The sequence below is a fragment of the Sinohyriopsis cumingii genome, chromosome 4 (assembly GCF_028554795.1).
Source record: "Sinohyriopsis cumingii isolate HCF-2022 chromosome 4, ASM2855479v2, whole genome shotgun sequence".
In the NCBI taxonomy this organism is placed as follows: domain Eukaryota; kingdom Metazoa; phylum Mollusca; class Bivalvia; order Unionida; family Unionidae; genus Sinohyriopsis; species Sinohyriopsis cumingii.
The window spans coordinates 105,868,976-105,941,064 of record NC_142964.1 but is presented as its reverse complement, the minus strand read 5'-3'; positions in this window follow the sequence as shown (position 1 = coordinate 105,941,064).

Below are 72,089 nucleotides of genomic sequence, written 5' to 3'. Positions count from 1 at the left end.
TCACTGCGAGTTCGAAGAATTTGCTCTGTGTTAAACAATCAATCAAGAATCAAGGGCAATAATTTAGACGGCTCGATTACGCTGTAGAGAATTGGAATTTTTCGTCAAGATTAATAAGTCAACAAGAGCTTCCTACACATAGGTATCCTCTAGACGATAAACGCTTAAAGTTTATATAATAGTTGCCTTGCTGTGTTTTAGAAAATCGATTTACCGGAAAACATTGCAAAACAAATAAAACAAACGAAGCCATTTTGACTCGTCTTAAAATATATCAATTTCATTGGCGTAACCGTAATATCTTTTTGTGCTGCCGTCTGATTTACAGTGGGCTCTGACTAGAGTATTCATTAGCTGTTCAATATTTCTTCTTTCGACTTCTACGTGATAATTAACGAATGATCATTGAAATACTTTTGCAAAGCCAGTTATTTAACATTTTTAAAACTTTTAAACTCGTTTATCTTACCTTTTCAATTTTTCCAAAGATACAGTGAAAAATGTCTCATCAACATTTGTTTTAAACTTCTGAATTTAAATCTGGCGTTATTGTTAACATAATTCTTACTTATATCTTGCTAACACCATCTCTCCGGCTGTTAATAAGTGTTTCTTGTTGTGATTTGGTGGGATGGCTTTTTCTCCCAATAATTTACTCAATATGAGCAGCAGAGAGGGTGAACAGACCATAGAATTCCGACAAAATAAATAAAACAAACAAATAAATCATCTCGTAGAAAGGTCCAGATTTTACAAATGAACTTTCCTTGAGATGTTTATTTTTGCAATGACCGATTGTGCTAATAAAACCTCAGTTCGAAATAGTATCTGAAAAAATAAAGTACTCTACGTGTTTTTTTATTTCTTGTTTATTTTTTTGACGACCAACGTTGGTAGGTACCCTCTCTGCTGCTATTAATTTACCACCATACCAAGTTTGATGAATATTTTTCAACTCGTTCTCGCTGTCTTTTTTCCTCATCTGTTTCATCTTCATCTGAATCTTCGGAATTTGTTCTATGTTTCAAGTAATATTCAAGTTCTGATGGTGGTTTTTCTATTTTTGGATTTATGTTTTTTCTGTGTTTATAATATATCATCAAACTTCGATATCGATCTCCACCGCAATTTTTGCAAATCTGATATAATCCTCTAACGCCGTTGTTACATCCAACACATCTTCGTGGACCAGCATGAGGATTTTTCTTTATAAGATAATTATGTTTCTTGCAATATTCTCCACGGCACCTTTTGTTGCATTTATCTGTTGTTCCTTGACGCAGCCACGCACAGTTGTTCATTATATTAATGATATCTGTTTAATTAAATTTAATTTTATCATCACCCCTGTTACCCAAATATTTTATCAATACCCACACGATATCTTGTTCTTGGATCATGTAAATTTATTGTTATAAATCCATGCGGAGTAGCTTGCGTTCGTGAGAAGAAATTTTTGAATTTAATTATATCCATGTCACCACCACACCAAGTTTGATGAATATTTCGCAACGTGTGTGTGTCTACGCCATTAAACACAACTAAAATGTTGCAGTTGTCTCTGATCACTTTTGGTATTTGTGTATATCGTTGAGTAACATAGATCACGTCTGTATTTTTATGTCTCCCTCGGGAAAATATTCTGGCTGGATTTGATTGTTTATCTAGCATCACATCGTCGTATACAACTAAATTATTAATAAATCCGTCTATGGAATCTACGGATGGTGCTTCATCAATATCGGTTACAAACTCTATAACATCATTATCTTCATCCAGTAATCGCGCGTTTTCATTGAAATCTTTAAGTACATCATAACATCGTTGATCATCAACGGATGGTGCTACTAAATACAACTTATCCCATTTCAACCATCTCATTATCAGATTAAGTAATAATTGCGTCTTACCCGATCCAGATGGTCCTATGATAATCATTCTGATGGAGTTCGGTAGCGCAGGATGATGCTTAACTGGCTCTCGCTGCCGAGTTGCTGAGAAATCAATTATATCCATATATATTATAACATGAATTTATATTGTTTACGCTGTAAAGTTAAAACTCCAACTATTGATATAGCTACGGTTATAACAAAACACAAAAAAATAGCGTATGGTGGAAAATGTTCTGTATGCTGTAGAAAGAAATTTTCGTTTTTACCTAATAAGCGCGGTGGTGATATTGCTAATTTGATGTCAAAGTTTCCAGGTGCTCCATGGGCTAAATACAGCGGAGAAAAACATCTACCAGGATATAATTATTGCGGTCCTGGTACCAGACTCGATATCAGGCTCGATAATCAAGATCAACCAAAACCAGGCGAGGAACCAATAAATGCTATTGATCGAGCTTGTCATGCTCATGATGTAGCTTATAAAAGTAAAAATCTACAAGATAGGCATATCGCAGATGTAAAATTAATTCATTCATTAAATTCTATAAAAAAATAAAAATATTAGAGAATCATTAGCTAATTGGTTAGTAAGATCCTCGATGAAAGGTAAATTAGCGATTGGGGCTGGTAATTAATAATGGAATCAATTTATTATTCACCGAGAGGATACTGGAGAGGCAAAGCAGCAATTGGTAAACTTGCTGATGCAGCATCGGTTAAACATTCTACTGCTAAAACGTGGTTATCTAAACAAGCAATATGGCAAATTTATCTACCACGTCCTAAACAAATTCAGTACTCGTATTTCGATGTCAGTGTTCCTAATGAAGTTCATCAAGCTGATATTCTGTTTTTACCGCATGATACTGTACGTGGAAAAACGTACAAGTACGCGCTAACCGTAGTTGATGTTGCAAGTAGATATAAAGAAGCAGAGCCGCTATCAGCGAAAACATCATCTGAAGTAGCAAATGCGTTTGAACGAATTTATCAACGAGGTGGTCTACGATGGCCACAGCTGCTACAGGTTGATCCTGGTAAGGAATTTCTTGGTCCAGTATCATCGCTGATGAAACAACATAATACCAAAATACGACGAGGTCATACTGCAATTCACCGTGATCAGGCAATTGTTGAGCGATTTAATCGAACACTTGCTGAACGGTTATTTGGATATCAATACGCGAGGGAATTTATTCAGGATAAAAGATCTCGTGAATGGGTTGCAAGATTACCAAACGTGATAGCTGCATTAAATAATGAGATCACACGAACAACCAACATGAAACCCATTAGCGCGGTCACAAAAAAAAATATACCAACACAACGAAAAGATGCTGGAAAACAAAAAATATTAGGTGATGTCACAGTCAGATATTTATATGAGCCTGGTGAACTTGAAGGTGGTAGCGCGAGAGCAACTGATCCTATTTGGAGTGTTACCACACACAAAATATCTACCGTGACAAGATCCACTGGAAGAAATGTAGGCGTTTCCAGACCTGCAATCTACAGATTAGATTCTGCTGCTCCTCAACGTGGATTTACACGTGAACAACTACAAATAATTCCCGCGGATACACAACTACCACCGCGATCACTCCGGTGATTTCGATCACTTAACTAGCGCCAAGGGTGCCAGCACCCCGACGTCGATTACACTCAAGACAGGTTAACATGGTATTTTCTCGTGTATGACCGCGACTATTATCTTTTCTATCTACGGTAAATTGTCTTGAATCATTACTCGAATATCGCCATAACATTATACAATTACAACTGATGCAATGATTGTTCTGCTGCTGTTTTAACTCAATAATAAATTCAACATCAAGATCAAAGTCACGTTTATTTTTTTTATCAGATTGTTTGTATCCGATTAATTTTTTTCTTATTATATTATCATCGATGATGTTAAATTTATCAACGATTTCAGGAATTATAATTCTACGTAATTGAAATATATTTCTGACCCTCGATACCGCTAAATAAACTAAATTTGACCACTCGATGCGATCGTCTATAATCCAGACTCGTGTATCAGAAATAGTTAATCCCTGTGACGAGTGGATCGTCATAGTGTATCCCAACACCCATGGAGATTTGTCAGCGCGTAATGCATCTTCGACCACACTGATATCAACGGCGACAATATCATTTAATACGAGATTTTGATTTTCAGTCTGTCCTGGAATATCAACATTAATATTCTGTTTTCGTGTATCTGATGGTCTATAACACAACGGTACGGGTAGTTCTGAATATTGTTCTTTATGTAGCTGAAATAACTGCTGCTGTAAAGCGTCTCTGATTATTTTTCTACTTGCTACGATCAAATCGGTGGGTCTCCATGAGTTCAAAAAATCACTCATTGATGTCTCTGAGATCACTCCACGTAATATTTCACACTGAATTTTGTTTGATTGTAATCTGATTAATTTTTTAAACTCCTTCAAATTTGCATCAAGAGCTCTATGATCATCATCTATTTCTTCGTAATAATCAACGAAATTTTTTAACCAATCATGTGGAGATGGTCCAACAAAGGGCGGCGGTTGACCATGATCGCCACACATTATTATGGCGGTATTTTTCGTCAACAACCAATCAAGAAACATTTTTAATGTATCTAATGACACCGTGCATATCTCATCCCAAATAATTATTTTAGGTATATATTTTTCTCCCATCCGTTCAGGAGTCCATGTATCCCCGCGCCATCGAAAGAAACTATGATACGTACACGATTGTACTTGCCGCTGTTTCATCTCACGTGCAAGTCTATGTGTGGGTGTCAGCACGATTATATCTGAATTTCTAAAAACATTAATCGTTCGAGTTGTTTTGCCGCATCCACCAGGTCCATTGAGATATACTGTCTTATATCTAGTTATTGGATCACTCAACGATGGTGCCTTCGACATTTCTGATATTTTATTACCCTCACGATAAACATCTCTCACTGGAACATCTGCTGATTCTACATAATTGTGTAATAGTTCCTTTTTTATTCTCCACGAACCCCATCGTTCATCATTACTTGTAAATTTCATAACAGGTTCTAAATATTTACTTGAAATATAAAACGAGTCCGTTGCGACTCTGACTGCGGCCTCAGGAAATCTATTAATCATCGATAATAAATTTATGGAAACATAAGCCAACATGGAAGATCTTAGATGAGTATATTGCGGGGATACGTCATTTATGTAACTAACGATCGTACCTAATTTTGTTCCGTCGGATAAATAAACACTCTCTCGATTTACAAATGTATTTTTCGCCGTTGTATCAGCGATTATAAAATCGTACTCGGCATCATCTAGAATTAATCGTGCGTGATGTCTTTTATAATCATATGCACCACCTTGAGTAAATTTACCTATATTTTTTCTACCGAGATCTTTTGCGGTTTTGAGTTTATTAGGAATATCATCCTTAAACTCGCTGATAACTTCAGAATCTGACATGGGCAACCAAACTTTGGTCTGTGCATGATATGATATAATTGCCTCACTGACCACCAACGATGTCAGTATCGCACAATCTAGCATATATCGTAACAAAACTATAGGTGCCCAACGTTTTTCACAAAAATGTCTACCAAACCAAACATAACAAATCTTGTGAAGATTTTCGTTAAACTCGAACGACTCAATACAGGCGAATCCAGTCAGATCAAAATCAGGTAATGGTCCATTAATTGCCACCCGCGTCATCTCGTTTGTTGGGTGACCAAATCTTTCAAAGTACGTAGAACAATCTCCGTATCCCAGAAAACTTCCTGGATAACATGCAACCATATCAACCGAAATAACATCATTGTAATTGTATTTGGTATTCCATAATCCGCCATGTCCATATTCGACGCAACTTGCGCGTACGTCCTCGAGTAAATCAAATCGTGTTGGTTTCCATGAATTTCGTTCTCTGGCGAAATGAGCCCCAACAGATGGAACGGTAAAACAATTAGTTAGTAATTTGTCAGTATTTTCCACGTGCTTGCACTGTAAAAACGTCGCAAGATTTTTCATCTCGTCATGGAGGAATTCTGTGCGATATATTTCACCGTTCGGTTTGACAAACTGATCAAATTCACCCTCCTCATTACTTTTAAATAACCATACCGATACAGGATCGGTTTTACTTATTTCGTTGATAAAATCAAACATACTCATATCTGCCACAGCCATATCTGTGGGGTAAAATCTAACAGTTCGATCACGTGGAAATATTGTTACTGCGTTAGTCCATGCGTGCGCGTTATGATCGATAATATTTATTGGAGCTCCTTTCGATTTATATTTCGACTGGTACAGTACTTCTCCCGTTATTGTCGCCACAGTTATTGGAAATTTTAATATTTTTCCTAACTCAGCAACATCTTTTATTGTAGCACCAGTATCCTTAACTGAATCAGCCCACGAGTTTATTTTTTCACGCCTTAAATCAGTTAATCCATTTCCACGCATCGCGTTTGTAAAGTGTTCTATTACTCGTTCAGCCACACAATTTAAAATTGAAAATTTCATCGGCGCTAGTTTATCAACGTTGGGTTTTTTATTTATCTCATAAATTCCATAAATAACCGCCGTTACAGGATACGCTCGCTCATAATACGGTTTATCAATACCAGTCAATAGACCCGGTCTGGAATTTTTACTTAATATGATAGTTTTATTATTACCAAGGACAGGATCATATTTGTCACGGATAATCCAGCTATCTGTTTCTGTTAATACAATAAATTTTACTCTGAAGAAATATTTTTGATTGCCCTCGTATTCAGCGATGTAGTTAATGATAGTTGCTGCTCGCTTGTCGTTCATTGTGGCGTCCGTGACAGCGTCCTTGACGGAGTCAGGGCGTATAATCTTGAACGTTGACCATGTATGAGATGCACCATCCGTGTAAAATTCTTTCTTAGCGTCATGAATTTTCGAGATCAAACTTTTATTTTTCGGATCAACCAGATCTCGTACTGGCAAGTCAGAAGATAATCTGTCAAGGTTGAATTTATACTTAACAGGCCTAGTTTGGGATAATCTCTCAAACTCGTTCATATAATTAAAACAAATATTTAAATAAAGAAAATTATATATATATATACAATGTCCCAATGTAGATGGTTGATGATCGGCTCAGTAAATCGATGCAACAAATCCTGTAGAAAGGAATTTTGTTGGATGCACTCACAAAACATACGACGAGGAAGTCTACGACCAATACCATGTCTACGGTGTGGTATTGGAGTGCGAGGAAAGACAGAATTATGTGGAAAGTGCGGCGGGAAACGGTTCAGAGAACTTAAAAGATATTATACAAAAAAAATAATAGCGGTGAAAACGCTATAAAATCCGTGAAGGATTATATATCAAGATTTCAGACAAACAATGATTTAAACATATAATATTATTATAATGGAGCAAAATATATTTGTCCCACATCCTGTCATAACAAACTATGAATCAAATATTAATGGTATCATCAGGCACCGCAAGTTGAAGAGACAAGTTGGTAATGTTTCTAATACTGGCTATCTTAGATTTACAGTTGGAAAGAGAAGATATCTATGTCATAGATTTACATACGAGTGTCACAAGGGTTTGATCAATGACGGTCTTGTTATTGATCATATTGATGGAAATCCTCAAAACAATAATTTATCCAACCTTCGAGTGACAACTCGAAGCGTGAACTCTGCATGTGGTAATACAGGAAGATGTAAGACAATCGGAAAGAGGGCGGTAATTTCTACAAACATAGAAACCGGTAAAGTAATTATGTTTCAGTCTATGAACGCGGCTGCGACATATTTTGATATTAACTCGCGTTCAGTACAAAATGTAGCAGATAATATAACCAGATCTGCTCTCTCGAAAAAATATAAGCAGAAAATCATCTTTCAGTATCAATAACTATCATCACCACATTATTAACTATCATCACCACATTGAATTAATTTTTTTAATTTATGTCACAGAGGTCCTCCATACACTACTGAATTTTTGATTTAAGGGGAGATTACTTTGTAATATATAGTTTTCTTCGTAGATGGTTGGTTTTTTATGATCGTAATTAGTCAGTTTAACTAATTACATCGTATAGTGCCGACGAACCTAACTCATTAGACTCATAAGTATTATTTATGGTTTTTAAATATTTCCCCATCATACCACACATGATAATATTATTGATCCGTAGGAAGCTGTGTGTGAAACAGAAACCGTTACTCATTGTAATTGACCTGCAGTTGTGTGTTCACTGAACTTACAATTCTGGAAAGTTCTTTGACTGGTGCATTAATGCTACTGTTATTATTGATTTTCGGTCTGCTTAGGAAACTAGCTACAAATACAGAAACTATTATTCAGAAACTGTTATAAATACAGAAACTATTATTCAGAAACTGTTATAAATACAGAAACTGTTATTATCCAGAAACCGCTACAAATACAGAAACTGTTAAATACAGAAACCGTTATTATTCAGAAACCGCTGTTTAGTGTAAATATTGGTTCCTTAGCTATATAGCTAGCTATATATTAACTTCCGAAACATATGTTCGTAACAATGTTTGATAGCTCGATCAGTATGGTATTGGACTGTGACGCTGGCGGTCCACGATCGAATCCCCATGGCTGACAATTTGTCGGTGGTGCGCATAATTGCGATTTTTATAATAGTGGGGGGAACCGCAAGAACCCCTCCGCTCAGCAAATTCACAAACCACAATATTGACTTGTGGTTGATACATATTTTCGTATCACCCACTGGATTAATTATTGTGGGTGTGATTTTGCTGAGCGTATATGTTTGTACTGTCCTTAGTTAAGTTATATGTTTGTACTCATTCATAATCTGAGCTCGCTAATACACTCGATAGGGGCTCTTCATTCATTGTATATAACCATTTCATTGTATATAACCATCTCATTGTATATATGTTATATGTATATCCTCTAAACTTGGTAGATTGCGGTGGCAAGCTACGAGTTTAATGAGGACTGTGCTGTCCTTGTGCTGTCCTTAGTTAGTGCCGTTTCATTCATAATCTGAGCTCGCTAATACACTCGATAGGGGCTCTTCATTCATTGTATATATGTTATATGTATATCCTCTAAGCTTGGTAGATTGCGGTGGCAAGCTACGAGTTTAATGAGGACTGTGCTGTCCTTAGTTAGTTATATGTTATATGTATATCCTCTAAACTTGGTAGATTGCGGTGGCAAGCTACGAGTTTATGAGGGTTGTGCCGTCCTCCCTCTTGGGCCTCTAGACCGTTGTTTGGCGGGTTAGGGGCTCTCGTAGAGGGAATATTTGCCTAATGAACTTGGTAGATTGCGGTGGCAAGCTACGAGTTCTTGGCTGTGCTGTCCCTGAAACATCCCGACGAACTCGCTAATACACTCGATAGGTGTTCTAGGGATATTTTTTTTATTTTAAAGATTTATATATTATATAATGAACCATGAAAATATCAATGATGTAATTGTCGCTATTAAAAAATTAAAAAAAGATGGAATTGATATATCTGATGAACTTAATCCTGAAAAAATAGTTTCTGACTTTGAGATTTTACAAGAACGTAAAACCATGGGGACACACACACTATCATCTGAATACAGGCTCATGAAACGGATTCAATCGGCAATGTTTCAGTGCTAGCTACCGTAGAAGATGATCATGTGAAGGAGTTCGTTCCTCTTTCTACCGCCGTAGAAAGAATTAAGTCGTTATTATCCCACGAGTATGAGGCAAAGAAAACGATTAGTACTCGCATAAGACTATTAAGAAAAATAATGTCAGATCGTGAAACGATCCAAGGTAACCCCGTTACTGGTGAAACGATCCAAGGTAACCTCGTTACTGATGATAATGAAAATGAAAGTTTTGGTAACTGGGGTCCAAGTCAACGCTGACCACGTGTATTGATAGTCAAAATCAAGAAAGTTCTAACCTTGTCAAATTTGTTCCTAATAAATTTTATTTATTATAAATTTTATTTATTATAAATTTTATTTTTACTGAGGATTTATTTTTTTTTACTAAAATCAAGAAAATGCACAAATTACTTGATTCTGACGGGGTAGTTGGTAGTCAAAATCAAAGAAAAATGCACGAATTACTTGATTTCTGACGGGGTAATTGGTAGTCAAAATCAGGAAAATTGAGCAATTTCGTTGTATTTTAGTAAAAAAAAATAAAAATCTCAGTAAAAATGATATTATTAATAAATAAAATTAATTTATAATAAATAAAATTTGTTAGGAACAATTTGACAAGGTTAGAACTTTCTTGATTTTGACGGGGTAGTTGGTAGTCAAAATCAAGTAGTTCGTGCATTTTTATGTTTCTGAGGGGGTAGTTGGTAGTCAAAATCAAGTAGTTCGTGCATTTTTATGTTTCTGAGGGGGTAGTTGGTAGTCAAAATCAAGTAATTTGTGCAATTTCAGTAAAAATCAGGAAAATTAATAAATATTATTTTTTTTGTGATAGAAATTTTAATTTTACTTTCATCGACTAGCTTTTTTAGTTGCCTGGGCCGATTAATTTGTACCAAACACAAATTTGTGCCAGTAATAATAAAATATTTTTTTAAGTTGATCGAATTTGATTCTGAAGATCTACAACAAAAGTCCTTAAGACGGAAGTCTTTACGACTTTACATACAGATTTATTACAAGCTCTTCTTCACGTATGTCAATCAAGCGATTAAGGTGGTCTGTGAGTTTAAAATTGATTCGTGTTAACATATTATTGTGACACCGCAAATACACAGGATTAGTTGGTTCTTGCACGATTAAATTTCCAGGGGGAACTTGTGGTGTGAACGTGTATAGGATGTATCCTTGTTGAGCCTGATTTGATCTTCCGAGATCTATTTGATAGCTGCCATCGATTACGTCACAAACTAGATTGACCGCGACCGTCGGTGTTATATTAACGATCCGCGGGGATACGTGTCTTCCGCCGTCATGTGGATCATTATCATATCTGAGAACAGTTGGAGGTGGTGCTAGTTTTTTCCATGCATCGAGTATTTTAGGGAAGTTTTCGTCGATAAGATCGTTTAATAATTTTACTAGTTCTCTAGCATCAATCCCCGGTATTACAAATGTTGGTAATTGTTGTTTAGTTATTTTGTAATGATTGAGAAACCATGGTCCAGCTTTATAATTATCAATATCTTCATCACCGTGTCTAACCATGTTCACAATGATAGTTTTATTAACGTATCTAATATCTGATATGACCTGATTTAGATGTTTTATCGTCTCAATGATTTTTTGTTTTACGTCATCGCTGTAGCTATCAGTAAAGAAATTTCGTAGTTTGTTGATTGATTGTTTAAATTCAAAATTAACAGGATCAGAATATGATTTAATAAATTCTTCATCTACGAGTGGATATACTCTAACACCTGAACGATTACTACGTACATTATTTATTATTTTAGGAACGTCACCATCAGGAGTAACTGTAAACACGGAAAGATCACCGGTCTGGATCCATGGATATTTACCTCTATATTCAGGAACTGTCATAAATTTTGCTTCATCTATGATAAAATCATCCCGAGTTGGTTCTGGTGGTCCTTTATGCACCGGGGGAATTTCAGGCCATCCTAGCACGGATCTGATTGAAGATTGATAAATATCAACGGCATAATCAGGCGAGTTTATTTCAACCGTCGAGGACAACGTCGGCTCATGAACGTTTATTGATATTTTTGATTCCTTTCCCGTTATTGATTTTATTCTACGCGCAAATTCCTCATTGATCTCTTCAATCTGGTAACTGCCGGTTGGTATTCCAACAACAACCCAGTCAGGTGTTCCATCGGGTTTGTTCTTGTTAGTAAATACGAGCGAATTATTTGCTGGTGTACCATTAAATGATTTTGATCTGATATTTGGCCAGCTGTAATATACTCGTAATTGTGCTAGTGCTATTTCTTTTACTGGAATTGCAGTAGGAAAATTAACACTAAATTCAGGATTAGTTGAACTTACCGAGATCATCGTTATCTTTGGCGGAGTTGTGTTGGTCACGATCTGCTGGAGTAATTCTGTCATTATTGATACTTGTATCTTTAATACCGATACCTTCATCGTATATTTTGGTCATCATTGAAAATTCGAAATCAGATATAATTCCATCACTGAGACTCGCTGATAACAACGAGGATAATTTCGAGTATGCTACCGTCGCTGTATGTAATTTTATTTTGTAATCGGATAATTTTTCGTTCGTACAAGTACATATTTTTTTTGTGATGATACCAAGCACACCTGCAATAGTTGTTGCTGCTGAAATACAGATAGTTACAGCTACTGGTGCCATCGTTGTTAACGCTGATAATATTACACCGGTTCCAGCAACAACAGCGGATACTGAATAAACAATCACATCAACGATAACCAATCGTCGTCGATATTTTTTTACTTTTACTGTATATTGATCGACTTGATCTTTTAGCGTCGCCTGCCATTCACGCGCTTGATTGTACCTGTATTGTGCACCGTCCATATATATTTTTATACAGTAACCAATTGATGTGCTTCAGCTACAAATTCCAAACACCACCAGTAAGATGTTGCGGTTAATGTCCTATCAGCTGCTTCCAGAATAAATATTTCCTCGGCTCCGATATTTAATATAACAGATACAACCCCGGAAAACCTGTCGGTGGAATGACGCCATGGAAACGTTGTAAATATTTCAAATTTTGCAGCACTAAACACAGACAGCCTGTACACGCCAGTGGTTGTTGCGGTATATTTGATGGTATTATTTTGTTTTGACCATGTTGCAAATCCCGATGATACCGTGCATACGATGTTTGTGATATGCCCGGGAGTTATTTCAGCTGGAATTTTAATCAAATTGGTTTTATTGATAATCTCAGGAATTCCCGCTACGATGTCTAGTTGTGTTCGTTTGATCGTGTCTAGGTTACTTTTGATATCAACGAGTTTCATGTCAATGACGGAAGGAGTTCCAAAGAACTTATTTATGGCATCATCGGTTTTCTGAAAATTTCTTCGAAGCCTTGTAAAACCGGTTACGTGAACATCATATTCGGCCCGTAGCGTGGATAGTTTTCCATCCACGTCGTCGACGTATAGTTTGTTTGCGACGTCGTTGTCAGATTTTGGAGCTGTTACAGCTACTATTTTGTTCCCGTTCATGCTAAGTTCACCTGTCATCGTGTCACCGGTGTTTCTCACGCGATTAGCAACACTTTTTGCAATTTCATCTCTGATGGTTTTAAGTGACATACTTGAATCTCTGATTCTACCACCGTCAGTAAACACGGGAATATTATCCGTAACTGCACCAAGTACTCGCCGGACTATATCATTCCATTTGATATTGCTGGTTTTTAGTTTACCATATCGATCTTGAAAAATAACAACTTCATCTGGGTCAACTCCAGCAAGGTTCATAATATCAGCGAGGTCATCTTTAGTCGCATACTTTGACAGATCAACGTCGGATTTTATTTTTTTACCAGTAGAAGATCTTCCGTAAATATCAACCATTATAATAAGATCCGTTGTTTAAAATGCTTTACGCGCAACAAATCGGTTGCTTGTATAATCGTGCACGACTTTATGTGGCGGCTTGGATGATTTTGATATAGCGTCGAGTACATTAATTACTTCACGGCCGCATATTGGCGGATCTGTCATTGTTTGTGTGGGTAGCGTTGAATACCAAACTTTATAACCGCCAGTTGTTGCGTGAAGTGGTGCGACATACTTGATAAATTCAACAGGTGGAGCTAACCCGTACGAATCAAAATAAACAATTCCACGCGGGTCAACCGCGTATGATACCCAATGAGTACCAGGTCCGGAACGTTTGTCAAGATTAATAATACCTGTTTCTAGTTTGTTTGGTTGTTTCGGTAATTGATCTCGCATAAAAACACCTCTAAAGACAGATATTTTTAATTTTTTAGCAGCATCAAGTAAATCAAAATTTGATGATGGAACGTTTAACGAAATGACCCTGGAAGCCTTAGGCCTCTCCCCCAACGAGATCCCGGTAATCTTAGACCGCGTCCCTTTTTTTAATACCCCTTTCCTACTGCTTTCTTTAGAGCCATTCCAGCGGCTGTTCCAACAGCACCTAACGCGGCCGCTTTTAAGGCTGGAGCAGCCGCAGCTAGTAATGCCGGAATGGCCGCAAGTAGTGGGAATATACCACCCGTTTTAACCATGTCTTTGATGGCGCTCGGGGAGAGATGGAATTGAACTCCAGTTTTTGATTCTAGGGCTTTATTGAAATGTTTAATCTGATTATTTGTCAACGATAATTTGTTTGGACCACCACTAATCTGATCTCGTTTTAGTGATATTTTAGTTCCGCAATTGTTGGCGGTTTTTGATTGAAGCTTTTTTACCTGACCCGGGGTCAGAGTAACATTAACATGACTATACGACATTTTTATATAAAATATGTTTTTCTAAATAGCACGATTAAAGATTTTCCACCGGTGCATCAACGACCCTCATTCGACCACTACCACCTTCAAGTAACATGGCCTTGTCGCTAAGTATAACCGCGATCGCTCTGTAATCAACACCACCGGTATTTAATGTTGCTTTGAGATGTATATCAACGACAGATTGTTTTGATAGATCAAGATGTTCTAATGAAAAATAATAAATCGGGTACAAGTTTTTAAAATCTAGTTGTGATATTTGCAACCCAGTATCAACATTTTGATCACGTCCCATAAATGACATCAAACGATGATATGCACGTCCTATGTGATTTAATGCATAATTTAGTTGTACATTTTCTGTTGGTTCCTGTTGTCCGTTTATCCGTAAGGAAATATCTGTGAGACCTAGTTGGTCAAATATCATATGAGAGTGAGTTTGTGAGTTTAAACGATTACGGTTCTGAAACGCAATAAAAATATGCCGTGGTGCAGAAACACCCTGTTGTGATGCTATATGCCATGTAAACTGACCGTTAACGTTAGTTTGCATACTGTCTGTGCCTGTTGTTAACCATGACAACAAGGATTTACCACCTGCATCCATGAAAGAAATTAATCGCTGTTCTTCTGCGATCGTTGGAGTCATTAACGGCATCCACAATGAAAGTTTTGATAATATTACTTTACCAGCGTCACCAGCGGGTCTCCACAGAGCATCATCATCATCGTTCTTTCTTACAAGAACAACCGTGTGTCTAGCTCCAAAAATAACCTTTTTAACATTCCTGCAAAATCCAAAAATATGCGATAGTGGAATTGTACATGAAAAACCTCTATTGCCTCCTAGCAACATATTTCTACGTGCTGCAAATCCCAAGTTGAAATTGTCATTAGAACCATGAACTACCGGCCACACGTCAGCATCAGCGGCATTGGCAAAATTTCTTGGTCGTCTTATATTATACAGATCACTTTCAGGGTTATCGGAGTTATCTTTCACAAACATCATTGTAGGACCTGCTGATCTTGTATAATCATCAGAATATCTCGCCAGACCAATTATTGTTGTAGCAACGTCGACATCATTCTGAATTGATTCAATATTTTTTCCATCAATCATGTATGTGGCGCCACTAAATAATGCTATGATCCCGTTGTTGACAAAACCAATTTTTACTGGATCTAAGTAATTAGTATCATCCGTTTTTACAATTGTACCTTCTACCTCAAGAAAGGCATCAGCGGGTAAAAAGTATCTACTTGTGTCATGAACTTGTAGTTCAATTCTTCCACGTTGATCTGGTTGTTTTGCGTCATAGGAATAAAATTGATAATCACGTACAGATTCATCCTTAAGGACGGGTGCTTCCATGTCAAATGCTGTGTCGGATACGCGCTTGAACATTTTATTATAATTATTTTTCGTCTAACACGTTGATCACCGCCTTCGGGAAATTCCACCTCGGGAAGTTCCACTTCCTGATATCAAACTTGAGATATTATTTCCAGATTCACCGAGTCCTTGATCTGCTAACGCCGCTAGTTTTTGATTTGCAGCCTGATTTATTATTTTACTAACATCTGCGGGCATCACCTCAGTACTTGCCAGTTTCACCGGTGGTTGTTGTTTTCGTCGCAATAATCGTGATAATCTTTCTTTGATCGCCGAGAACGCCTTACCAGCAACATTGACAATTGCACCAGGAGCTTTATCACGAACAATATCAATAGCCTTCATCGATAATTGTTTTGCTACAGGTGCTACTTTTGGAGCTATCCTCGTGAATAATCCTCGAATGACATCACCAAGTCCATCTCCGTAAATAACACTATAGATTGGTAATCGTGAGTTTACCGCTCTAACCTGTGTGGGTTTACGATGATTATCATGCACAGTCATCTTATTTTATTTACCATTTATCTAACAACTAGTCATCAACGAGCTCATCAATAAGTTCTCGGTAAACGCCAATATCCATGATACCACCTTGAAATAGTCGCCGACAAATATCAGCTGCTTCATTGGTTATTTCTGGTGAATTATTTCCGGCACGTTTTCCTCCTATGAGAACTTCTAACCGTGATACGTCATTGATGATATTATCAGGACATAAACCAGATCCTGTTTTAGGTTCATCTTGAGGTGGTTTAAATACTGGTGGTTGCATTACCGGAGTAAGTACTTCAGTGGTGTCCGGGGGTGAACCTTCTCGAAATCCATGTGGTGAACCTGTCGGTGTAAATGTCATTTTCGGTGCAGAAATTTTCTTCGAGGGGAGTAATTTAATTAGCTCTAGTCTTTTTAATTTCCGACTTCAACCTTTGCTGTGGCGAAGAAGATTGTTGTTGTTGTTCTATTTGTTGCAGAGGTGGAGGAAGCTGATACTGGGAGGACTCTCCTTGTTCTAGTTGTTCCCATCTCTCTCTATAAAGTCTTTTTACTTCTTCTTTAAGTCTTTCAAATTCTGGACCTCTAGCTTGTTTTTTGTTGTAATATACGCGATATATCCATTTAATGAAATTATCATCAGTTGTTTTTTCATAACGGGGTTTTAAAATACTAGATTTATTAGATATACTATTTAATATTGCTTCAGGTAATCTCTCTCTTTCAGTTTTTCTAATTTCCTCAACAACTCCTTCTTTAAATTTTGCAATTAATTCTACGTTTTCTCCTGCTGGTTTGGATTTAGATGCAAGTTTTTTTCTCACATCGGCGACTTCAGTATGAAGTTTTTCAATACCTTCAAGTATTTCCTCATCAACAGGTGGAGGTTGAGCTGCAGCTATGTCAGTTGGAAGGTCTCGTAAAATCTTTTTTGTTTGTTTGGTTCTTCTTGCTGTTTTTTCAGCCTGCACTGCAGTTTGTTCTAATACCGGAAAAATACCCTTTTTCCTCTTCTCATCTTCCTCCGCAATATCTCCCCATATAGTTTTTTCAACAGCCGATGCAGCTTTCTTAGTAGCTGCAGTAACGGGCTTAAACAGTTTTTTAGTGTCCTCTTCATACTCAACTTTTGATTCTTGCTGCGCTTGTAGATTTTTTCTAAATGAGTCTCTGACAGGAAGAAATTTTTTAATTGTTTCTAATCGTTCTCGTGCTGTTCTTGCAGTATGAGATTCTGGATGTACCATTTTATTATAACATAATAATTTAATTAATATCAGCAGAAGAGGAGCAGCAGAGAGGGTACCTACCAACGTTGGTCGTCAAAAAAATAAACAAGAAATAAATAAACACGTAGAGTACTTTATTTTTTCAGATACTATTTCGAACTGAGGTTTTATTAGCACAATCGGTCATTGCAAAAATAAACATCTCAAGGAAAGTTCATTTGTAAAATCTGGACCTTTCTACGAGATGATTTATTTGTTTGTTTTATTTATTTTGTCGGAATTCTATGGTCTGTTCACCCTCTCTGCTGCTATATGGCATATGTTAGAAAACTAACTGATGAGTTTCTTAGTGGGTCTCGCATAAGAAAATATATAATGTGTTGCTTCTCAAAGTCGCTATGAAAATATTACTGATATTTGATATGATCTTTCAGAAAGAATATAGAATATACATATTTTTACCTCCACAAAATGATTTCTTTTGACAAGATTTAAACTAACATCATAACGTCATTGTTTACTTCTTTGTTATGCGTTAAAAATGAATGAATAACAGTATTGTGCTACACGTTGAATTAGTTCATTCAAAATGCGGAAACAAACAATAATGTGGTATTGATTCACACGAGTCAATCATATTCTCTTTTATAACTTAGTCGTCATTTCAATTTCAGTAATATGTTATGCAAAGACAATTTTCCGCAGTTCAGTCTCTTAATTACTCTCATTATACATACATACATACATACATACATACATACATACATACATACATACATACATACATACATACATACATACATACATACATACATACATACATATATATGGAGGAATTGGCAGGCGTTCGGGCATCAATCCATTAATAATATATACATTTAGAATTCAGAATCCACTTATTATTGACAATAGGGAATATCACCTTGAAAATTTAAGTACGGAGCAGCACAATCACTCTGATTTTATTAGCACAAATGAAAAGGGTTTACGAAATACACCGATACAATTTCGTGTTTTTGAACGTTTGACATTCCCAGTGCACTTATTTTAAGTAGCCTGTCAGAAAAAGCGTTGCCTGTCGTGTTAGGACTAGTCATCGTTAGCGACCTCATATTCCGAATGACTCTTTGCACTTTGAGAAATATGCAGCCTATAATTTGATTGATTAATTAAAAAGCACGAATTTGAATAGGTTCAAAGTTTCCTTGTCCAGAGACGACAAGCTCGAAAATTAGATTTGGTATAAAAATGGTCACGTATTATCATCGTCATCAAATCTTCCATGCAAAGCAGCTAATCGTCTACCAATATCAGGTATACATAGTATGTCACCGAAATATACATGTTATAGTTACAACTATAGCTGGTAAATAAATATATAAATTACTCAAGGTATGAAACTAAAATCAATAGATACACATAATGTATAACATAATCACTTGCAACCACTTCTTATCAAATCGATCGATTTGCAATCATCATTCATAATTGTTGCAAGACGTCAAGGAAAGGAATTCAAAATGAAACAGATTAATATATTGTGCGACACATGGTGTTATATCAGATTCTTTCTTAGAAACGCATTTCAGTGTCATCCGAAACGATAATAAAAAATTCCATGAGTTTTTCTTTCTCTTTGTGTAAATTTAATTGCCTTCGAGAAGTAATTCGAGTGTTTAACCTTTCATTTAGATGCAATACTGTCGTTTTTGTCTACCTGGAGAAAAAAATATCGTCTTGCCGATTATCCTTCTATTCCTCTCACATTACTTGTATTCTTTAAAAATAAATTTACAAAGAACGACAAAGAAATTTGTACTGTTTTCAGAATATAGCTAATACGGCGTTGGTAACAGTTGTCAGTTATATAGCGAAATAATGATGCGGATTTTCAAACTGATTTTCTAACATTAAAAGTACAAACGCAGGTTAAAATAATTTCTCAGTCTTTGACCAAGAAATAATAAATGTAAGTTAGCACATTAATCCATAAATATGTATGTAAATGGTACAAACGGGGAGGGGGGGTATTTTCGTCTATATTCAAATTTTGCAGTTGTCCCTAGCATGATTCATTGTGTATTTCTGTATGTCTCCTATATTAATTTTGCCAAAATTAATTTTTAATTGGAATTTTCAGAGCGTTTTAAAAAAAATTTTATTTTATGTACCGATGTTTAATGACGTAATTTAGTTCTAGAATGATAGGAAAACAGATAGGCTAATACAGCTTGCGGAAAGTAGGATGAATTGTTTGCAAATAATTGGAAACATACGCGACACGTGACATGTATGATTCAAATTGTCGAAAACTAGGATAAACGTGCTTCTCTATATATTACATCGCTGACCCAGCTTTAAAGAATAATATTTGTTTAAAACTATTGTGCTAACTTATCGAAAGAAAATAAAACAAACCTATAAATATTACAAGCATATCTCATCCTTGATTAAGAGAGAAAACCATTAAGGCCAAAGTTTCGTCTCGATATTACTGCCATGGTTGATAATCAATATAGATCACGTAAATTGAAATTAGTATCAATAGATAATAAAATATATTTAAAAATAACCTAGCGCAAAAAGCTGCATATTTTGGTTGTTTTATTTAATGTTATAAATCAATACAAACTGATCCGTTAATCTGTTTAGCACAGTACTGCTTTACGATCAAGATTTGCACAATGATTTTGATTTTCAATTTCCTTTATTATTAGCAAACTCTTCGATCAACCTGTTAACCCGTTAGTTATTGCAGATTATAGTTATCATCAGACAATACTAGTTTGACGTAACAACTAAGTCTGTGCAGGGCTCTGGTTGGCTAAACCACTATGGCAGTGAAGGAATGAGACGAACTCTCTTGCTCTGCAAATATAATGCACATGAAGCGCATGATCGATATATGCAAAAGTCAGATGTATTAACGAGTATAAAGGAATGTCTGATTCATATAACTTCAAATCAGGATGGATAAGATTTTTCCGATTTGTTGGTGTGTCAGTATTCTCATATATTTCTCGAATTGTGATATGTTCTCCAAACCTTTTGTCATTTAATTCCAAGCCACGTTTGTTATTTTATTACAAATTTGATTGCTATTATTTATTAGAAAAAACTATGAATTATTGTCATTACATCATGATGACATTGATGACATTTGCTGACTGTTGTCTTCATTCTGATACATTCACTACATGTTGTTATGTGCATTTGTGCATACTGAGACTTCTTTGTGTCTCTCTGAACTTACAGGCATGAATATTTTTAATTAAATCAACCGTTCCCTTTTCTTTCCATCACGTTTTGTTTGTAATATTGTTGTACATATGCTAAATATAAATAATTTTATTAGCAGCTTTGACTATCTTTTTAGGTATATTTTCATAATATATTGTTCACTACTTACTTTTGAGGCGATTCCCCGTTTGAATTGAATGATTCCAAAGTCTACATACCTTTGATGATGCAACCATCACAGAAATATCGCAACCAGTGTCATAATGCGGAATAGGAATAATGACTTCTTTCTATCAATGTGTTTTCTCTGAAGCTTAGCTTTGTTGTTTCACTATTTCTTTTATTAAATCTCAAGGAAAGGATTCTTGAAGATGGTGCACGCAGCTTTGAGAATGAGATCTGGCATCTAAACGCCATCTTTGTACACATGGTATGTTATCAATGAAGATGTTTTGATACCCAGTGTTCATGACAGCCTAATTATGCTCATCTGACTGATGTTTGGTGGCCTGAACATTTTTGTAAGGTCCATATGAACCAGAAGATGAAGAGGTGCAAGAAAGTACAAGCAGGTCTTAGTGCACAGTATTATTTGTGGCTTGCACAAGTCTTTTAAACATCTAGTACTTGCAAGCACGCTGCATCGGTCTCGTTGATCCAAACATTTTCGGTTATTTCACAAAGCTGAACATAACATATATTATCGGATATATTGCAAGTTGGCAAAACACTCTTGAAGCATCCTGTAACAGCAACAGTAACACTACCCAGCTTTGTGGAAAACAGTTTTGTGCACTTTCCATATGACAACATTGCCACCAGTGATACAAGTTTTCAAGGTGAAAATAACTTTCACACCACACAGCTTGGCAAGATGATACAGAAGCAGACACTGAAATAGAGAAACAAGAACCTTATCTAAATACTAGTCTCCAGGTTCCTGAACTTATGGAACAGTGTTTGCCAGTTTCACTAATAGAAGGAAAGTATACCTACCTGAAAGTGTTTACACAGTATAAAGAATAATTCAATAATAAGTAATTGTAACAGGCGCATTTAGACTTCTTAAGTTCCCAGATAGCAAACTAACAAATGTCAAGAACCATAGCACAACACTTGCACTTCATTCTACCTTCCATCAGAAAATATGGAGACAGATTAACTAGTAATAACCGTTACTTTCATCTTATTCTCAGATTGTGAGTTGTCAGTCACTCGGACATTTCAGTTTCGCGAATAATATAAATTCAAGGTCCGTTGACTTGTACATGATTCCATGTAAAGATTTATAACCAGAGAAAACACGATCATCGATCATCGTCCTTAAGCTATGTCTACTGTGAAATTACATTTTCTTCAGACAGACGATCTGCATTGATGCATGACAAAATCACACTAGATAAGCTCTTTTATTCGCTTGATGAAACGTCCGCTAAGTTTAAAAAAAAAATTCTTGCTTTGAGACTCATTTACACGGGGAATATAAAGTCTTTAAAAATTTTGATTACAAAGTATACTTACGCCTTCTATTGTATCTCATAATGATCAGATTGCACATATGTAAAATGAGGGTTGGTTTTTATGGCTAATTGATCATATAAAGTCTAGTTACCCATGCGTGTAGTGATAGCGGGTCTAGAGGTCTATAATGTTAAAATAGTGTATATGTGATATGGGGTCTATGTAAATTTAACATGAGAGCACAGGATATGGAATATAGGGTCAAGGGGAATTTAAGATGGGGAATTGGCCTGTTGAGGGTCAAAGGGAATTTAACATGATGGGACTGTAGAGTGTCAAGGGAAATTGAACATTTTAAAAATAAAAGAAGAAATTTAGGCATGAAAGTGAATTTCTTTTCGAGGCATTGGAGTGGCCCTGAAAGGGGCCTTTGGTTTTATGTTAACATACCATACTGTTAATATAGAGGGCATCGCTTAGGTCTCCTTCTTGTCCTTAAACTCTGTCTTACTTCTGGACCGTAGATCATCACTCTCTTTAAACAACCTTGTCTTTCCACGTATATTCTTCTTTTCCACACACAGGTATCCGTCCTCTTGACAATGACCCACGAGGATCGGACGTACATGGGTAAGTCAGTTCTAAACAGCATTGAAGAGACGAGAGTTGAGGATTCTACGTCGGTCCACATCTTGGTGGCGAGAACAGTTGAAGAAATGCAGCGAACTGCGATTATTTATAGGGAGAGGGAGGATTGAAACGAATTGAGTTCATTGACCAATCCAGTCACGCGTTACAAAATTCAGACACCATTCGTCCTATCGGAAAAGAGCAGTCAGTGACGTCACATTCCCTATATAGAGGCACTAGCGTTTGTACGCAGTCAATCCATGCGACACAGCATAAACATGGCGCAAACTCGGAAGAATTGGGGTGCACCGACCGTGGAGACTACCCAAGTGAACCAGGACTTACTTCCAGAAGAGGTGAATTGATATTTTGTGGATTTTCTTTCGCAAGAATTTGTTCCGGAACCAGTACCTTCGCCACCTTCTCCTTCTTTACCACACGTGGAGAATTTTAAACAGAGACAGAAAGAAGAATTGGAGAAATTTATACAACAGCAAAAGGAAGCGGAACAAGCTTTTCTCCTACAACAAGAAGAAGAAGAGGTACGAAAGAAACAACAACAAGAAGCAGCAAAGAAATAAGAGGGTGAAAGTCAAACGGTTACGGTACTGTTAGACATTTCAGCGGAGTTAAGAAGTCTGAGACAAATGTATCAGACTTCTGTATTACGACCGAAGAGAAAAAGACCTTCCCGAGCTAAACAAACCAACCCTGTGACAGCACCTACCATACCACCCTTAGTGATTTCTACCAATCAACGACAGTACGCAGTCCAGAAGTAGGCCTTGGCCGTGGCAAAGGCTTAAGGCAGTTAAAGTTAATTGCTTCCTAAGTTTGTTAATTTAAACCAACAAATACCCCAAGGCCCTTTTCAGGGCCACCCATGTCTCTCGAAAAGAGATAGTATTTCAATGGCCAACATCAATTAAAACTCAAAAACCCATTTTTTTTTTTACCCCTATAGTACGTGTGAATAATTGAGATTCTTATTCTAAAAATCAAAAACAAGAGACACTTACGTTTTATAGACTGTCTGTTCTGGTACAAATTTTACAATCCAATTCACAACACAACATAGCTCTTTAAAAAGTTCATAGGTTTCTTCTTTTTCTGTCTTCACTCTCTCTTTTTTAAAATGTCTTCACTTTCACAGCTTTTTCCTCCTCTTCATCCTCACTTTCTTCCCTTTCTTTTCTTCTCCTGTTTCTGTTTTTTCACCTGTCTTCTTTCTTCCTCTTCTTCCTCTCCATCACTCCCCTCTTCTTCTTCTTGCTCTTGTTGTTTCTTAGGGCAATCTGGAGACCAATGTCCTTTTTCTTGACAATGATAACAGTTATCTTGACTTTTGTCTCTTTTAGCCCCTGTTTTGCTTTTTTGACGGTCTGGACACGCTGAAGACCAATGCCCTTTATTCTTACGGATATAACAATTATCTTGACTTTTATCTCGAAAGGAGGGTGAGTAGTCCGTCGGCTGGTCTGAAGAAAATTTTCTGATGACCCGTCGCAAAGCTCTCATGAAAAGTTCGATCTGTGTAGTCTCGTCCATCGTTCTGCTCAGTTTGAGAGTGAAATGAATAGTGGAAGGACAAGACACACACCCTTTATATATATGCTGGTATGTCATGGATATAAAGTGACCCATGGTGTTTAAACTTTAGTCATTTGACTTTTTACAGTCAAGATGAAACGACCCAATTCATTCGTGAAGAAAGAAGAAGAACGTAAGAGGCAGAAACGTGATCTATCGCCTCGTACCAGGGATGAAGTCTTGGCACAAATTCATGCCAGTGATTTTGAAGAGGACATTTGTTAACCAGAATCCAGGCCCAGAGAGTCTTCATCTAACCAAAGTTCACCACCCTTAATCAACCCTGAAAGTTACTATCACATTCGAGAGACAGAAAAGCGCTCCTCTAGAAAATTTAGAACCACGGCTTACACTTACAGGGTGAAGTTTAAAGATTTCAAGTCCGAAGTACCGTTAGAGAAAACAGAGGGATTCATCACCGAGATGTGGGATTCTTTGCTCACCACACTCAAATACCAATGTCAACCCAAAGAATACGATCGCTTGAGACTTTCCATAGAACACGACGGTTTGAAATCCCCTGTATGGATCGAGTTTAGCAGCCCTGCAGAATTGACCGCTTCCAAAAACATGGACAAGATTCAACACGTGCAACAATCTAATGACAAATTTGACATCACCGATGGAAAAGAGACACTGTCCATGACCCACATCTCTCCTCCTCAAGGGACTGGACAACGCAAAATGGTCTTCGCAGCATTAAGCGTAGCCTCGTCCTAATTCACAACCCTCAAGACCAGATGTGTTTAGCCAGGGCTATCGTGGTGGGACGAACCTATGCCGACAAAAACGACACGGCAGGATGGAGAAGAGTCTGGGAGAACATTCGACAATCGGACCGAGCCAAACAACGAAATGAAGCAGAACTCCTGTTATAACAAACCGGTCTGTACAAAGACATACCCTGTGGTATTCCTGAAATGCAAAAATTGCAAGATGTAGGGCATCCACGCAACACCTTGAAAGTGCACCCTTATGAAGTGCGCGAACCTCTGATGTTTCGAGGCCGAGATTTTAAGAACGGAAAATACATTCATGTCTATTATCACGATGACCATTTCGATGCCATTACCACCATCACTGGATTCCTGGGATACAGTTATTACTGTGAGAAATGTGACTATGGCTATAACAATCGAGAGCAACACAGGCATTGTGGATCGAAATGCTCAGGATGTTTGTCCTCTCAACCCAGTCTGGACTAAGGACAAGAACGAGTGCACTGCCCTGCTTGTCAGCGCACTTTTGTCAGCCCTGCCTGTTACCAACAGCATCCGAAGACACAAGGTTCACAGCAGAAAACAGCTTGTCAGCTGCTGAGAGTGTGCCCTACTTGTGGACAAGGCATACGTACCAATAATGTCAAGGCACACGTATGTTAGGAAAGAAACGATGTCACATTTGTCATCAAATCGTCGACTTGCAACACAAATGCTACATTCAAAAACACCATTCCAAGCATCAAGTGAAATACGATGACAGAAGAAAGGCAATTTCAACTTTTTTAATTCCAAATGCATGCGAGAGACTGGCATTTCACGTTTCTAATTTCTGCGTGCTTCATCGACCGTGCGAGAAGTGCATCCAAGGGCCTATCTTTAGTCATTGCCCTCATTGCAGCAAGATTCATGGAGGACGTGAAAACTCGCCCAGTGGATCTTATTAGACCCCATCAACGAGACGTGGAGACAACGAACATTATGGAGATTGTCATCGCCATGCCACGGTGATGGCTCACAATTTCTTGGGATACGATGGACAGTTTCGTTCGAGATACTATACGAAAAAAGTACCGAACGTCCTAAAGTGACTTTGAACGGAGCCAAAATCATTTCCATGCAAGTGGGACAATTGCAGTTTAAAGATTCAGTGAGTTACTTGGCCATGCTTTTGAGCTGGATGCCTAAAACGTTTGGAATGACAGAAATGGCCAAACGTTATTTCCGCACCTTTTCAATACCGAAGACCATAAACACGCCGTTCTACTCCATTTGACTGAGGCTCACGACTAAAGCTCCAACAACATGCGTACCGAACAACGAGAAGCTTTTACGCTTGGCAACAGACAATTGAGACAATCGAGCATATTTGACCCGTCCGACTTTCAGGAAGAAATGTTAAGTATTGTCGTTCCGACGTGGATATTTTACAACGGTGTTGTGGAAATTTCGAGAACTGTTCATGAACACGGAGGGATCATTCCTTTGAAAGAAGCCTGTACCATTGCCAAAGCGTATTCCTTATTGTACCGCCAACGATTCATACGGAAAACACCCTGGCTGTCATCAGCCCTCAAACGATAAACTTTGTCAAACATCAGTACTCGGTCGAGGCCCTGCGCTGGCTACATTACTTGTGCGACAAGGAAGACAAATGGGTCCAACATGCCCGCAACGGGGGAAGTGGCAAGACCATCGGAACGTATTCAGTAGATGGCTGGGACTTAGAAACTCTCAGATCATGTACGAGTTTAACTGTTGCTTATTTCACGAATGCCCCCTTTCCTATCCTCAGCGTGGCACCAAAAATCAGTTTTTACAACGGACTATGGAAGACTTGTACCATTCCACTTGTCAGCGTATCTATATGTTTGCAAATATTGTCGCTTTCCTACAGGGCACCTGCTGACGGAACACATCGACCTGAACAACATTCGACAATATGAAGGATTGATCAAGTGCAAAGTTTTGCGTCCCACGGACTTGTACCATCCCGTTTTACCTCACCATTGTCAAGGAAAACTGATGTTTCCATTGTGCCCTACTTGTGCCGAACCTTCTCGCTACTTCCAGATGATTCCCGACAAAACCAAGACCGACCTTGTCAACACACCCAGGAAAAACGCGCCTTGACGGAAACGTGTTTCAGCGTGGAATTGTTCAAAGCTTTGGACATTGGGTACTATCTGTTAGAAGTGTACGAAATTTACCACTTTCTCAAGACAGACCAGTGCATCAAGGGCGACGAGACTCAGAAAGGCGTTTTCGCAGACTACGTGGATGCCTTTTTGAAACTTAAACAAGAAGCCAGCAGTTACCCTTCCCGGTGCCAGACTCCCGAAGACCAAAACAAATCAAAGAGAGATACTGGGAGCAGGAAGGCATTACTTTAGACCACGTAGAGAAAAAGGAAGGAAGGAAGGCGATCGTTTACCAAAGTGATGTTAAATTGCTTGTGGGACAAAATGGCACAACGACCGTGTTTACCCAGGACAGAGTATTTGACAGAACCCTCCCGCTACTTCCAGATGATTCACGACAAAACAAAATACATGAAACACGTGAACGTCCTTCGTGAGGACTTGATCCTGGTCAATTACGAAGAGGAACAGGACTTTGTAGAAGCCGACGAATTTGGAAATGTCATCATTGCGTCTTACGTGACAGTCCATACTCGCTTAAAAGTGTAGAAGCTTTAGAACTGTTAGGTGATTGCGTGCTATACTTTGACACGGACAATTGCATCTACATCGATCGCCCGGGTCAACGTCACCCTGACATTAAAGGAGACCGTTTAGGAGCCTGGACAGACGAACACCCCGACGACAAGATTTTTAGTTTCGCTAGTGGCGGTCTTACAAATTACGGCTACTACTACCGGGACAAGGAGAAGTAAACACCGAGTGTAAAGTAAAACGATTGACTCTCAGTTATCGCAAAAGTCGAGTAGTGAACTTTGGCAATTTAAAGAAGCCTTGGAATCTGGACAGGATGGAAACTTTAAAGTAACCACGTACGAACCGCACAAGATTGTACGTTTACCCATTAACCAAATTATCAGTCGACCCTTGAAAAACTGTATCAAATTGTGTACCGGAAGCGAGTGCGCCTTCCCAATGACTTCACTTTGCCGTATTGACACGCTGATATTGGTCATAATATAAAAAGGGACAACATCCAAGACCGATAGTTCATTGTAACTACCAAGACAAAGCGAGAAAGATGAAATCTTTTAAACAGACATCATTCAAGTTCAGGATTCTAAAGTGGAGTGCGATGCTGTGCCTTGCGATGAGAGCGATGCCGTACGTTGTGACCGCAGCGATACTACTACCACTACACCTACCATGGACAAGGATGCTGTGCGTGTCAAACCTGACGGATGCGAAAGCAATGCCACTCGTTATCGCGGACTCTTTACTGGATTTCATTGTCAATGTCAACATTCACGCGAGACCATGCATCTACCACCCTACGGATGTCATTCAGAACTGAGCAATCTCCTGTGGATTTCACCCTGCCCTCATCGAAATTAACCCGTGAAAGACGAGCATTCGCTTCCCGATCGTTTGCCTTAATACTGCGACTATGAAAATCGATTCCGAACCTTCCAAGGCAAATGGCCTAAATATCTGGAAGGACCTACCCCCGAGGAATTCGCTAGAGCTGGATTTTTCTACTTGGGCGAAGGGGATAAAGTCAAGTGCTTCAGTTGCAGTGTGTCACTTCACCAATGGGAGCAGAAAGATTCGGCTTACCTGGAACATGCTCGATTGTCTCCGAATTGTCCCTACCTACCTTTAGTGGGACCAAGTCATTGAAGTGGCATACCATGTCGTTAAGAAACCAAACGTTGGACAACACCTAGACAAGTATTGAAACCCCATTTAAAAAATAATATTCAAGGATTACACTGGTCAACAGTGAAATCATTACTGACTTGAAAAGGCCCTAATCTGTAGTATTTTGGTGTGCCGAACACGAATATAACCGTGAAAAATTTGTATTGGCTCTCGTTTTGAAGATATTCATATACCTCATTTTCTATGTTTCACTGTGTAAATTTCTCCAGTAGGACTGCAGCAACATCCGGAATAATGATGTAACATTGCATAATACCATCATGCTCACATCATCCACAGTTGATTGCATCATTTTCTGATGCAATGCAATACTAATGCCATGCGGCTGCTGAAGTAAGTTGACGTCAGCAGTGTACTATACATGTGTAGGCCTATTATACTAATGCCAGGCGGCTGCTGAAGCTGACGTAAGCAGTGTACTATATAAAGCCCAATCAGATAGGTTCAGCATTTAAAATATTTTAGACGTTGTGCGAGACAGTTCAAGCTACTGTTACATAAAACTTATTATTTTATCCATTTACGTACAATAAAGAACAGTAATGCCTCGAAAGTGTGTTAATACCGCGGACAATTTTTGCTATATTTGTGGGGAAGTGACATTTGCCAACCAGAAGAAAAGTATCAATTCTCAAGTGAAGAAGGCATATCATCTTTACTTCGGATGCAAGGTTGGTGACCAAGACAAGCCTTGGGCTCCGCATATATGCTGTGCTACATGTACAACACAGCTTTCACAGTGGTTGAATTGCAAAAGGTCATCAATGCCGTTTGCAGTCCCAATGGTGTGGAGAGAGCCAAGCAACCACCTAAATGACTGTTACTTCTGCTTGGTTCCTCTTCTTTCCGGCGGAATAACGAAGCGAAAGAAGTCGAGAATAGTCTACCCAAACATTCCGTCTGCATTGAGACCAGTTCCACATGGTGAGGGACTTCCTATTCCAGAACCTCCAGCAGAATATTCTCTTGATTCATCTGACGAAGACAAAGGTGAGTCGACCTGTTCTTCTCCTGGTCCATCAGCATGCAGTGATCCAGATTTTCACTGTGGTGCATCATCAACCCCACACAGAATAACACAGGAAGAACTAAATGACCTGATTCGTGATTTGGACTTATCAAAGAACAAGGCAGAATTGCTAGGATCAAGACTCCAACAATGGAATCTTCTAGAAGAAGATGTCACAATTACTGCATATCGAAAGCGCCACCAGCAATTGGAGCCTTTCTTCAGAAAGGAAAGTAATCTGATATTCTGTTCCGATATTGAGGGCCTCATGAATGCTTTAAAAATCACTCATGACCCACAAGAATGGAGACTATTTGTGGACTCTTCGAAACTGAGTCTCAAGGCTGTGCTTTTGCACAATGGAAACATTCTTCCATCTATTCCAGTAGCGTATGCTGTCCACATGAAAGAGACATACGATAACTTAAGGCAGCTACTGAATTCCATTGAGTATAACAAGTACAGCTGGCACCTCTGTGGTGATTTGAAGGTAGTTGCCCTTTTAATGGGACTGCAGCAAGGATATACAAAATACATGTGTTTCTTATGCGAGTGGGATAGCCGAGCAAGGGAAATGCACTACATGAGGAAGGAATGGACTCACAGGCAGAATGTAGCCATTGGAGAGAAGAATATCCAACACCCAGCTCTGGTTGAGGCTCAGAAAATCTTGCTACCACCCCTTCACATCAAACTAGGTTTGATGAAGAACTTCGTGAAAGCCATTGACCGGACTTTGCCAGCATTCCGATATCTGCATGAAAAATTCCCTCGACTCAGCGAAGCAAAGATTAAAGAGGGAGTTTTTGTGGGTCCTCAGATTCGAGAGCTTTTCAAAGATGACCGGTTCAACAACTTGCTGGAAGGTGACGCGAAACAAGCATGGAATGCTTTTCGCCTAGTTTCTACAAACTTCCTCGGAAATGTTAGGGCAGAAAACTATAAGGAACTAGTAGAAGACATGTTGATGAAGTATAAGAAACTTGGCTGCAATATGTCTCTAAAGATTCACTTCCTTCATTCCCATTTGGATTTCTTTCCTAGCAACTGTGGTATTGTTAGTGATGAACACGGCGAACGTTTTCATCAAGATATCGCAACAATGGAACAAAGATACCAGGGAAAATGGTCCACTACAATGCTGGCTGACTACTGCTGGACACTCCTCAGAGATGCTCCCGAACAGCTGTACAAGAGACAGGCGAAGAAATCTAAGATGTAGTCAATGACTTGATTTTTTATAGGTAGGCTATTACAGTTGACCTTTTACTATTGGAATGCATTTCGTTATGTAAACATTAATTTCTTGCAGATTACAAAAAAACTAGAGCCAATTTTGCAATTTGACTGTCATATTCGTGTTCAGCACATAAAAATTGATAAGAATTGACTAATTTTATTTCAGTAACATGACTTTTGTAAAAATTTGTTGTCCAGTGTTACCAAACGAACTGCAAGAGAAGATCTACAAAGCAGTTTGACAGGGACTTGCCTGAGCAAAATCTCAATGTGTAACTGTAGAACGTGTGTCGAGAAATTCACGAGAGGAAGTGAAAGAAGTCAACAAACCGGTCAGATTTCTCTGGATCAAGTGTGCGTTTCATCCTATTATTCCGTTTTAGACCGTTGACATCAAAAGATTTTATTGACATTCTTGATTGTTACCCTGAATGGCAGCGGTTATAAATTAATCACTATGTTCATTACTTTCGCTCTAGGAGAAGATTTTAATTAAAATAATACTGACTGATATGATCATGGATACTTTACAAGAGAACAGTTGTGGCTTGCCTGTGGAGTTGAAAGAACCCATTTCCCAAGAGCTGGTCAAAATACACGTTTAACGCAAGAAACAATTGCATCCGTTATATCACTGGTACCTGAATGCTATAAGATGACTGATTTAGGAGAAAGTGTTTAAGTGGTCAAACATTGATTTACCACCCAATAGCACAAATGATTGGTTTGTTACTGCTGACTCTATTTGCTACAAGGTAGACTTACTGCAACGAATTCCAGAAGAATAGTTAGAGGGTTACCACAATCTTTCACACACCATACATTGAGTTCAAGAGGAAACTTCTGACGTGCAAGTTAGTGACTAAATATGTTATATTCGTCACTGGATCATCTCTGAACATACGATCATCTCTGTTCAGAAAGTACACTTATTACCTCCGACAAAAAGGGTATAAAACAGGCTACCATGCCACAACCTTTATCAATCGTGATTCAGCAAATTCCTTGGAAGGAAATCAATGACAATATTCAGACAGTGGAGGATTACCAACACTTATTATATGAACTGTGTCTCTTGAATTGGGGTCGACGTATGGTGTGTGTCTTAGTGTTTTGTTTTCTGGAATTTCCTTGTGGACTCTTTACGAACATTTCTTGCCACGGAATAAAACATGAAAGTGGTCCCATTAAATGTCCAGGCGAGACTAAATTTGTTTAAAGCCTTTTGTTTTCAGCTGGATACTTCTCGACCACTACGGGAAAAAAGATTCGTCAACTTTTAGGTACCGAAGATGACGATGTATGTGTAGTTTGTGACTTACACCCTTATTGGACAGATGTACGTGACTGAAGAAAATTTGGTTTTGAAGCTTGGACCAATGAAGTTGCCAATTATGCCCAATAGTTGTGACCCTCAATTCAAACGTCCAAGGAAAAAATTCACTTTTAAACCAGTGTTAGTGACAGTGTAAGAAGACGAACCGGTCATCGAGGACAACAGTTAGGAACGCCTTGGCTAACTGATGCATACTACGATGCCAACCCAACACCCCCGATTATTTGCGATTTCGTACCTATTTATTTCACCACTGGTGTCAAGACGGAGGGCCTGTTCTGTACACGTCCCCGTCGTCGACTTAACAAAAAAATGTATAAAAACCTCGGACACTTTGGGTCTGTCTCACACAGCGTTAACATGACGTCCCTTCAGTCTCATCGTCCCGTCAAATTGATTCGTGCCTTGTACGGCATCAGTCGCGAAAAAATCCACAAATACGTGCTCATGTCTTTAGAAGCCAGTCTCAAAGAAGTCTTACGATGGTTTAAGGCGACAGCACGTTAATTACTGCAAGGCATCATTCACATTCCTCATCAAACCAAACGCTTTTTTAGAGAAACAAAGTAGCCTTGACGCACCTGGCTGATCTTCGCATCGACACTCAAACCAAAAAGCGAATCATTTTGAAACCTGGAGGGATCGGTTCTCTAGGAGGTGTCATCATTTGTTCCCTTTTAAAATGGGATCCTAATGCACTCAGAGTCCTCCCCAAGAAGAAAACCACTCCCAAAAAAGCTAAACGAAGCCCAAAAAGAAAAAGAGCAACGGTGAAAAGACCAGGTCACGGCCCCAGAAAACGAAGAGCCCACAAAAAAAGAAAATGAAAGTTCCCCAGAAAAAGAAAAGCCCTCAGAAAATAGCTTCTACTCACAAGAGAGGTACTTCAACCAGGACGCAAAATTACGTTCGCAAACCACAACCGGCGGCGACGGTCACCACGTCTCCAGTAGCCTCAGGTTCTTCCTCTTCTCCGTTGTTGGGGATGCCTGCCAAACCCAATTTGAAACCGGTTCTTCCTCAGTTGATGAAACAATGGAAACGCACGTCTCCAAGAACTTCTTCTCAAGCGGTAACACCGTTCCTCTCTTTAGCTGCAGTGCCAGCTGCTCTTAAAGTACCTGTTCCCAAAATCAAAGTCCAAGAGAGATCGGACATGTTACAGAGTGAACTGGATTTGTCCAAGCAAAAACTGTCCCAATTTAGTCCGTTGCGAACCCCTCCACGACGTGTGATGCCTGTCATCAAGTTGATACGACGTAAAGACAATCAGTGGCGACGTGTTCCAGTATAAAAAAGGCCTGAGGAAAAGAATGGGAATCAGTGTTTTTGTGCTCCTAAAAACCCAAAGATGTCACCCCCCAGAAACTATCCCTCTTCTAAACACAAAGGAAAAGAAGGAAAGGATTGCCTCCTCGTTTAGTCAAACATGGGGACATATTGTCCGTCCTGTCCAAAGCTTCTCCACCCATGCGAAAAAATCTCATTGAAACCTACTCCAAAGATGTCATCGATACCGTCTGAACGTCTTGAAAGGCACGATACCTTTAACTAAACACCAGAAAAAATGCTTAGCCAAACATCGCCACGTTCTTCGCCAAATGGTTCACACGAAAATACCTATCCGTCAAAAGAAGACGCGGAGGAATGTTGCCTCTGTTGTTAGGACCCTTGCTGAAAGGAATATTGGGAACAATGCTACGACGACTCGTGGGAGCAAGATAGAAAGGACCAAGAAGATAAAAGGGACCTCTGTAGTCCACAAATCTCAGACGTGACCGTTGAAATCGAATGGAAGGACGAAAATTGGCTTTAGAGCCTTAAAAACGATGGATGGAATACACTCGTTGGCAAGAACAACGGACTCAGTATTTGCATCCCAATCCGCATTTGACCGAGATGTCTCAGGTACAACACAAATTGCAGACGTTGATGGATCACAACGATTTGTCCGAAACAAGAAAAACCGCAAAAGTACGGTCAACTCTTGCAACGACTGCAACTCTTTCATCAGAAAGACGAAACAGCTCTGCCCACTCTGAAAGATTTTAAGGCCTTGATGAAAATTCCATCACCATCACCACCTCTACCCCCAACGATCAATACAGACGCAGCCTCACGAATGCCTGAGGAAGAAGAGGTACGAGAAGTCTTTCAAACACCGACAGCAGTTTCTATTCCTAGTAAGATTGCAGCGGCCTTGTTGACCCCTTCCCCCATCTAGAAGAACTGATAACTTGGGTTAAAAAGACGATGTTCACTCCTCCTTCGACAGAAATGAAAAAGAAAGAAGGGAAACCAAAAGTGAAAAAAGAAAAGTAGACCAAATCCATCCCATTACCTCATCCACCGCCACCACTACTTTCGACTTCTACTCCCGTGGCACATCGGGCACGCAAAGCCATTTCCAAACCATCATTTCACCCCATCCAAAGTAGCATGAGCTTAGAGTGGTTGACTTATTAAAAAATGGAGAAGGTGTTAGGCAGCATTTATTACGATCCATCCCATCTTGCAGGTTACGGAGGAGTTCAGAAATTGAACCGTGATGCCAAAACTCGACTGACAAATCTGCTTTTACCTCAAGTGCAACGATGGGTACAAGAACAAGCCACGTACATTTTACACAAACCCATTGGAAGAAACCTTTCCAGAAGTCGCACCCAAGTGGATGGCATGGATCACCAATGGCAAGCCGATTTAGCCGATGTCTCTCATTTGGCCACCTACAATCGTGGCTACACATATTTGTTTTGTTTCATCGACGTCTTTTACAAATTTGCTTGGGTCGTGCCATTGACTTCCTAATCGAGCAGTGAATTAATGCGAGCCTTCCAACTGGTGTTGAAAAAAAAACAGACAAAGGCATTTAATTTCTGAACCAACCTTTCCAAAAAGAATTAAAGAAACGTGACATTCATTTTTTCACCATGGAGAATCCCGAAACCAAAGTCAGTATCGTGGAACGTTTTTAACTCACCTTAAAAGAACGCATGTAGAAATATTGTACGCATCTCCACACTCTTAAGTTATCGACGTCTTACCGCACTTGGTCCAAGCGTACAACCAATCTTACCATCAAAGTATCAGCCGTGCCCCTCAAGAAGTGATCCCCGAAAACCAAGTGACAGTTTTCGAGCGCCTGTTTGGTACGTCCTCGACGGTTGCTGTCCCCAAGAAAAGTGGAGTGTTGGCAGTAGGAGATATGGTGAGCATTGACAAAATCAAACGCACTTTTGACAAAGGTTACTTACCCAACTGGACCACCGAATTGATTCGTGTTACTGAACGAGTGCGTGGTCTATAAATTGGAAGAAATGAACGGGAAAGTGTTAAAAGGAACGTTTTACTTGCTAGAGTTACAACGCGTAACCAAAAAATGACGACGTGCACGACATCGAAAACATTCTCGAATGAAGACCCCGTAAAGTGGGAAAATGCCGTGTCAAAGAAGTCAAAGTACGTTAGAAAGGATATCCTCCCAGCTTTGATTCTTGGATCGACGCTTTGAAAGTGATCGACTATAAAAGAAGTGAACATCATTCCGTTCCACACAACCCCATCTACCACAGTGATCACTACTTCACTCAGTTCTTCTCTGCAAGATCTACAAAAGCATTCCTTGTTGGTTTGGTGTGAAGAACTTGTGCCTAAAACGCAAATCATCTTTTTCTGCCAAATGTTTGTTGTGCATTGTGTCATGGGTGCGGCCATTGCCAATTTAAGTTTGCAAACAAGGAGACAAACAATTGTGAACTATTTTACTGAGCAGTTGCATCGGGCACATTCAAAATCCTTCCCTGAAATATTTCTCGAACGGGAACAACGGTAGTCTTGTGCCCAACGCCAGTCACCATGCCAACAAGAACACCAGTTTGGGCGGAGACACTCCTCTGACTTTGAGTGACTCCTCGGACAGCAGCAGAACTCTGTAATTATGAACCACAACAACATCCAGTTTTACTTAACGTTACCCAGTGACAGTTCCATGAAGGCGTTTCCCCACAATACTTTGTGTTGTTACACGGCCAAATTAGATGAGGCTATCCAATTAGATCACGAAGTCCAAAATGTCCTTGAAACGAAAAACACTTTTGAGGTCGAAGTTCTGAACGACGCACTGCAACAAACCATGATTAACACTAAACAACATCAAAAAGTCAATGCAAATCCTGTATTATACATCTATGAGTTTAAGGTTATCCCAGTCCATTATTTTAGTAGTCACCATGTGGTGAACGCAATTGCTGCATTTGACAAAGCCCTGACCAAATTGAACAAACTTGTCACCATCGAATACCATAATGTGGCTCGTCGCCTACTGATGAAATTTCCGGAGGAAATAACGATAGATATTAAATATTTTCCTGAATTGCATGACATTTTGGATAGAGACCTCAATTTGACCACGGATAAGATTAGCAAAAAGGTCACTATATCAACCATTGCCAACAACCTGGATTTTGTAGGATACTTTCGTTCCCCGAAAAACGGAATCAATGAATGAATTTGATCTTTGTGTACTCCGATATGGTGGAGTACAACGTGGTGGGACACACCTCCGTACCGTTACTACGTGTCATTCCTATCAAAGTAGATTGTACCACGAACGCTGACGAGGAAGGTGAAAACACCTATCACGTTCACGCGAATTTGTAAATCCTCATTATTTGCCCGTCAGTAAGTCGTATTTTGACGCTGTCAACATTGCTATAAAAAGAGATCTGGGACAAAATATTCCATTCATCAAAGAGAAAGTCACAGTGAAACTGCATTTTCGAAAAAAGATTCTCTAAAGTCATGCATTCAGTGTACCGAGGCTTCGCTCGACAGCGAGGTCATGGTTTAGGAGATATGTTGAAATCAGCTTTTCGTTCGTTCAGTGGCCCCCGTGTTGAAACCGATGGTGACGCGATGATTGCACGCTTTGCTAGATGCCACATTGACGCACGTTAAAGTTCTCCAAAATGTCATCATCAACAAACAAAACCCAAAAGAAGCTTTCCTGAGAGCAGGCAAAAATGTCTTGCTGCAAACAGGCAAAGATATTTTGGGTCGACGAGAAACGTCAATAAATGCTACGAACGCTGCCGAGTCAGGCATTACTGCTTCCCTGACACCACAGAAAGGACAAGGGAGAAAGAGACGAAGAAGAAAACACCCCTTCAGAACCCTTCATACTCATAAGCTAGAAAGACTAAGAAAAGAAAAACCGTCCGAGACTTAGACGATTTTGATTGTAAAATTACAGAGATCCCAAAAATGACGCACCGAGAGTATTGTGCCTGTTCCAAGTCTGAACTAGATCTGTTTGCAATGCCACCACCATGATGACGATGCAAGAGTCCCAATGGGTCGAATTTCATCCCTTCTCCCCTTTGACGGATTCAGCTTCCATCGAGTTTGATATCAAAGGACAGCCCGAAGATTACATCGATCGGAACAGGAGTTACTTGTACTTGAAAGTCAAAGTTCTAGATAAGGGAAAAGAATCTATAGATGACGCTGAGAAAGTAGCTCCCGTGAACAATTTAATGCATTCCTTGTTCAGCGGATTAGACTTGTACTTGAATAACAAACTAATCAGTAGCAACATGGATGCTTACCGTTACCGTGCCTACCTGGAAAATCTCTTGACGTACGGAATAGACGCAAAGAACACCCATCTAGATGCATGCGTGCTATGGGAACCTGACGAAAAGGACATGTTCGACACAATATCGAATGACAATGATGGATTTGTAGATCGTCTGTTCCAAGGACAGTTACCCAAACGTTTAATCCTTGGTATGGTGAGCAACACAGCCTTCAACGGAGTCTTCAATAAAAATCCTTACAATTTTCAGCACTTGTGTACCAGGCCTTTCAATTCTAAGTTTGGTAAAGAGATGAATTACACTTGAGATCGTACTTGTCCCTGTACGAAGCCAGCGGGCAATTAGGGACTAACACCAGCCACGGTATTATGTACGTCGATTATGCAGGAGGCTATGCTTTGTGGGCTTTTGAATTCACTCCTGACCAAAGCAGCGACATGTGACATTTCCAGCCTATAAAATCCGGCTAGATTTGTCTGAAACTTCAGTTTGCAAAAAAGCTGAAAGAGACAATGAACGTAATCTTGTATGTCAAATTTGATAATGCCATAGAAATCAACAGTTTGAAAGAAGTCATTCTAGACTATTAGAAGCTATGGAAGACTGTTATCCCTCTATGAATGGTGGAGAATCTATGGAAAGGATATCGGATACTACCGTAGAAGTAGAACCCCAAGACAAAGGCGAAAAGGATGTGGTGATAAAGTCCAGATGGCCAGAACAAGAACAATATTTAGTCTCCTCTTTTGCCAAGCACCTGGAAGAAGAATTAATTAAGAAAGATTGCTATGGATGTCATAATGATCGTACCAGTGAAATTCAACACGATAAATGTCTTATGCTGAGTCAAGAAGAAACACTGGACGAGTATCTGGACGAAGCTTGGAGTCTCATCTCGAGAGAAGCCGTGTTGCATCAGTGGTATAAAGACTTGCGTTATCATTCATATCCTCCACTTATGACTCAAGAGATCCGTCACATTGAAGCTCTCTTGGCTCAGAATGCAGAGACGAAACGACGAAACCGTTACTTGTCAGACATTTTCAAACAAAAAGTTCGGATTGAATGTATCACTTATCATTACCCGTGAAGAAGAAGAACAACAACAAGAAAAGAAAGAAAAAAACACAGAAAAAGTGGATACCTAGGAACTTTATTACCTTTTGAACCACAGTACACTTTTGTACACTGCTTCTCGGAATCCTGTCGTGATAAAGATGAATTTCCTCATTGCAAACCTCAAGACCATCAAGCTTATGTCATCAACACGGACGACAGTCATCTCCCATGAACCCACTGGGTAGCCTTCTACTTTCTTAAAGAAGGTTGTGTGAAGTACTTTGATTCGTATGGATTGCTACCTTTGGAGGACGATATCGTCGACTTTGTGAGAAGAAATGCCCAGAAAACACGATTCAATAATATGAAATTACGAGGCACAGATTCCATGGTGTGTGGACAATATTGTGTGTATTTTCTTCATCAACGCAGTCTTGGATATTCTTTAGAACATTAAGTGACTTATTTTGATCGTCACTCTTCTAGAAACGATGACAAAGTAGATCGATAGTCTTGTGACAATTATGGTTATCTTTGTCTTTAGCAAGGAAACGTAGTGTACATCAATTGCCCAATCAGTGGAAGTCTAGCATCACTTCACAGCGTTGTCAACCTTGTCCAAAGTAGATTGTTATTTGAAAAAAGTTTGTTTGTTTTAAAAATTGTTAATTGTTAATTGTTGGATGTTAGTTAATTGAATAAAACAAAATTGTGTTTTGAAGAAAATGCGTCTGCCGTTTGTTTGCAATTTTTATGATGAACCGTGCTCTTTGACTTCTCTCAATCCCTCATCCTCAAATCAAACTATCCTAGCCTTCCAACTCTAAACAGTGTAGGGGTGTTTTATATCACGTCCGCTCTTGAAGTATATAAATGAGGGGACCTACCATTACATCTGAGACGAGAGGAACAAATATTAAGATATGCCACCAGAAACTCAATTCATAAAAACTCCAATCCAACTAAACTTACGATCAAAAAATGTAATACTCCATTCAGGAAAAATCTTGTACCCCGCCCAACTGCAGGCCAAAACGTACATACCTTCTGCAAAGAAATGGACTCCAGCCATTCAAGCAGAACAATACAAAATATGCAATTCCACCCCATGGAAAAACAACATCCACCAAATCAATCTTATTGCCCAAACATTTGGATCCAACTACAAAACACTACAGGAATATTAGCAGAAATACACAAGACCATCGAGGGAACATACTCTAAACATTTCAAAATCTGTACAGATGGATCCAAATCCCAAGAACTAAAAAGAACGGCAGCTGCAATAATAATACCCGAAAGCAGGATAACGCTCGGAGACAGACTCCCGGATGCTTGTTCCATCTACACAGCAGGATACTGGGCAATAAATGAGGCACTTTAATGGATAAAAACTCAAACATATAAGCAGTACGTTATCATAACACTCTCTAAGCGTACTAAAATCGCTCAAGACTGTTACAACAAAAGGTAGAGATAACATGCTAGAAGAAACGCGGATGTCCATTAGAGAGATTGAAAGAAAACAACTCAGTGCTGAATTCCTATGGGTGCCTTCGCATATTCATCTAACAGCAAACGACAAAACAAGATCAACAAGCAAAACTAAACCTCATGAACATCTCAATATCACATCTTGATTACAGTGTACAAGAGGTATACAGTCAAATAAGAATTAAAATAAACAAGAAATGGCAACAACTCTGGGAAAATACCAACAAGGGCAGACAACTATTCCAACTACAAAAAGAGGTCAACAGAACCATCATGACACCTAAAGACATAAAAACCACTGAGCTTCGTGTTATTAATAGGCTAAAAAACAGGGAAAACTTTACTCCAAAGCAGTTTTGGAAAACATCTCACCAAAGAAACAAACCAAAGCATAAACTGTCATCATTGTCCAACAGTAGAAATATTGGACCATGTTTTCAACACCTGCCCCAAATATTATAATCAGCGAACTAACTTGCAAAACAACCCAACATAAATTAGAATCACCTATATAATATTAATTATTAAAAAAGTTAATAAAAATAAACAAACAAAAAAAACCATTTTTTAATTCTAACTACAGGTGTATGTTCATGTGTGTGTATATATTAATAAATCTCTTTTACTGCGTGTCTGCATGTGTATTGAAAACTAACACAATAATTAACACACGTCTGTAAGAACCACACAAATAACTCTTCAAATCCAACTCTACAAGAAATAATAATATATATAAGGTGGCTAACCCCGCCATCAGGTCCGGTTGCAAAAGGCGACAAAGACTGGCAATATCCAAACAAAACACCATTTAGCCATAGGTCCCAATAAGAAATCAGAATATAAGGCGACAATAGCCCAGTCATCAGGCCCACCGCACAAAGTGGAAATAGAGCACGTAGTAAAAGATATACAGACCTCATACTATTAAAAACATAACATTTTAAACGCAACATTACCCACAAGACCAATATATTTATAAATAACAACATTTAGAGGCACACTGTAATTCCAAAATCCCATCAAGTAAATAAGAGCAACTGCCTACGAACCAGATGGACCAGTCACAAACATCATACCGGACTACAACATTGAAAGTCGAGTAAGAACCAAAAGAACACCAGAATAACAGAAAGAAGTCAGAGAAGGAAGAAAAAGAAGACCGACATCGACTATCAAATTGGTGGCTCACACATTATTGGGAGCGTAAGTGTCCAATAGCAAACCGGGACTAAAATTTGATCATACGAGTCTCATCGTTCCGGGACAAGCCAACATCCAATGGCTTGCTGCGTCACCGTGGTCCCTTTCCTGTTTGCCTCGCCTAGACATGTCCAAAAATTCAAAATTAAGGAATGCGCCATTTGCAAATAAAAACAGGGCTGTGGTGACACCATACCCACAACCCCGACTAATTAAGATCCTGACCTTCAGGACTTAACCGGTCGCGAAAGCATTAGATGCATAGGCGACCTAACTTTTATTATCGTATCGTAGTCTGACCATACATTGTTGATTCATCCTCCTCTGAAGACGTGCTCAAGACTAGCCAAGATGAACGAAGCTTACGTGAATTTACATCGTGTCAGGCAAAGCCTGATACCAAAGCTGAAGAGATAGAGAATGTCACACTGTTGAAAGTGATTGAAGACCTCACAGAAGAGTTCTTCAGAGAGGAAATCAAGAAAGAAAAGGAAGAGTGGACGGAGAAGTACAGACTTCAGAAACAACAGAGAGAGAGAGAGCACAGAGAGAGAGAGAGAGAGAGAGAGAGAGAGAGAGAGAGAGAGAGAGAGAGAGCAGCAGCAGCAGCAGCAGCAACAACAGCAACAGCAGCAACCAGACAGATTTTGTCGACTGACATGTAGACACAAAAGAGTTCTCCTTCTCTTTCCGAAGAAGCAGACCCTGTCCTGTGGGAAAGCCTGTCACCAGACGAGGACGCAATCTTAGTCAAAAAAAGATTGCCATAACTCCTTGTCCACAAAAACATCCATTTTCAGGGCTACCCAATACTCATGAAAAGAGATACTAATTCAGTTGCCAATGGTATGTTAATAAGTTAACAAAAATAGAAATGTGTCTATAAGAAAAGTGATGAAAGAAGAGGTGAAGAAGATAAGCTGGGTGAAAGAAAGAAAGGACAACGAAAGGACAAAGAAAAAGAGGACTTTGACAGACTAAATCAAAACTGGATGAAGGTGCAGGAGAAATTTAGATCTATGGGACATATTGACTGGATTCCAGACACGGAAAAGAAGAAGAAAGGCAGAATTAAGAAAGTGAGGACATGGTGGAAGAAATGGAGAAATAGAAGAAGAACAACCCAAAGGCCCTTTTCAGGGCCACTCATATGCCTCGAAAACAAATTCTTTCTTGCCTAAATTTATTTCTTCGTCCGCTGTATAGTTGTTTGTGTTTGCATGTTGTATGTTATATGTGTTATCTATGTCTATGTTCCGCCAGTCCCGTTCCCGCAAAGCGTTCCAGGTACCCCCTCCCCCTCGCTGTTTGGTCGAGTGAAGTCAACTCCTTGCAACACTTACCAATTTTCAGCACTGTGACGTCACCTTACCTGTTCTATTCCTATTGTCCGTATACAGCCCCAACCTTTAGTCCCCATACAGGTACAACATCTTTTTGACTGGGTTTTCCATTGTCCGTATACAGGCCCAGGGGGTTTTGTAACGTATTTTCCCATTGTGCGTATATCCCTTCACTACTGTTCTTCCATTCTCTCTAATCGAAAAGAAATTAGAACAACTGGGACTGCTTTAATCCCGTACCGTACTTAGAGAGATTAACTGGATTAAAATACATACTTGACTTTGTGTCTGGTCTGCATTGTTTCATCTTATAGAAAGTTTAAATAAAAAGTATGGATTCCAGCAGACACACATTTACACAAAACAAAAACAGATACAATTATCATTGCTTACCAGGTCATGAATTAAAACAGGAGGCACTGTGCATGTACAGTTCATTTAATATACATGATACTCAGCTTCACCTTATTAATAGTGTATAGCATTTATGACTCTACATCAAAACGTATTAAATATCGACAATGTTGTGGGAGGTGTTTTTTATTTTCAAGGATATTTTTTACTCATTTACTTTAACTCAAACATTATACATATCATCTGGACCAACTTCTAATTACTACAGTTAATTGTTACAACTGACTGCGTTGCAAGACTCTCTCTCTCTCTCTCTCTCTCTCTCTCTCTCTCTCTCTCTCTCTCTCATTGATATCAAACTTCAGTCACTCTTGACCGTAAATGTTTCCTACTATTTATTGTATGTATATGCACGTATCCATGCACCTATCAGTTAGTGTACCTTTCTATCTCCGTGTATATTTCTCTATATATTTTATCACTATTTATCAATCCACGTACGGATTAGCCATTATATGTGTCGCCAATTATACATGTCTATGTACTACTATGTAGATGTAGGCATGTGGATTCAAGGTACACTTATACATGACATTCCCAATCACAGGTGTGACAAATGATGCAATTCACTCATCACCAGTCTCTCGATCGATAGTGACTTTCTTCTAACATACACACATAGCTAGGCACGTGCCCGTGCACGCAAACGTGATTATTATAACTAAATCTACGAGTATGTGTGTGTCTGTGTGTTTCGGACATCATGCTACATGTCATAATTGCGCTTATGCAACCGAGATAAAAGTCCCTTTCTAAGAAATATCCAGGGAATACCGCGATAATATACTTCCTCTGACTGCATGCATGAGAAAAATTTCAATAATATGCGAATAAAAAGAGCCATAATATTAAGTGTCATTATTTAAGTTTACCATCATTTGCGAGAGAATACGGTTGTCCATGAGAAAACTATAAGACCGATAACCGTCATGCTACATGACGGCGGTATGACGTCCCAATGCTAGATAGACATCACTATAAACTGACACTCTGTAGACATCGTAGCGATATTACTATTAACGAAGTTACGTTAACAATTCAAATCTCCATCTCTCTCTTAGTCACATTATCCTGACACCAGACCGACCAGTCCTAGCACTAACCTCTTAATGCTGAGCGCCGAGCGAGACAGCTGTTAGTACCATTTTGATAAGCCTCTGTTATGACTCGGCAGGGGCTCGAACCCATGACCTCTCGCATCTGATGTGGACACTTTAACCACTAGGCCACCGGAGCTGTCATTAAATCTACAATGGGTTTATTTTAAAATGCAGCGATACTTTTATTCCAAATTAAGAACTTCTGCGCAATTTGCAGACTCCAATAATGCATGCATTAGTCTACAAGATCTTATCTGGGAACGATTATCGGTCTTATAGCTTTCTCATGGACAACCGAATTCTCTCGCAAATGATGGTAAATTTAAATAATGGCACCTAATATTATGACTCTTATTATACGCATACTATTGAATTTTTTCCCCATGCATGCAGTTAGAGGAAGTATATTATCGCGGTATTGGCAGGGTATTTCTTAGATGGGACTTTTATCTCGGTTGCATAAGTACAATTATAGTTTGACATCAGTGGTGAACTGTTACTGTTTTGTCATTTTTGCATAGGGACCGCTTCGGTGGCCTATGTAGTTAGAGCGTCCGTCTCGGATGCGGTAGGTCGTTGTTTCGAACGTGGGCCAAGTCATACCAAAGACATTTAAAATTGGTACTCGAGGTTGCCTTAAAGTTATGCTAAAAATCCAACACACACACACACACACACACACACACACACACACACACACACACACACACACACACACACACACACACACACACACACACACACACACACACACACACACACACACACACACACACACACACACACACACACATTCAATTAAGGATAGGACTTGCGAAGTGCCAAGCTATGAAGAACAGTTCCACTTGCAAGAAATCTTCAAACCCTATCAATTAGTCAAGCGATCAAGCCATGGTACAATAGTGGTTCGTTTTACCATCGAGAGAGTGGATTTATATCATTGGTCTTGGCTTATACGACAACCGCAGGCCGTATGAAATAGTTGAATCTTAGTTTGTAGGTGGGTAGTGTTCCATGCAAGAAAGCTGAAACTGAAATCTTTTTGTTTTATTATTGAAGGATTATCTTGTTCACAAGAGAGTTTTTTGGAGTTAGCTTATATGAAGACAAAATAAAGCCATCTCGTTTTAACGACTGCTCTCGTGGTATGCTGTATTAATAAACGCTTCTTCTCGCGGTCCTGTTGTGATCATGAGGTCCTCTTTTCCCGTTAATGCTTATTACCCTGACTGTATGTGGATATAACTGCTTTTATTTCGTAACGTGCAAGATCATCTAAAACAAGCAGAACGTAATTGATTGATTTAGCTAGATTTCTGTGAAAAGACGTTTAAAATATATGGAAGCTGCATGAACACAGTAGCTTCAATTTTCAGGAGTGAATATAACTTGAAGAATTAAAGTTATTGTGTTTAAGCTTGAATTTTGTGTCCACAAGTCACTAAAGAGTTCATTTTGCAAATATGTAACCATTCCATCAAACAAGTGTGTGTGTTTGTGTGTGTGCGATTTAGATTTTTAACGTAGCTTTAACAATTTTTCAGTGATATCGCTACGATGTCTGCACTGTGGCAGTTTAAAATGATGTCTAGCACTGGGGCATCATGCCGCGACATGTAGGATGATGTCTTACCCAATCACATTATCCTGACACTAGGCCGACCAGTCCTAACACTAATCTTTTATTGCTGAGTGTTTAACGAGGCAGCTGTTAGTACTATTTTTAGAAGTCCATCAGACAAGACTAACATGCTTTCAATCACGTTGCATCATCAACATTGGTAAAATACCCTGATTTATGGCGTAACGTCAGATTTGATTTGAATGTACGGAGAGCGAATGCAAACGACATGTCTTTCACATCACGCATTTTTACATTTGCAGTGAACGACAAAAGATTATGTCTGGACACCAAAACACTGTCTGGGACGAAAACGGATCTCATTTACATAATGTAATTTTCCTTTAAAGCACTTTAAGATCCATATGGAAAGATAACGAACCTATCTTGAGTTTGCTGCACGCACAATTCCTACAGTATAGCAGACTGTACACAAACCATTTACGCTTAATCTTCAAACATGCGTTCAGTGTTATATGGATTATTCGTCCCTCGAATTTCTGCTACCCTCGATATTTAGCCGAATTCACACTTCTTGCGGAAAGATGGCGGAATGTGTGTGTGTGTGTGTGTGTGTGTGTGTGTGTGTGTGTGTGTGTGTGTGTGTGTGTGTGTGTGTGTGTGTGTGTGTGTGTGTGTGTGTGTGTGTGCGCGTGCGTGTGTGTGCGTGTGTGTGTGATTTGGATTTTTAACGTAGCTTTAACAAGTTTTCAGTCATATCGCTACGATGTCTGCAGTGTGGCAGTTTATAGTGATGTCTAGCACTGGGGCATCAAGCCGCAGACAAGTAGCATGATGTCCCACCCAGTCACATTATCCTGACACCAGACCGACCAGTCCTAACACTGACCTCTTAATGCTGAGCGCCAAGCGAGGCAGCTTTTAGTACCATTTTTGTAAGTCTTTGGTATGACTTCGCCGGGGATCGAACCCACGAGCTCCCGCATCCGAGGCGGACGCTCTAACCACTAGGCTACCGGAGCGGTTAAAAGATGGCTGAAAATCGAGGGAGTACTGTACCTGTTAACTATGCAAAATAGAGATGTAAAAAGCAGGGAATGCCGCTTCAATAGATGCGAGTAGTAAATACATGAAAGTGTGCAATGCAATAGTTGGTACTCGGGTAGGGATGCGATAACATTTCAATAATAAAACATAACAAATAAATATGCCGTGGACCAGTGCAGCAAAACCAAAACAAGACAACAAAACAACAACATCCTTCTTATGTAAAGCTATGGTAACACAAAAAAAATATTAAAAAATCACTGGTCCACTTAATAAGCTTTGAGCAAAATATAAATGCAGCAAAATGGAGAAGGAGCTGTCCAGAAGGGATAAACATGGATACATCGCGACAAGACAACGCTTGATACAACTCTAATTTATACTTTCTACACTTCATAAATCACAAAGCCGTTTTGTATTTAATTTATTAAATATTTGAGAGGTGGTATACAAATATTAAGAGCTTTACACAAGAGCCGTTTTGTATTGAATATGATCAACCATGCCACCCAAGCAAGCTACAGGAAGCAAAGGAGCAAAGAAGGCTGAGTAAGAAAATATTGTGTAAGATATTTATGTGTATGCATATTTGTTTGCATTAGTATCTTATACTAACGTTTTGTGTACTAGTATCTATTGGGAGACTAATAGGTATCCTACGTTTTTACCCTTTCATACATATGCCTTGACTTGCCTACGTAAATTATGTAAATATTATCAATAAGCGTAGTATTAAGATTTCGATAATCTCTTTGGATAGGCATCACCGCCTCTAACTCATTAAATAGCATTTAGGATTGTATTATCCAAATAATAGTGGTGTACGACCCACCTTGTGAAATTAGCTCACATCACAGCCAAAACAATGGATTTACAAACCAAGCAAGTAAATACAGTTCAGAGAGGATCGAAGCTGGGGAAATTCTTTCAAACAAGAGTTGAAGACAACAAATTAATTGTTAGCCACCCAGCAGGTTGCCAGACCATTGACTTTGGAGCGGCACCCACAGCGCCTAGGCAGGCAGAAGTTCTATCGGCACTAAATACAATGGGAGTCAACATTGGAAAAATCGATGGACTCCAACACGCCGGAATCAATAAATACGTACTCTACACAAAAGATCAAGTACCTCTACTAGACCCGGTAGAGATAGAAATAAAAGGAACAAAAGCCACAGTGATGACAACGGAACCATTCATAACTTACAGAAATACAAGTGATGGGGCTCCCACTGGAAGTGGACAGTGAAGAGTTGAAAAAGAAAATAGAGAAAAAGTTCCGAGTAAACATAGTAACACACAAGATGGCGACGGTCTGGGGCTTTGCTCCAATAAAATCGGGGAATAGGACCATGTACGTTAACAGGGAAGATGCCAAAAAGATACCAATCTTTTTCTACGTGTTAGGATTTAAACTAAAGACGTGGTTATAAAGGATCGGAAAACGACAGAAGCTGTCCAATATGCCAACAGACCGGCCATAGGCCACGTGATTGCCCAAATCAAGGACCCCAATCTGGGAAAAAAGGAGAGACTAATACATACGCCAGTAAAGTAGCATCTCCAAAGAACATCTCAGGAAATACAGCCCAACAACAACAAGAAGAGAAACAACAACAACAACAAAAACAACAACAGATGTGGCAACAACAAAAAGAAATTTTGGAAATGATCAAAAAGATAAGGGAGGGAATAAAAGGAAATGAAGAGGAAGAAACCAACACATCACTACCAGAAATTGACTTAACCAAAATCCATGACCTACAATCATCGATAGAGTGGCAACAAATCCTAAGCCCTGACAGAACAGGAGCAACAACAACACCAGCAAAAGAAGGGATTACGACCAAAAATAGATTTAAAGGACTGGAGGAAGAAGAAATATCGGAAGAAGAAGAAACAGATTTAACAGATTCAGAACAAACAACACCGCTAACATCAACACCAATCCCAAGAAGAAATAGAAAGAAAAGAAAGGCGGAAAGCGTGAATGAATCGCCACGGGAAAAGGAAAACGAAACAGAACAAGTAAATATAGATAACGAGCCACACAAAGAACAGGAGATAGAAACGGAAAACCAGGCGCAAAAGAAAAAGAGAGAAACGATAAGGGATGAAAATGAGACTGAAAATGAAATGGAGAATGATGATGATGAAGAAAAAAGTAACCAAACAGAATCCGAATACGAGAGCATGGAGGAAACGACGTCCACGATGAGAACAGAGACTGAAACAACGAAAAATGACACAAATCTGATGAAAACATCATCGAACGATACAAACAATACTATGGGGGGGGGGTACTACCCCAACATGAAATTTTCCAAATTTATATAAAATAACCAAATTCAAAACAAATTATATACAATTTAAAATAGAAAAACCATAATGCGACACCCTGGAAGCGGAAAAATAGAAGAAATGAACTTCCAAGTCTTATCAATTAATGTAAACGGAATAAATAATGAAAAAATTAACAAATTTGGTAAAAATGTAGAATACGATATTTTATTCTTTCAGGAAACGCGTAATGGGTTTACTGATAATACAAAGGCATATTGTGAGAATTATTTAAATGGTATTTTAATTAAAAATGACTATGTATGAAGTGATATAAAAGGGGTGGTGGTCATTTTAGTTAAAAATAAACCTGGTTTTAATTGGGAAAGGGTAAACGAGGGGGATGTTTTTAAAGGTAGGATGATTCATTTAAAATTTGGGAAAATACATTTTAGTAATATTTATGTACCAGCAGATAACAAAAGAAAACATTTTTATAAATAACTAAATATATCGAGGAATATAACATGGAAATTATAATAATGGGGGGGATTATAATTGGGCAGAAGAAGATATTGTTAGAGAAGGAGGTTTAACTATTGAAGATTCGAAATGCAAATTAATAATGAAAAATTTTACTAAGGATCATAAACTTACGGATATATATCGCAAACTATACTTATTAAGAAAAGAATATACTTTTGAATACAAACAAAATAAAGGGAGTAGGATAGATAAATTTTTATGTACAAATTTTAAAGAGAGTAATTATAAAGAAGCAAAAATATTAAATTTCAAGATTTCAGACCATAAATTAATATATATAATAGTAACTGTGACAAATGAAAATAAATGGGGAAGAGGGACCTGGAAACTTAACAACAAAATATTAGAAGATCCAAATTTTATTGCAGAAATTAAAAAATTAATAAATAATAGTTTAGAAAAAGGGAATTTAGACATAATTAAAGAATGGGATGAATTGAAAATAAAATTTAAAAATATAGGAATTAAATTTGCAAAAGAAAGGAGCGTAAAATTAAAACTAGAAAAAGAAGCCATTAAATTTCAATTAAATAAAAAAAATCCAATAGAACTCGAAAATAAACTTAAAGATAGACTAAATACTATAGAGGAAGAAAAAATAAGGAGTTATGAAATAAGAGCTGGAAAATTTACGCGGGTATACAAAGAAGCGAGAGGGTTATATAGGAGGGAGGAAATTAGAAGAGGGGGAGAGAAAATAATAGATGCTATAAAAATCAATAATGACAAAACAACATCTGATAAAAATGAAATTATAAAACATATAGAAGAATACTGTACTAAATTATACAAATCACAAAAAATAGAAGATAAAGAAGATATATATATATATATATATATATATATATATATATATATATATATATATATATATATATATATATATATATATATATATATATATATATATATATATATATATATATATATATATATATATATATATATATATATATATATATATATATATATATATATATATATATATATATATATATATATATATATATATATATATATATATATATATATATATATATATATATATATATATACCACATTACGAAAGACTTTCTGATTTCGGAAGTAATGATCTAATATAAACAACAATTTCGAGGGAGTGAAGTATAAAACATTAAAGAAAATGTAGAGCTCACTCGAAATTGGATAAATGTATACAAAAACTGTGAAGAGCGACACATATATAACACTAAAAAACAATAACAGAATTTTTTTCTGAATAAAAAGTAACACACCGCTACTTCACCTACAAATTCCAAAATGAAATCAATTAATCTCGGAATAAATTTTGAGCAAAATAATAAAGATCCGGTAATAAGGATTATAAGACAATTATAGCATACACAAACAAACAGCAAAAACACTAATAGCAGACACGGGATATAGGGACCTCTAACCAAGGTCACAAAATAAAATAGGAGCGGGACTTCGAGATAGGTGATGAAAACCTACTCGGAAAACAAACCTATAGAAGACACTAGGGATTTAAAATACCCAGGCAAAAATTTACTAAATTTTTTAACCAAATTCTTTTGAATAAAAAACACACTGCAACATATCGGGGGGAATCAGAAACACATAAAAACATTTACTCATTGGCTAAGTGGGGGGGGGGTATCTATCTGGTGCCTCAAAAAAAAAGAAAGAATTTATAATATATTTGAGAGGTGGCATACAAATATTAAGAGCTTTAGATGAAAAACCGTTTTGCATTGAATTTAATACATATTTGAGAGGTGGCGACTCGTTTTCAAGTATTATTATCTGCTTACACAAAGGACCAAGAATGGAGATTTGAGAGACTCGACTGTTGACTTATTCTAAAGAAGACTAAGCACTGGCCACATAAAGACACTGTTACTGTTATGTTAGCCAAGAATCAAACAAAGCAAGCGAATTATCACTGATTTTGTATTCCTTGAATGTTTTCATGCATATTTCATGATCTACTAAGTCAGTTGCTTAATTAAACTCTAAACTGATTGCACCGATTAGTTTCCTGTAATCTATAGATGTTAGCTATATAGTTTGGCAAGAATGCTTTTCTCTCGTACCTAGTCGTGAAATATGTAGAAGGTTAATTTTCTCTAAAAATCGGCAAAAATGAATTGCGATTCGTTTATGAAACTGTTAAAATAAAGTTGGTTAAACTTGTAAAGGCCAATAATTGTTTCCTGACGATCTATCACCTTGTTTAAAGCATGAGAACAATTTGGCTAATTTAAACTTATTTGGAAAGATTCCAGTAACAATACTTGTATTTATCAAGCTAGCAATTGAAAAGGGCAGCAACTTAATCTGATAGCTTGAGTGTTTTTGGCGAGATTGCTTCTAGTCCCCATCCTTTACTGCTATAATGTTTATCTAAAATATCAATAACATCTGGAGCACATGTAATAAATCAACAGTGATTTCCACTCTATAAAATCTCAAAGGAATGAAAATTTAGTGATATGGAAATACGTTTTCCAAGGGTGACAAGTACCAATTAACATTGACATATGGGTTAGGTCCGCGATAAATCGCTAGCCTTCGATGGTTCAACATCCTAATTTTGGGGCATGATTGATTTTTAAATTATAATCTGTTAGGATCACGGTCAAACAGGTGGAGAGGTGACGTGAAGTGGGGAGGTGGGTTTAAGTAGCCAGGAAATGACAACGTGGAAACAATGCAGAAACAATTTGTACCATTTGTAATGTTTGTCGTTAAATGAGTTTTTCCAGAAATAGAGAGAATTATTCTAACTTCGATGGGCGTTTTAAATTTTCGGGGGTTCGATTAAAGGTAATCCTGATTGGCTAAGCTATAAGAGGGGGGTGTTTTTCCCAGACGAAATTTAATGTTTTAAGCAATTTGCCTCGCGCAAATAGCCAAAGTTTTTGTGGTGGAGCAAAGAAGTTGACTCCGAGAAATAAGTATTTCTCGTTATAAAGTGTCCAAGAGACGGATATCTGGAAGTAGAGGGACACGAGCCTTAAGGGTACACTTAGAGATTCTGATTAATATAAAAATAGCGAGTCTCAGAAGGCACAAGATATTGTCTCAATCAAATACAATATGATCATTGATATAAGTTTGTAATTACTTGTCTTTTATTTGTTTTAAATTTATACATCAATTTTCCTCGAATTTGGAAGTTATTTGTTTGCATTCATGAATGATATATGACTCATGTATTGTAAGAATGTCATACAATATTATATTGATATGAATTTTGAGAGAATTGTTCGAATTTACTCGCTTGTATGTAATAGAAATCAGGTGGGCTAGGAACTGATTTAGATTTTTTCTGGAAATGTTATGTTAATGGATTGATAGTTAGCAAGTACTGTGGTTACATTTACCCTATTAATTAACTTGTGTAGTTAGGTTGTGAATTCTTTTCAAACGAGAAGTCTGCCGATCGACTTGGCACAGTTAGTGATTCACAGCCCACAGCAGGGCGTAGTACGGTTTATTTTGTCTAGTTATATCATTGTTCCATATGGAATGCGACTAGCCGCTATGGAAAGACATGAATTTTATGGTAATAGGGGCGTGTGTATCAGCTGACAGGCTACGAACTGATCCATGTTATACTTAGTTTCTATTGAATTGCGATAAGACGATATCTGACGTAACAAGAGTGGGAAATTGTTCGATCTTACAAATAATAAAGCATGAAAAATATTTGGGTTACTTATTTATGTATTTATTTAAAGGGGTAATAGCTCCATACGTGCACACGACACAGTGGGGAAAGAGAGCTGAAAACCAAATTACAGTTACGGTTGATGACCTGAAACAGGCTGAAGAGAGAGAGAGAGAGAGAGAGAGAGAGAGAGAGAGAGAGAGAGAGAGGTCTAATGCGACTCTGATCTGTCACCAACTATGAATTTTGAAAGCACCGGTAGCAACCAGGTTATGCAGCATGCTGAGCAAATGAGTTCGTTTGTTCATTCGATTTCATCATTGATTTTATCGGTACAACAGAACTGCTAATTGCATTTCTTATACATTTTGTAATTTGATTTCTAAGAGAAAGTATATCATTCATATATCATGTTCAATATCATTTTGTTTATGTAAGTGATTGAATTTATATTTTACAGACTGGGATCGTGTTGTGTTGTATTTTTTCTTCATGCTCAGATCCTTGTTATTCCATCCATTATTTAATATTTTGTTCTATTATTTACTCGCTCCGTACAATAACACCGTTGCCCTAGCTAACGATAACCAAGCCAAAAAAGCGCAACACCAATAGTGATGGTTACAGGTGCTGCTATAGTTTACGTTTTGAAAGTAACTCAAAACTTTAGATCATACTATGCATGCGTACCTTTTAATACGGTTTTGCTACAGTATCTGTTTACTCTTCCGATCACAAATTCAAAACAATCAAATATTACCGAAACAATGGGGGGAAAGTTATTCTGTATGAAAAGAAACAATCTCAAGTACTTTTAAAAGCCAGCTGGTTACACTGTCAATGATTTGAAAACTTTGGATACCTGAAACAAATAGCAATAATTGCAAGAAAGACATGAACATGAACTTGATTAAGGCCAAACAAATGTTTGTGATGGTAATCAGACTAAAACTGTTTATAATGTACTGTAAGTTGTTACTGACAACTTCTAAGGAGAAGGGTGTGTGTGTGCGTGTCTTAATTACTCACCAAATGATTATTAATTTCCATCATTTGCAAACTATTTAGCTACGATAACCTTTGAAAATTATGGGTTTTACAAGATTGACAGAATGTTTAGTAAAAGACCAATATAATCTGATTAACATCGGTCTATTTTTGTCAAGCATCATCATATAGAAAACAAGAACCTGTTTGTTGAGATTTTGTGAAAAGATTTCTCATTATTTTAAAAGAAATTATGCAAAGCTTGACATTTAATTTACCACTAACAAACAGTACTTTCATTGTTGTTTTGAATGAAATCAGGACATGAATTCTATTTTGCATGTACCCTTATAACCCAACAACCGCTAAAGTATCACGAAACGGACGTTACCTACAGGAGAGAATCCATTAATATTTTGATTAAAAAAACTTGAATGTTGGTCTTTGGAATGAAATATCCCTCTGTGAATTGTAGTTCAGGAAACATAATCACTGCATAAAAATGACATGGGCGCCCATACATGTGAGAACCATGTATATGGAGTTACAGTAGGTTGTGATAGATTGGAAGAACTCCACCTGAAAGTGGGGTATCATGTCATATTAATCTTATTATATCTGATAAATTTGTGTATTGGGTTCCTGGAAAAGTTATAGAAACAAATACATAAAATACATGTAAATGTCTATTTACCATCAAATAAAAGGTAGTAGTGAATAGAGATATAGGTACACGTCTAAAGATATCATTCAAACTGACGTTGACAAGACAAAGGGACTTACATGGGGAAAAACTACAATTTACTTCAGAAACATGTCGCATCATGGCCAGCTTGTTACGCTAAGCAAGAGTTACATGAAAAATATAGAGCCTGTTCTCAAAAAATCTAGGGAATAACCCATTACTTTTTCTCGCTGTTCTTTTTATGCGATTCCAGAGCTATAGGAAAATGCATTGACATGTTGTACGCAATCTCATGGCGTTTCTGACGTATTTCGTGGTTGAATTTCCCAGTTAGGAGCATTTGATAACACAAATGACGAATGTGTAGTAACAATGAAATTCAGCTGATAGAAATGATAGATAAGCCTTACCAATATGAGGCAGTTCCAGATGCCTAGCGGAGGCAATGCATGCAGTTCCAGCTGCCTAGTGGAGGCAATGCATGCAGTTCCAGCTGCCTAGTGGAGGCAATGCATGCCATTTATTTTTGGACTTTGTGCTCAGCATTGAAGAAACACTGCAGTAAACTGTGGATAATGTGGAAAGGTGTTCAAGGACATATGAACAAAATAAACCAGTTCGTGGAATATCTTTGAAGCCAATTATGACCACTAAATGAGAAATAATTTGTTTCCAACATTTAATAGAATATATTGCACATAATTTAAAATAAATGTGCTCACGAACGTCTCCACAAATTCAATTTAAGTTTACATAAACAAACCTTTGATACTTAACATTACATAGAGTCATAATCTCACGTCGAAAGGCAAAGCAAAATTTAGTTGTATCATACTTCAAGACAACATCAACAATGCACATGTAAATTCATCTAAAAGTGATATATAAATTGCAAGAGTTGTTGTAAATGTACAGTATATCTTATGTCAGTGAATGACACTGCAGATAATAGTTTCCCACATTGATAGAAATTACCTTGCTCCAAATGTCAACTCCTAATGAGGATATAATTTTTTATGTACGAATATTTACCCGAAAATTGCTGATATTGGTTGTTAATGTCACGTTTACCAAAACCTTTATTGCATTAGATTTCCTGAATGTTTCTTCAAAACTGTGATGTGGATCCGTAATATGCTAAAGATCGGGATCTACAAGACACCCAGTTTGAAAATCCAAGTGTGTCTTGCCAAGAAACACACTAAAATATCTGACGCACATATGTTGTCAATGTTGTCTGCCATATGTTCTCTGACATAAGAGTATTCTAGCATGGGTGGATTGTTTGTTATATAACAGTAAATCAGACGTGAAAGATTACCTAGAGCTTTGGCAACCAAGGAATGTGTGTGTTTCCATTTTTATCGACGCGTACATTTCACTGTATCACTCAAAATGTTAATATAAAGCATGGTACGAATATATCTGAGCTAATCACAACCCAAAGCTTACAATCCTCCGGACTAGATATTAACTTTTTAAGTGATGAGATCAAATGTACATATCGATAGAAAACAAACAGTACGCATTTGAACGTTATACGTTGTTTTCTTCGTTCGACACTATAATAATTATTTTATTATAAATAATAGCCAGGAGATGGTCTCTTCTCTTATTAACGATGCTAACTCTGTGGTATTAAATCAAATCAATAGCTGACGATAATGACATGGATATATAAACCTGGTGAAAATCAACATTTTCACTTATTCGGTAAAACATATTGAAAAATCTTTGAGGCAGGTTCAAAGTAATTTCGATTCACCAACTCTAATGAATTAAACTTATTTCATTAACCGAAAAACCACATGAACGTGGTGTGCATTTTAATGTCAGCGCTCAATTATTATGCATGCAGAAAAAATCCTCCTTAAGCAAATTCATCTTTTCCTGAAAATAGATATGTGAACATGATTCGGGCAAAATTCATTCATGTTTCCGAGAATGTGCAGAAAATGCCATACAACGGGTCAGGTTTGCTGTTGCACATGTTTGTGAAATGTGTAAAGAGATGATTGAATTTTTTACTTGTTTATTTTGAAGGTGATCCAATATCAAGTAAAGATAGCTTATCACGTATCACGCGTGTAAATATATTTCTTTAATTATTTGTAACGTAAATCTAGGTGCATACAATGTTTTTAAAGTTATCAGCAGAATGAAACACCAATATCATGCTTGATAAATATCAGGGAAATCACTTCTATATACATTTCTAAATATTTTAAAATGTATACATCATCTAATTTATAGCATTAGTCACAATTCTTATGTTACGTGTTTAGGCTCGACTAAACAGTAACAAAAGAAAGAATGAAAACAACAAGCTATGAATTTTTAAAAAAAATATTAATTCCCTGGAAAAATACTGCAAAAATAAAAAAAATAAAACTTACGGTTTTAAGAATCAAATCCGAAAAGAAGCCAAGAAGAATCCACGAATTAAATTTTAGAAGTTCTAATAATGAAATGTTCTAACGAATTCAAATTCGAGTCCCAAGGAGAATCCAAGATGGTAGACAATGATGTATACTGTAGCTTTTATTAGGCTGTTGTGTCTACAGTTCTGCGTTATTCACATAGAATAATACAATGTTTGAATTTCCCTATAAAATTTAATGAAATTTCTTTGTCCAAGAATTCTGTATGACCACTCATATATTTCCAGGAAAAAGAATTAGTCCGTTTGAATCCAAATAATTTGAATAAAAATTAAAATAACTCCAAACTGACACAGTAAAAGAACACATTTACGTACCAGTGTTTTTAAGACCGACTGAAAAATATCTATATCAATAAAGAATATACAGAAATTTGAAACGCAAAACAGATTCCCGGATGAGGGTCAACTTTCCAGAATCTTCAAGAAGTATTTACGTCTAAAAACACGTAGTCCCAGTATGACCTTGGCAAAAACCAATCATTTTACTCTAAGAATAAGTCAAAAATAAAAAGTTGTTTACTTGTCTCAGTGATTTCTGAAATCAAGGCCGGGAACTAGGCTAGCTTAAGGTGTTTACAACTGAAGAGTCAAGGTCAACCTATTTTCTTAAAAATATAAATTCCTTTTTTTAAAAATCTACATTATTTCGAAATATAATGAAATTGTAAATAAAAAGATTTTAAAACTTACAAACAATTAAATTAAATTAAATATAAATTAAATCAAATATACGTAACACAATAGTTTAGAATATTTCGGTTGACAACTTTAACATGCACCACACAATAGTCACATATTTCTCATAGTTAAATTACTTACAATTGCTGAAGAGGGGTGATATCTTTTTATTTGATTTCGATCAAACTTACTCGTACTAATAGTTTGGATAATAGATTGATTCATATTAGATAGATAAGAAATTATTCATGTCTTCGGTATTTTGTCTAGGGACTTCAATTAGATGATGTGTTTGGTGCAGGACATAAAACAACTTCTACCAACGTTAAACGTTTCATATATACAACATTGTCACTTATTTATAACCAGATAAAGCCACAGGAACCTGTAAAAATACTATATTTGAGTTGAGTACATACAAGGTTTAGTTTCGGACAGTTTCGTTCTCTCATATGACATAGAAAGAGAGATAATAATTCAGTTTTTATTTTCTGGCAGAAAATGTGTCTTTGAATAAACATATTTATATCCTTCATGTAAAGGATGGAGGCAGACATTGCATAGTACAGGTAAACGGCTCGTGCACGTTGTTTGACCAAATACCACTTTATCTATCGACAGAAATGCATATTCAACTGTGGTCAAATCAATCATTTTTGTAATAGTTTACAAGTAAAGGAAAGTTCCAGGACTTACCTACAATCGTTGACAAAAAATAAAAATAATTAATATTTAAGCTTCCTTTTTATTAAAATGCCGGGCCTTTTGTAGATTGATAGTTTATTATTTTAACGATTCCAAACAGAAAGCAATGTGTTGAAGTCAAACAAGAACACCCGTAAGATTACATCTATATACGCTTGTTGCTGAAAAGCTTTTCCTAAACTGAAAGTAGTGTTTTTAATCTCAAACTATTATGGAATCTTCTTCTTGATTTGGTTAATATGGGTACAAGCACAATATCAGGCCAGGTCCAAAACTATGCAAAATACAAAACTGTAGAGCTCCACGTTATCTCTAAGCTCAGCTTGCAATTGTTTATTTCAGTGCATGTTATTTTTACCACTTATTATGAAAGAATCGAGTTTGCAAGACAAATATTTGCTGAATATATCGGATAAGTTTGGTCAAACTACTTTATTGTTGCCGTGATATTATTTCGTACTGGTGGCGTTCTACAAATTCGTACTATGTACAGATTTTGAATTTGAAAGAAAAACGAATTTCTCAGGTTTACCTTATTGGTTATCCTGGCTACTGAGAAAAAACCTTAACTATGTTACGTATTATTAAAATAACTTTAATTTCCTTTGTTTGTGTGATTGATAGGTGTAGTTTAGGTTATAGAATATACAGTTTGGCCTTCAATTATTAATCTTTCCACAACAATTGTTTTTTTTAAATGTTAGCTCCGCTTGGTCATTTTCAATTTCTGGTCTTCAAAAGTAAATTGTAAAAATAAAATGTTTAATTTTTATATATTCAGTAATTCATTGATTGCACATCAGAAGCTGTTATTATTACACACTGGCCAATTTTTTTCCCTATTTTAATACCTTGCGAAAGTTTGTGTCTGATGAAACAAAATGGCGGTTATCGCTTAACCGGCTTGAAGCAGCTGTTCCGTTTTTTAGTGCCGTTTTCATGATATTTGTGCTTGTTGCCTGTTTTCATCTTCGTTATTGTGTTCATTATGTATTGGCTGTTAAATTCGTATATGTAATAATAATTAGACTTTTTCTCAGCTGTCTTGCTCCACTATTTTTGAACAAACCGCCATCACGTGATACTCGCCAGTCAACCCGTTTATGCTACGATGGACCCTCATTCATTGCTTTAAATGATCACTCACTGGCTCTCCACACTACATTGTGCTCTAGACTAAACGAACTGGGACTACATTCATCATTACCTAAATGTAAACAGAAGCGAAAAAGCTGACCGGGGTAGAACAGATCGTTTGCCAGACTGATGTTAAATTGCTTGTGGGGTAAAATGGCACAACGACCGTGTTTACCGAAAACGGAGTATTTGACAGAACCTTCCCGCTACTTCCAGATGATTCACGACAAAACCAAATACATGAAACACTTGGACGTCGTTCGCGAGGATTTGATCTTAGTGAATTACGAAGAAGATCTGGACTTTGTAGAAGCCGATGAATTTGGAAATGTCATCATTGCGGCTTACGTGACAGCTCATGCTCGCTTAAAACTGTACGAAGCTCTAGAACTGTTAGGGGAACGTCTCCTGTACTTTGACACAGACAACTGCATCTACATCGAGCGCACGGGTCAACATCACCCTGACATCGGAGACCGTTTAGGAGCCCGGACAGACGAGCACCCTGACGACAAAATTTTAAGTTTCGCAAGTGGCGGTCCTAAAAATTACGGTTACGAATACCGGGACAAACAAGGAGAAGTGCACACGGAGTGTAAAGTGAAAGGACTGACTCTGAATTATCGTACCAGTCGAGTGGTGAAAGAAGCCATGCAGTCTGGAGAAGATGAAAACTTTAAAGTGACCACCTATCAGCCAAACAGGATTGTACGTTTACCCACTCACCAAATCGTCAGTCGACCCTTGGAAAAAGTCTATCAAATCGTGTACCAGAAATGAGTGCGACTTCCCAATCACTTCAATTTGCCGTATGGATACGTTGGTATTGGTCTGTATATAAAAAGGGACAATGTCCAAGATCGATAGTTCATTGTGACTACTAAGACCAAGCGAACAAGATGAATACTTGCAGAGAAACACAAAACTAGTTCGGACAGGCACAATTCAAGTTTGGGGCCTCTGAAGTGGAATGCGATGTGAGCCTTGCGATGGGAGCGATGCTGTACAGTGTGACCTTAGCGATGCCGTAAAGCTTCATGGGAACTTTGTTCTCACTACCCCTGTCATGGAAAGTGATGCTGTGCGTGTCAAACCTGATGGATGCGAAAGCGATGCTACTCGTCCTCTTGGACACTTTACTGGGTTTCATTTTAAATGCTGATGTCAACCTTCACGGATGTCATCCAGCCCTGAGCAAACTCCTATCGATGTCACCCTGCCCTCATCAAAACGAACCTGTGAAAGATGAATATTCGTTCCCTGTGCATTTGCCTGAATACTGCGACTTTGAAAATCGTCTTCAATCGTTCAAAGGAAAATGGCCTAAGTATCTGGGAGGACCAACCCCCGAAGAATTAGCCAGAGCCGGATTTTTCTACTTGGGTGAAGGGAATAAAGTCAAGTGCTTCAGTTGCGGTGTGTCACTTCACCACTGGGAACCACAAGATACAGCCTACCTGGAACATGCTCGATGGTCACCGAATTGTCATTATTTACCCTTAGTGGGACCGAGACATTGAAGTAACTTACCATGTCGTTGAAGAAACCAGATTGGCTAGGAGTCAAATGTTGGACATCACCGAGACCAGTATTTAAACTTCATTTCAAAAATGATATTGAATCATTACCTAAAGAACTGCAAGAGAAGATCTACGAGGAAGTTTGGCAGGGACTTGCCAGAGTGAAATCTCAGTGGGTAACTGTAGAACTTTTGTGTCGAGAAATTCACAAGAGGATAGTGAAAAAAGTCAATCAATGTGTTAGATTTCTCTGGATCAAGGGTGCATTCATCCTATTATACTGCTTTAGACCGTTTACATCAAAAGATTTCAGTGACATTCTTGGACGTTACCCTGAATGGCAGTGGTCAGAAATTACTTACTATGTGGATTACTTTTGCTCTAGGAGAAGATTGTAAATTCAATCATACTGACTGACCTATTCATGGATACAAGGACTGATTCAGTTAAAAGTGTTCCATTGGACAGACATTCATCAACGACCCCATAGTTTAAAACAGGATTGATTTGGGATTGATAATTCTATGTACTACATTGTAAACTTACTGAATCGAATTCCAGAGGAAGAGTTAAAGACCTACCAACATCGTTTGCACAATGTCAAGTTAGTGAAAGAGGAAACTTCTGAACAAATTGTGATGTGCAAATTAGTGACTAAACCATTTAAATTCGACACTGAAGTAAAACCATGTCTGTGCAAACAGTACATTTCTTGGGTAAGACAAAAGAGGATTTAGTACGACCTATTCATGGGTACTTTACAAGAGAACATTCGTGGTTTGCCTGTGGAGTTGAGAGAACGCATTTATCGAGAACTAGTCAAAATACAAGTCAAACGTAAAGAACAATTGCATCCATTACGTCACCGGTGTTCGAAACACTGGTACCTGAATGCTATAAGAGAACTGATTCCTCAAAAATTGTTCCAGTGGTCAGACCTTGTTTAATACTTCCAGGTCGCAAATGATCGACATGTTAATAATTGGGTTACTTCGAGATTCACCTAAAGCAACGAATTGAGGAAGAAGAGTTAAAGGATTACCAACATATTTTACGTGAAATCTACTTAGCGGAAGAGGAAACTTCTAATCGAACTCTGAAGTGTAGGTTACAGTTTGGAGCATTTAAATTTCCAACTGGAGAACGAAGATCTCTGGGCAGAAACTACGTGTTTTGCTTCCGAAAAAAAGAGTATAAAAACAGGCTGCCATGCCAAGGCTTTTATCGCATGTGACTGAACAGATTCTGTGGAAGGAACTCAATGACAATATTTAAACTGTGGATCATTACCATCAATTATTACAAGAACTGTTTCCGTTCAATTTGGGTCGACAAGTGGTGTGTGTCTTAGTGACTTGTTTTCTGGGATTTCGTTTACCAGCCGATTCCTTGTGGACTCTTTACGAACAGTACTTACCACCCAAATGGCCTTAAATGTTCACGAAAGACTCATTTTGCTCAAAGCCTTGCGTTTTCATCTGGATACTTCTCGACCTCTACGGGAAAGAAAGATTCGTCAACTTTTAACCACCGAAGATGTGTATGACGATGTGTGTGTGTAGCTTGTGACTTACACCCCCATTGGACAGATGTACGTGCCTGGAAAAAATGGGGTTTTGAGGTTTGGACCCAAGAAGTGGCACAGTATGCTCGAGAGTTGTGATCCTTCCTTTCAACGTCCAAAGAAAAAAGTCACTTTTCAACCTGTGTTAGTGACAGTACCAGAAGAAGAACTCGTCACTCAGGACAGGACTGTCGTGGACATTCCTGAAAGACCCTTTCGAGAGGACACTTGTGTGACCTTACTCCCTGTTGAACTGGTCAGAACATTACCCAAAACATGTTGTACAGAAATTTGTTTCTATTCCACGTTGATCGTTTTCATGTGCCTTTTATTGTTGCACTTAAGCCTTTGGCTTTTATGTATTTTTGTCTTTCGTGTTCATTTTTAAAACCTCAATAAACGTGTCCTGAAAAAAGTATAAAAGCTTTTGTTTTGTCTGTTTTCGTGTCACAAGTGACATTCCTGACACTATGGCTACCTCTGCTGTCTCTGCTCCCTCTTCCTCCACTTTCAAAGTCATCGACGAACACTTAGATCGTGCCAGTTGGGAGGCTTTGTATCTTCGCCATCCCTTTAACATGCTCATTGCTGGACCTAGCGATTCAGGCAAAACCGAATTTGTCAAATGTTTGATCGAACATAAACATCATTTGATCGATCGTCCACCTCAACGCATCGTGTGGTGTTACAAAGAGTGGCAATCGGCGTATAGTCTCTTGAGAAAAAGTCAAGGCGATTCCATCGTGTTTGTGGAAGGCATTCCTAAAGAAGACGACGGAATCGTGTCCGACTCCCGTCAAAACCATTTGGTCATTTTCGACGACATGTTAGGAGTAGACGTAGAAGAAATTAAATTTTGGTTTACACGCAAAGGGCATCATCGTAATGCCAGTGTCATTTACATCACTCAAAATTTGTTTCAACAAAGTAAAGCCCATCGCACCATCAGTCTCAATGTTCATTACGTAGTCTTGTTTAAAAGCCCTCGAGATAAATCTCAAGTGCAAGTCTTAGCCAAACAGTTAGGAACGCCTTGGCTCACTCAAGCGTACGACGATGCCACTCAAACTCCACACGCCTATTAATCCTCGATTTGAAACCTACTACCCCTGATGATTTGCGATTTCGTACCCAATTGTTTCACCACTGGTGTCAAGACGGAGGGCCTGTCCTGTACACGTCTCCGTCCTCGACTTAACCCCACAAAAAATCTATAAAAACCTCGGACACTTTTCGTCTGTCTCACACAGTTTGAACATGACGTCTCTTCAGTCTCATCTTCCCGTCAAATTGATTCGTGGCTTGTATGGTATCAGTCGCGAAAAAAATCCACAAATACGTGCTCGTGTCTTAGAAGCCAGTCTCAAAGAAGTCTTACGATGGTTCACGGTGACAGCACGTCAATTATTGCAAGACATCATTCAGATTCCTCATCAAACCAAACGCTTTTTTGATCGAAACAAAGTCGCTTTGACCCAACTGACCGATCCCCGCATCGACACTCAAACCAAAAAACAAATTATTTTGAAACCTGGAGGAAGCGGCACTCTAGGAGGTGTCATCATTCGCTCCCTCTTCGATCCTAATGCTCCCAAAGTTCTCCCCAAGAAAAAAGCCAAAGGAAGCCCCAAGAAGAAAAAGAGCCACGATGTCGAGACCAGGTCCCCAAGGAGACCCGTGTCTCCAAGAACTTCTCCAGTGGCGGGACCCTCCTGTTTCCGGTCACCACCCCAGAAAAAGTAACAGAGAAGTCCTCCGAAAAAGAAAATCCCACAGAAAACTAGTCGCAAGAGAGGCACTTCGGCCAGGACGCAACCTTACACTTGCAAACCACGACCTGCAACGGCGGTGACCGAGTCTCCGGTAGCCTCAGATTCATCCACTTCCGTTGATGACACCAAGAACTTTGGAGACGTTGACAACACCAAGAACTCCTCCGTTGATGACACCAAGAACTTCTCCAGTGGCAGGACCCTCCTCTTTAGTGGCAGTGGCAGCTGCTCACAAAGTACCTGCTCCCAAAATCAAAGTCCAAGAGAGATCGGGCATGTTACAGAGTTTACTGGATTTGTCCAATCAAGAACTGGCTCGATTTAGTCCGTTACGTACCCCTGCACGACGTGTCATGCCTGTCCTTAAGGTGATACGACGCTAAGAAAATCAGTGGCGACGCGTTCCAGTATAAAAAAGGCTGCGATAAAAGTAGGAGTATCAGTGAATTCCCAAAAGATGTCACCTCAAAGAAGTGCACACCGTCACAATCGTCCAAAAAGAAAGAGACAAAGACAGGCTTGTCATTCGACAAAAGCGCTTAGCCAAGCATCGACATTACCCTAAGAAAAGACACAACCGTTCAAAGAAAAAGAGCAGTCGCCAAAGGGGAGGATTCCTTGGCGATTTTGGAAAACACATTGTTACCTTCATGACAAAGCGATAGTCAAAAACAAAAACAGATAAAAGCAAGCGTGCTTAGACATCGACGTTAGTGTATTTTTGGTGCATGTCACGGAACCCACAAGCAAAGATGTCACCCTCCAGAAAACATCCCTCTTCTAAACCCCAAGGAAAGAAAAGGAAAGGACTGCCTCCTCGTTTAGTCAAACATGGGGACATGTTATCTCTCCTGTCCAAAACTTCTCCACCCATGCGAAAAAAACTCATTCACACGGCCTCCAAATAGGTCATCGATAGCGTGTGCAAATGTTGTTTGAACATTTTTGAAAGGCACGATCCCTTTGTCCAAGCACCAGAAACAATGCTTAGAAAAACATCGTCACTTTCTTCGCCAAATGGTTCAAAAGAAAATCCCCTTTCGTCAAAAGAAGAAGACGTTGGTCAAACGCGGAGGAATTTTACCCCTCTTGTTAAGCCCATTACTGAAAGGACTCTTAAGAACCATAATGGGAGGACTCGTGGGAGCAAGATTAAAAGGACCTGTGAAGTCCCAAGATCTCAGACGTAACCCTTGACATCGAATGGAAGGATGAAAACTAGCTTTAGTGCCTTACAAACGATGTATGGAATACCATCGTTGGCAAGAACAACGAACCCCGCATTTACCTCCCAATCCCAATTTGAGCGAGATGTCCTAGTTACAACACGAATTGCAGTCCTTGATGGATCGCCAAGATTTGTCCGAAACAGAAAAATCGCAAAAGTACGGTCAACTCTTGCAACGACTGCAACTCTTTCACCAGAAAGCTTCAGACGAAACAGCTTTACCGATTTTAAGACCTTGATGAAAAGTCCAGCACCATCACCACTACTACCACCAGTACCAGTGACCAAGACAGAAAAAGGAGAAGAAGAAGAAGGGTTTCAAACTCCACCAGAAAAAGTACACAAGTTAGCAACACCACCTACCTCCAGAATAAATGGATTAAAAAGATGATGACCACCCCTTCTTCATCAGAAGAGAAAAAGAAGGTGAAGACAGAAGTGAAACAAGAACCGATGACCCCTCAGACATCCTCCTCTTCGCCACCTATAGCTGGTCGCACACGCAAAGCATTACAAACCAAGAAAATACCCTACGAGAAAAAGAGTAGCAGCCTCCAAGAGTGGGTGCCTTATTAACAAACAAAAAATGGAAAAAGCTAGCATTTGCTACTTTCCATCCCATCCTGCAGGATACGGAGGAGTTCAAAAATTGTATCGTGCTGCCAAAACGCGACTGAAAAGCTCCGTTTACCTCAAGTGCAACGATGATTACAAGAACAAGCTACCTACACTTTACACAAACCCATTCGACGCAAGTTTTCCAGAAGTCGCACCCAAGTGGAAGGCATCGAGCATATCAATGGCAAGCCGATTTAGCTGATGTCTCTCATTTGGCCAGCTACAATTGCGGCTACAAATATTTGTTTTTGTGTCATGACGTCTTTTCCAAATTTGCCTGGGTCGTGCCATTGACTTCCAAATCGAGCAGTGAGTTAGTGCGAGCCCTGCAACATGTGTTGAAAGAAAGTGATCGTCACATTCATTTTTTTAACACCGAGAATCCTGAAACTAAAGCCAGCATTGTGGAACGTTTTCAACGCACTTTGAAAGAACGCATGTGGAAATATTTTACGCATCACCACACTCTGAAGTACATCGACATCTTACCGCACCTGGTGCAAGTGTACAACCAATCTTACCATCGAAGCATTGGACGTGCCCCGCAAGAGGTGACTCCCGACAACGAAGTGCTGGTGTCTGATCGCCTGTTTGGTACGTCCCTGACGAGGACTGTCCGTAAGAAAATTGTAGTGTTGGCCGTAGGAGATTGGGTGCGCATTGGCAAAACCAAACGCACTTTCGACAAAGGTTACTTACCTAACTGGACCACCGAATTGTTTCGTGTCACTGAACGAGTGCATGTCCGTCATCCTGCCGTCTATAATATGGAAGACATGAATGGAGAAGTGTTAAAAGGAACGTTTTATTTGCCCGAGTTACAACGTCACACCAAAAAAGAAGACGACGTGTACGACATCGAAAGCATTCTCGAACGCAGAACCCGTAAAGTAGGCAAACGACGTGTCAGAGAAGTCAAAGTACGTTGGAAAGGATATCCACCCGTATTTGATTCTTTGATCGACGCTTCGTAAGTCATCGACTAATAAAAGAAGTAACCATCATGCCCTTTCACACAGACTCAGCTACTGTGACAACTCCTTCACCCAGTTCTTCTCTGCAAGATTTACAGAAACAATCCTTGTGGGTGTAGTGTGGAGAACGTGTGCCTAAAACGCAAACCGTCTTTTTCTGCCAAATCTTTGTGGTGTATTGTGTCATCGGTGCAGCCATTGCCAATTTGAGTTTGCAACAAGGAGACAAACAATTGTGGACCATTTTATTAAGCAGTTGCATCGGTTACCTGCTTCCCAATGCCTCTCTGAAATTCACCTCGAACGGGAACAACGGGAACCTTGTGTCCAGTGCCAGTGCCAGTGCCAGTCACCACTCCAACAACAACAACAACAACAACAACAACCCCATTTTGGGCGGAGACACTCCTCTGACTTCCAGTAACCCCTCGGACAGCCACAGAACTCTGGAATTATGAGCCACACTAACCAATTTTACTTAACCTTACCCAGTGACAGTTCTATGGAGGTGTTTCCCAATAACACTTTGTGCTGTTACACAGCCATATTACCTCAGGCCATCCAATTAGATCACGAAGCCCATTGGGAAGTGGCTTTGGTAGAAATCATTCACCCAATCCAATTCTTCAACGTCCTTCGCAATCAAAATTTTTTTTCAGTGGAAGTTCATGACGAGCAATTGCAACAGTACTTAGATACCCATGTCAAATATGATAAGAAAGCCCCTAGCACAAAAACTCAAAAGTGAACCACCTATCACTTCATTATTCCTCCAGGCTATTACTTTAGTGGACAACATTTGGTGAGCATCATTGCTTCCAGGTTTAATGTCGTGTTTCTTAAAGCTTTGGAAAGTGTCACCCTTGAGTACCACAAAGTAGCTCGTCCCTTCCTGATGAAATTTCCTGAGGGGGGTAAAATCATGTCCATTTTATTTTGTCCTGAATTGTTTAACATGTTGGGCGGGGACATGGAGCTGAGGAAGATAGTAGAACAAAAACCCGAATAATCAGTCATTTCTAACAACAATTCTTTTGCCAAGTTTTTTCGTTTCCCGATAGAATTGAGCCAAGGACTGAATTTGATCTTTGTGTACTCCGATGTGGTGGAGTACAATGTAGTGGGACACACCTCCGTACCGTTACTGCGTGTCATTCCTTTCAAAGTGGATTCTGCCACGGTCGCTGACGAGGAAGGTGGAAACACTTATCACGTTCCCCGCGAATTTGTACATCCTCACTATTTGCCCGTCAGCAAATCTTATTTGGACACTGTCAACATTGCTATAAAAGGAGATCTGGGACAAAATATTCTATTTACCAAAGGGAAAGTCACGGTGAAACTCCATTTTCGAAAACGGTTCTCTAACGACTCGTAAGTCATGTTTCCAGTGTACCGAGGTGTTGCTCGACAGAGAGGACACGGCTGAGGAGATATGTTAAAATCAGCTTTTTGTTCAGTGGCTCCGGTGTTAAAACAGATGGTGACACGAGGATTGCACCCCTTGAAAGATGCGGCATTGACACACGGTAAAGAATTTCTCCAAAATGTCATCATCGACAAACAAAACCCAAAAGAAGCCTTCTTGAGGGCAGGCAATAATGTCTTGGGCCGATGAGAAACACCTATAAATGCCCTGCACGCTGCCGAGTCAGGCATTCCTACTTCCCTGACACCACAGCAAGGACAAGGTAGAAAGAGACGACGAAGAAAACACGTTTTCGCCAGACTTCACACTTCTAAAGCTAGAAAGACAAAAAAAGAGAAGAACCGTTAGAGACTTATACGTTTACGATTAATAAAGTATTAAGAAAAAGAAAAAAATTATGCACCGAGAGTCTTGCCCTTGTTCCAAGTCGGAACTGGATCTGTTTGCCATGCCACCCCCTATGATGATCATGCAAGAATCCCAATGGGTGCAATTTCATTCCGCGTCCTCTTTGACGGATTCAGCTCCCATCGAGTTTGAAATCAAAGGACAACCCCGAGGATTACATTGATCTGAATAGCAGTTACTTGTACTTGAACGTCAAAGTTGTAGATAAGACTGGAGGTGATATAGACACTGAAGTAGTAGCTCCCGTCAACAATTTCATGCATTCCTTGTTCAGTGGAATGGACATGTACTTGAATAACAAACTAGTCAGTAGCAGCATGGATACTTACCCTTACCGTGCCTACCTGGAAAATCTCTTGACGTACGGAATAGACGCCAAGAACACTCATCTCAATGCCTGTGTGGTATGGGAACCTGACGATGCGGACGAGTTTGAAAAATTGGAAATTGATACAAAAAAGACCACAATGAGGGATTTGTAGAACGAAGAGACAAAATCAAAGATGGAAAGAGTTTAGAACTGATGGATTGTTTGCATTTGGACATGTGGTTGCAAGAAAAGTATTTGCTGAACGGGGTGGATATCCGTCTGAGACTGAATCGTAGCGGTGCCGCTTTCCATTTGATGGCTGCTGATGACACTTACAAAACCAAAATCCAAGACTCTACGTTCGACGTGTGGAAGTGTTACCTAAAGTGGAAAAAGACATCAGTCACACGTTGAGCAGAACGACCGCCAAGTATCCAATACGACGCGTGGAAGTGAAAACCTTCACTATTCCTGCTGGAGAGCTATCCATGATCGAAGATCATCTGTTCTAAGGGCAGTTACCCAAGCGTTTAATCCTTGGTATCGTCGAGAATTCGGCCTTCAATGGAGCCATCGCTAAAAATCCTTTCTACTTTCAACACTTTGGCGTGTCCAAGATCGAAGTCAGTCGCGATGGCAAGACACTGTATACCCGACCCTTTGAGCCTAAGTTCGGTGACAGGAATTACTTGAGGTCGTACTTGTCCCTGTACGAAGCCACCGGACAGTTAGGAACCAACACCAGTCACGGCATTACGTACATGTGGAATTTCAGTTTGCAGATCCTCTACCTGACACAGTGAACGTCCTCCTGTATGCAGAATTTGACAATACGATAGAAATCAACAGTTTGAGAGAAGTCATTCTAGATTATTAGAAGCCATGGAAGACTGTTATCCCTCTTTACCTAGTGGAGAAAGTTTGGACATGGAATGTTAGGAGACCATGGAAGAAGAATCCCAAGACAAAGACGAAGTAGTCATGATGAAGTCGAGATGGCCAGAACAAGAAGCCCATTTAGTCTCCTGTTTTGCTACAGTCCTGGCAGAAAAAATGAAGGAATCTATCAAGAAAGATTGTTATGGTTGTCAAAGCGATCATCCCAGTCAAATTCAACACGATAAATGTCTGACGCTGAGTCAAGAAGAAAAATTTAACGAGTATCTGGAAAAAGCTTGGAGTCTCATCGAGATAGAATTCGTGTTTGATCAGTGGTATAAAGGCTTGCGTAAATATTCTTCTCCTCCATTAACGCCTATGGAGATCCGTCACATAGAAACTTCGTGAACCAGGGTCCGAAGTCGGAGCTCGTACCCCTTTACTTGACACATTTTCCAAGAGAAAATCAGGATCGAATTGATCACTTATTTTTACCTGTGAAGAAAAAAACCACACAAAACATGGATACCTGGGAACTTTATTATATTTTGAACCACAGTTCGTACACTGCTTTTTGGAATCCTGTCGTATGTGCTAAAGATGAACTCCCTTATCGCAAACCTCAAAACCATCAAGTTTATGTGATCAACACGGACGACAGTCATCTCCAAGGAACCCACTGGGTAGCCGTCTACTTTCCTCAAGAAGGATGTGTGGAATATTTTGATTCGTATGGATTGCCTCCTTTAGAAGACGATATCAATTGACTTTATGAGAAGAAATGCTCAGACCACCCGATTCAATAATGTGAAATTGCAAGGCACGGATTCCTTGGTGTGTGGACAATATTGTGTGTATTTTCTGTATCGTCGCAGT